The sequence below is a fragment of the Loxodonta africana genome, chromosome 5 (genome assembly GCF_030014295.1).
Source record: "Loxodonta africana isolate mLoxAfr1 chromosome 5, mLoxAfr1.hap2, whole genome shotgun sequence".
Taxonomy (NCBI): domain Eukaryota; kingdom Metazoa; phylum Chordata; class Mammalia; order Proboscidea; family Elephantidae; genus Loxodonta; species Loxodonta africana.
This window is the reverse complement of record NC_087346.1, coordinates 30877898-30949986: the sequence shown is the minus strand read 5'-3', so window position 1 is coordinate 30949986 and position 72089 is coordinate 30877898.

The following is a 72089-nucleotide window of genomic DNA, read 5'->3' as shown; positions in this document are numbered from 1 at the left end:
AGCCTTCTGGGCAACTCCATGTTGTCTGTCACCTTGCCTAGTTGCTGTAATCTTCTTCTACTAGCAATGGCCTCTTCTCCCCCAAGTTTCTCTGTTGGCCAACTCTAACCAGAACCAGACATTAAAGGAGATTCTAAGAAACATAATTCTTAGTCTTGGGTAAATTAACACAATCCATCAAAACTGAGAAGAAACAGCTCTTGTATTTAATTTACAACACTCAGTCTAGGATTGAGTATTTTTTTCACCAATATGGCTCATAAGAATTTCCTTAGGTTGAAGTCGAAAGCCAGCATTTCTTAGAGAAACTACAGAGAATTAAATCACGAGGTATTTCACTAATTCTTCTAGTTACAATTTTAGTCATTCAATAAATATCTAATAAGCACACTGTTGTTTCAGAAATGGTTTAGCCTACTAGAATACAACAATGAGCAAAGTCCCCACAGCAAATCCCATCTGCCTTTTTTTTTTTTTTTTTGATGCAGGGTGGAGGCCAGGAGAAAGGCAGTCAACAAGACATAAGTGCCTAATTCAATCTCTGTTATTTATACCAATAGGAGAAAAATAAAGGAGGGTAAGGGCTTTGCGTATGGAGTGGGAAATTCATCAAATGTACGTAGTGATCAAAGGCCTCTGGGATGAAGTGGCATTTGATCAGAGAACTGAGTGAAGAACTGAGCTCTGTTGATATCCTGGGCGGAAGCATTTCAGGCAAAGGGAGCAAATGCAAAAGCAGAGGCAGGAGTGTACTCGGGATGGATTAACCAGTAGGCAAGATACACAGGGCTTACGTTAAGCAAGGCATGCCCGGGTTTACTTCCGTTTACTTACTGATCTCTAGTGCACAATTTCAAAGATGTGGTGAAAAACAGGTGGAATTTTGCACTAGAGATTAGTAAATAAGCAAAAGCTTACCTTGTTAACTGGGCAATTCATCCCTGAGTATACTCATTGCTTTTAAGGCAAAGCAAAGGAAGACAGTGTGTTGGAAAAGAATGTGCACTCTGCTGCCGTTGGCTGGAGTGTTCTGTTTACGTCTGTGAGGTCAAGTTGGTTGGTTATGGCCTTTAGATCTTCTGTATCATTGCTGTGTTTCTTTCTAGATGTTCTGTCCTTTACTAACAGTGATGTGTTGAAGTCTCCTACTATTATTGCGGAACTATCGATTTCTTTTCCGTGCTGTTAGAGTTTGTTTTATGTATTTTGGAGCCCCATCATTGGGTGAGTAGATATCTATTATGGCTATTGTCTTCATGGTAGATTGTCCCTTTAAACATTATATAATGCCCGTCTTTTTTTTTTATGGCGGATTTTATTTTAAAGTCTATTTTATCTGAGATTAGTATTGCCACTCCAACCTTTTTTGGTAGCTGTTTGCTTGATACATATTTTTCCCATCCTTTGATTTTTAACAAATTTATGTCTTTGTTTCTAAGGTTTGTCTGTTGTAGACAATGGCATGTTGATGGATCTTGTTTTTTAATCCATTCTGTCACTCTCTGTCTCTTTATGAGTACTCTTAAGCCATTTATGTTCAGTGCAATTATTGATGGGTGTGAGTTTATTACTGGCATTTTGCAGTGCTTTTTTTTTTGTGGTGCCGATGTTTTGTTTGTTCCTCCTACTCTTCTGTGCTGAATTCCTTTTGTTTGTGTATTTTTGGTTTTGTTTCTTTTGTTTTTGTAGATTTTCTGTTTACTGAGACTTGTTTTTCTTCTTTATTTTGATGCATAGGTTTGCTAACTTTCTTTGTGGTTACCTTGAAATTTACCCTGTCTTCCTCAATTTAAACCAGTCTCTAATTGCTTGATAACGACTTGACTTCCTTTCCATTTGAAGGTTCTATGCCTATACCATTTATTCTCTATTTTATTGTTTATACGTTATTACTTACAGATTGACGTCTCCAGTTCCCTGCTGTAATTTTTTTAGTTTTGTTTTTGTCTTTTGATTTCTTGACTGCTGCTTCCATGGGTATTGTTTGTGGATACAAGTAAAATGAAATCCTTGACAACTTTAATATCTTCTCTGTATATCATGATGCTGCTTATTGGTCCACTTGTGAGGATTTTTGTTTTCTTTAGGTTAAGGTGTAATCCATACTAAAGGCTGTAGACTTTGATTTTCATGAGTAAGTGCTTCAAGTGCACTTGTCTATTTGCAAGCAAGTTTGTGTCCTCTGCATATCACAGGTTGTTAATGAGTCTTTCTCGAATCCCGATGATGCATTTTTCTTCATATAGTCTAGAATCTGGAATTATTTGCTCAGCATACAGATTGAATAAACATGGTGAAAGGTACAAACTTGACAAGCATCTTTCCTGCGTTTAATCCATGTAATGTCCCTTTGTTCTTTTTGAACAACTGCCTATTGGTCTATGTACAGGTTCCATATGAACACAATTAAAAAAACAAAAAACCAAACCCAGCACCGTCAAGTCGATTCCGACTCATAGTGACCCTATAGGACAGAGTAGAACTGCCCCATAGAGTTTCCAAGGAGCGCCTGGCGGATTTGAACTGCCAATCCTTTGGTTAGCAGCCGTAGCACTTAACCACTACGCCACCAGGGTTTCCATGAACACAATTAAGTGTTCTGAAGTTCCTGCTCTCCTCAATGTTATCCATAATACGCTATGATCCACACAGTTGATGTCTTTGCATAATCAATAAAATACAGGTTAACATCTTTTTGGTATTTTCTACTTTCAGCCAAGATCCGTCTAGCATCAGTAATGATATCTCTTATTGCATGTCTTCTTCTGAATTGGCTTGAATTTCTGGCAGTTCCCTGTCGATGTACCCCTGCAAACATTTTTAATTATGTTCAGGTAAACTTTACTTTGGTGTGATAGTACTGATATTGTTCGATGACTTCTACATTCTGCTGGATCACCTTTCTTTGGAATGGGCACTAATATGGACCTTTTCCCATCAATTGGCCATATTTTTTGGCATAGACAAGTGAGTGCTTCCAGAGTTGCATCAGTTTGTTGAAATATCTCTGTTGGCATTCCCTCAATTCCTGGAGCCTTGCTTTATGCTAATGCCTTCGGTGCAACTTAAGCTTCATCTGTCGACATCATCGGTTTTTAATCATATGCTCCTTCCTGAAATGCCTGAACGTTGACCAGTTCTTTTTGGTACAGTGATCCTCTGTATTCCTTCCATCTGCTTTTGATGTTTCCTACATTCATCAATATTTTACCCATGGTGTTGTTGTTGTTGGGTGCCATTGGGTCAGTTCTGACTCATACAATAGAACACAACACTGCCTGGTCCTGTGCCATCTTTCTGATCACTGTTATGCTCAAGCCCATTGTTGCAGCCACTGTGTCAATACATCTCATTGAGGGTCTTCCTCTTTTTAGCTGACCCTCTAGTTTACCAAGCATGATGTCTTTCTTTAGGGACTGATCCTTCCTGATAATATGTTCAAACTATGTGAGATGTAGTCTTGCCATCCTTGCTTCTAAGGAGCACTCTAGTTGTACTTCTTCCAAGACACATTTGTTTGTTCTTCTGGCAATCCATGCTATATTCAATATTCTTCAGCAACATCACAATTAAAAACCATCAATTCTTCTTCTGTCTTCCTTATTCATCATCCAGCTTTTGCATGCATATGAGGCGATTGAAAACACCATGGTGCACCTTAGTCTTCAAGGTGACATCTTTGCTTTTGAACAGTTTAAAGAGGTCTTTTACAGGAGATTTGCCCAATTCAATGTGTCTTTTGATTTCTTGACTGTTGCTTCCATGGGTGTTGATTGTGGATCCGGGTAAAGTGAAATCCTTAATAACTTCAATCTTTTCTGCATTTATCATGATGTGGATTATTGGTCCAGTTGTGAGGGTTCTTTTTTTTTTTTTCTTTATGTTGAGGTGCAATCCATACTGAAGGCTGTGGTCTTTGATCTTCATCAGTGTTTCAAGTCCTCTTCACTTTCAGCAAGCAAGGTTGTGTCGCCTGCATAATGCAGGTTGTTAATGAGTCTTCCTCCAGTCCTGATGCCCCGTTCTTCTTCATAAAGTCCAGCTTCTCAGATTATTGATCAGCATACAAATTGAATAGGTATGGAGAAAGGAAACAACCCTGATGCACACTCATCCTGACTTTGAACCATGCAGTTATCTCCTTCCTTTCGAAAAACTGCCTCTTAATCTATGTAAAGGCTTCTCATGAGCACAATTAAGTGTTCTGGAATTCCCATTCTTCTTAATGTTATCCCTAATTTGTTATGATCCACACAGTCAAATGCCTTTGAACAGTTGATAAAACACAGGTAAACATCTTACTGGTATTCTCTGCTTTCAGCCAGGATCCATCTAACACCAGCAATGGTATCTCTGGTTACAGGTTCTGTTCTGAATCCAGCTTGAATTTCTGGCAGTTCCCTGTCAGTATGCTGCTGCAGCCACTTTTGAACAATCTTCAGCAAAATTTTACTTGCATGTGATACTAATGATACTTTTTTATAATTTCCGCATTCCATGGGATCACCTTTCTTGGGAATAAGCATAAATATGGATCTCTTTGAGTGAGTTGACCAGGTAGCTCTCTTCCAAATTTCTCCACATAGATGAGTCGTCATTTCTAGCAGTGCATCCATTTGTTGAAACATCTCAATTGACATTCCATCATTACGTGGAGCCTTGTTTTTTGCCCATGCCTTCAGTGCAGTTTGGACTTTTTCCTTCAGTACCATCAGTTCCTGATCATATGCTCCCTCCTGAAGTGGTTGAACATCCATCAATTCTTTTTGGTATAGTGACTCTGTGTACTCCTTCCAACTTCTCTTGAAGTTCCCAGCGTCATTCAATATTTTCCCTGTAGAATCCTCCACTCCTGCAACTCTAGGCTTGAATGTTTTCTGCAATTCTTTCTGCTTGAGAATTGCTGAACATGTTCTTCCCTTTGGTTTTCTATCTCCAGGGCTTTGCAAGTGTCATTATAATACTTTATAATACTGCCACCCTTTGGAATCTTCTGTTCAACTCTTTTACTTCATCATTGCTTCCTTTTGCCTTAGCTACTCAACATTCAAGTGCAAGTTTCAGAGTCTCTTCTGACATCCATTTTGTTCTTTTCTTTCTTTCCTGTCTTTTTAATGATCTCTTGTTTTCTTCATGTATGATGTCCTTGATGTTATTCCACAACTCATCCGGTCTTTGGTCATTAGTGTTTTAAGGCATCAAGTCTATTCTTTAGATGGTCTCTAAATTCAGGTGGGATATACTCAAGGTCATACTTTGGCTCTCATGGACTTGTTCGAGTTTTCTTCAGTTTCAACTTTAACTTGCATATGAGTAATCGATGGTCTGTTCCACAGGTGGCCCCTGGCCTTGTTCTGACTGATGATGTTGAGCTTTTTCATCATCTCTTCCCACAGATGTAGTCAATTTGATTCCTGCGTATTCCATCTGGTGAGGTCCATGAGTATAGTCACTGTTTATGTTGGTGAAAAAAGGTATTTGCAATGAAGAAGTCATTGGTCTTGCAAAATTCCATCATTCGATCTCCAGCATTGTTTCTATCACCAAGGCCATATTTTCCAACTATGAGTCCTTCTTCTTTGTTTCCAACTTTCGTATTCCAATCACCAGTAATTATCAATGCATACTGATTGCATGTTTGATCAATTTCAGACTGCAGAAGCTGGTAAAAATCTTCTATTTCTTCATCTTTGGCCTTAGTGGTTGGTGTGTAAATTTGAACAATAGTTGTATTAACTGGTCTTCCCTGTAGGTGTATGGCTATCATCCTATCACTGACAGTGTTGTACTTCAAGATAGATCTTGAAATGTTCTTTTGGATGATGAATGCAACACCATTCCCCTTTAAGCTGTCATTCCCAGCATAGTAGACTGTAAGATTGTCTGATTCAAAATGGCCAATACCCGCCCATTTCAGCTCACTAACACCTAGGATGTTGATGTTTATGCATTCCATTTCATTTTTGACAATTTCCAATTTTCCTAGATTCATACTTTGTACATTCCACATTCCAATTATTAATAGATGTTTATAGCTGTTTCTTCTCATTTTGAGTTGTATCACATCAGCAATTGAAGGTCCTGAAAGCTTGACTCCATCCACATCATTAAGGTCGACTCTACTTTGAGGCAGCAGCTCTTTCTCAGTCGTCTTTTTAGTGCCTTGCATCCTGGGGGGGGGAGCTCATCTTCTAGCACTGTGTCAGACAATGTTCGTCTGCTATTCATAAGGTTTTCACTGGGTAATTCTTTTCAGTAGTAGACTGCCAAGTCTTTCTTCCTAGTCTGTCTTAGTCTGGATGCTCAGCTGAAATCTATCATGGGTGACCTTGCTGGTATCTGAATACCAGAGGCATAGCTTCCAGCATCACAGCAATACGGAAGCCTCCACAGTATGACAAACTGACATACAGGTGGCAGCTTTTGCCCATGGTGTGTCCTCTTCACAAACTCCCCAAAGCCACTGTGACACCCCCACCCTGACACACACACACACACACACACACACACTTCTCAATTCCACCGTTTGAATCCCTTCTTCTCCTTTCCAGGCCCAGGAGTCACAGAAAGTTTTAGCTGTCCAATAACTCATGGACAATATTAGATGCTCCAAGAAAGACCCCTCTAAGTTAAAAGCTAGCACAGGCTGAACCAATCAGACTTCTCCCTTTTCTCTGTTTGAAAAGCTTTTTAAAATTCTCTGCTCCACCCCGCCCCCAATTTACACCCTCTCAGGTATCTTCCTGTTTCAGGATATTAAAAATTGCTCACTGTGTTCTGTGCACTGGGGCCACAGGACACTAGAGAAAGTAGGTGGCTCAAGATGACTTTGAGGCCATCCTGGATGCAGCTAGGTGCAGCGCTGCTGCGTACTGGGTCCTCGGCAGATGGAAGTCCTCCTTCTCTTCCTTCCTGCAGCTCTTTGTCTATCACTCTTTCTTTCTCCTCTGCGGATCTTCCCCAGAGCAGCCCCAGAACACATACTGCCATTCCTTGGGGTTAACGGTAAAGCTTCCTCCCCTACCCCCGCTTCTGTATGTCCAGTTCATGGCAAAGGGTGGAAAAAATAGGAAAGGGACTGAGAAATAATTTTGTTCATAGAATCCTTCAAAATTGCACCAGAGGACTTGAATATTTTTCTTCAGCTTTTTCAGCTTGAGAAACACTGAGCATGTTCTTCCCTTTTAGTTCTCTAACTTCAGGTCTTATTGCATTTCATTATAATTCTCCATTTTAGTCTTTTCTTTCTTTCCTGTCTTTTTAATGACCTTTTGGTTTCTTAATTTATGATGTTCTTGATGTCATCCCACAACTCCTCTGGTTTTTGGTCATTAGTGTTCAGTGCGTCAAATCCATTCTTGAGATGGACTCTAAATTCAGCTGAGATATACTCAAGTTCCTACTTTGGCTCCCATGGACTTTTTAAAATTTTCTTTAATGAAGATAAAAATCATATTTTTTGTGTCCTTTGTTATTTTATACATCCTGTAAATAATGGCAGTGAGAGGCAATGTATTTATTTTCAATTCAATTGTAGTGATAATAGGCAAAATTTAACGAATTTATAACCAATTCTGGGAATACAGCCTTGATTAATATAATTTCTGTAGTTTAGCTGCAGTAAAGTTTGATAGTACTCTGAATTAAATAGCTTTTTTGTAAATTAAGTTCATCATATTAGTAAAAATTATGAACTTCTGAAATATTTTGTCAGATTGTTTGCATGATCATTAAAAATGTATTACTTGAACTTTAAAAAATTGTCAGAGTCCTTGTTCATCACTTACCCACAAGGAAATAAGCATATTCAGAATGCGATCCTAATGAGGCACGTGGAACATGTTCTTTATCTGAGAGTACACGTAGAGTTCACTAACACCTGCCTCATTAAGTTTGATATGCCATCTATATGGAAAATAAAACGGTGGGTATAAAATAGACGTGAAGTGAAAATTGCTGTATGAAGTCAATATCAGGTTTAATTTAAAGTTGTATTTCTTACTGTGATAATCTTTGTGGTAGAATAAAGTGTTCTGCACAAGTTAAGTTCTCAGTAAGAGATCATTGGGTATATTGACTGTATTATTTTTGTACATCTCAAGCCACTTTATTCAAATAAAAATTGACTGCTCTTGAAAACACATACACGCAAATAAATGAGTCTGGAGGGCAGGGCTATTGTATAAATGGTCTCAGAGAAGAGAGGATTATTTTTAAGCCTTGAGGGCTAAAGTAATGTGTTCTGATGACTTACTTGGTATCTGTCATGGATTGAATTGTGTCCCCACAAATATATGTGTCAACTTGGTTAAGCCATGGTTTCCAGTATTGTGTGGTTGTCCTCCATTTTGTGATTGTAATTTTATGTTAAAGGGGATTAGGGTGGGATTGTAACACCCTTACCTGGGTCACATCCCTGATCCAATGTAAAGGGAGTTTCCCAGGAGTGTGCTCTGTACCACCTTTTATCTCTCAAGAGATGGAAAGGGAAGCAAGCAGAGAGGGAGGTATCTCATATCACTAAGAAAGCAGTGCCCAGAGCAGAGCACATCCTATGGACTTGGGGTTCCTACCTGAAGAACCTCCTAGTCTGGGGAAAGATTGATGAGAAGGCTAACACAGAGATAAAGCCTTCCCCTGGAGCGGACACCCTGAATTTGGACTTTAACCTTCTTTGCTGTGAAGAAATAAATCTCTCCTTGTTAAAACCACCCACTTGTGGTATTTCAGTTATAGCAGCACTAGATGACTAAGACAGTACCTGTTGTCCCTTCTTTCCCTCCAGTTTCTCCCATTTGTAGTGGAAATGTCTATCTTGTGCCTGTTCTACCACTGCACCTTCAGAAACAGATAACTTATATTCTGGATTTCACAGATGAAAAAGAATTTTTAGATTTTGGACTTGGAGTTGAATTAAGACTTTTGGTATGATTGATGGTGTGAATATGTGTTACATGTGACATGAATTTTGGGAGGCCAAGGGTTGGAATGTCATAGACTGAATTGTGTCCCCCATTGTGTATTAATTTGGCTAGGCGATGATTTCCAGTATTGTATATGATTGTCTACCATTTTGTCATCTGATGTGATTTCCCTATATGTTGTAAATCCTATCACTATGATGTTAATGAGATGGATTCGCAGCAGTTGTATTGATGAGATCTACAAGATTAGATGGTGTCTTAAGTCAATCTCTTCTGAGATATAAAAGAGAGAAGTGTGCAGAGAAGACATGGGTATATCATACCACCAAAAAAGCAGCACCTGGAGCACAGCACGTCCTTTGGACCTGGGCTTTCTGATTGGAGAAGCAACTAGTTCAGCGGAAGGTTGATGAAAAGGATCTTCCTCCAGAGCCAACAGAGAGAGAAAACTTTCCCATGGAGCTAATGCCTTGAATTTGTATTTGTAGCCGCCTAGACTGTGAAGAAATAAATTTCTGTTTGTTAAAGCCATTCACTTGTGGTATTTCTATTATAGCAGTGCTAGATGACTAAGGCAGATGTGCTACCCAGATACATACACACACATAGACCCACATGCATGCACGTACTTACCCAATTTTTTTTAAAGAGTGAGAAAAAATAATGTTATTGCAGAGAAAAAGAAAAATAAAATACAATATGCCCATGATGTGCATCTGTGCAGAAGAGAACTTGGCAAATAAAAGAGAAGAAAAATTAAAGGTATAATACAGAGTAAGTTTTTGAGAAACCAAATGAAGCAAATGTATAGACTAAAACAGCATACTGTCCTCCCATTAAAAAAGAAAAGGAAGAAACAACGAAATGCGTTCTGGTAAAGTTGTTATAATTCATAGAAAATGGCAGACTATGGAACACATGTTACCACAATCAAATAACCTAAAAGGAAGAAAAACAATTTGCCTGAGGTGTCTTCATAGCACAACCTTACAATTTTCAAAGAAAGGATAGCCTATGAATTGTTCAAGTAAAGAAAGTGTGAGCCAAGAGTATTATGAACAAACCATCAAAGAAAATAAAGTGAACAGAGAGTCAAAATATTTCAAAACATTTAAATACTTGGGAAGCACAATTCTCCGGATTATTTCTTGGAGAATACTCTAGAATACTCTATTAGTTTGGATACTGTCTAGTTTGTGTCATTTGATTGAACAATAAGGGTATTTATTATTTTAAGTCCACAGGCATGACAGACTTCAGGATTTTTGTATTCTGCCATTCTGTCTGTGTCAATTTTGCTCCTTGGGAAATAGCAGGTACCTTCAGGCATTACATCAAGACGAGGCAATACGGAGGTTCCAAAAGAATCATCTCTACTCATATCAACTTCTTAAAATGGAAAAGAATTTCCTAGTGGATTCATTGCATATTACCACTTATTACTCTTTGGTCAGAATTGTGTCATATCTTCGTCTCTAAAATATCAGTGACCTTAAAGATAGTATCAAACAAATAAGACAAAACACAAAAGTTTATAAAGATATAATACACTGCAAAACTCTAGTGATTTCACAATAGATATACTGAAAAGAAAGTACCTTCTTAGTTCATGACCATTAAAAACCTTCCAAAATACAGATATATAAATCTGATTTATAATAAAATATATCTAATTTCAATTAGATATTAAACCCTGTAGCATAAGGAAAGACACTTACTGCCAAAGGTCTATAAAACAAGCACAAAAATTCATAATGTACTATGAAACTAAAAAAAAAAAAAATACATTCCAAACAGTAGAAATAGTACAGAAAATTTTAACTGATCTGGTTTTGGGTGTAATAAAACTATAAATCTGATACAGAGAAAAATATCACCATCAAGAACACCTACAAGTATCTAATTCTTAAGTTCAAACAGAAATCAAAATTCGAAAATTATGTATCTTATTTACAAACATAAATAGCATTGACAAACCGAAAAACCAAACCCAGTGCCTTCGAGTCGATTCCGACTCATAGCGACCCTGTAGAACAGAGTAGAGCTGCCCCAAGAGTTTCCAGGGAGCACCTGGTGGATTCAAACTGCCGACCCTTTGGTTAGCAGTCGTAGCACTTAACCACTACACCACCAGCGTTTCCAGATCAAGAAAACAAAAATTCTCACCACTGGACCCATAAACAACATCATGATAAACTGTGAAAAGTTGTAATTGTCAAGGACTTTGCTCGACCTGGGTCAGCGATCAGTGCTCGTGGAAGCAGCAGTCAAGAAACAAAAGGATACATTGCATTGGGAATATCTGTGACAAACAGCCTCTGTAAAATCTTAAAGAGCAAAGATGTCACTTTGAGGACTAAGGTCTGGCTGGCTCAAGCCATGGTATTTTCAGTCACCTCATATACCTGTGAAAGCTGCACAATGTAAAAGGAAGATCAAAGAAGAAAAATGACACATTTGAATTTTTGTGTTGGCAAAGAATATTCAATGAGCCATGGTCTGGCAGAAGAATGAACAAATCAGTCTTAGAGGGAGTACAATCAGAATGCTCCTTAGAAGCAAGGATGTCCCTTACTTTGGACATGTCGTCGGGAGGGATAAGTCACTGGAGAAAACATCATCCTTGGTAGAGGATCAATGTAAAAGAGGGAGATCGTCAATAAGACGGACTGACACAGTGGCTGCAACAATGAACTCAAACATATAAAATATTGTGAGGATGTCATAGGAAAGGGCAACATTTTATCCTGCTGTACATAAGTTCACTATATGTTACAGCCACCTCAATAGCACCTGACAGCAACATTTACAAACATTTACCAAATGACTGCTATGTAACAAACCCGAGTCAAGACACTGAGGATAAAGTAATAAACAGATAATGTCTCTCAGCTCCAAGGAATTGATATTCTAATGGATAGACCCATAAAATGGAGAGGGAGGAAGGGAGAATTGTGTGTTAGGTAGGGTGGTAGCTAGAGACTTCTTTTACAAGGAAGTTTTTTAGCGCTGAATAAAGTGTGACTGTGAACCATGGGAACATCTGGAGAAGAACATTTCTGACAAGGGAACATTAAGTGCAAAGTGCTCAAGCAGGAATGGAATTGATAAGTTAGAGCAACTAAAGGCGTATGTCATTTGACTGCTCTTTGCTTTATCATACTTTGCAGATATTTCAGGTTTCACAAACTGAAGTTTTGTGGCAACACTGCATCAAAGAAGTCTACTGGTGCCATTTTTCCAATAGCGTGTGCTCAATTCGTTTCTCTGTGTCACATTTTGGTAATTCTCACAATATTTCAAATTTTTTCATTATTATTATATCTGTTATGGTGACCTGTAATCAGTGACTTTTGGTGGTACTGTTGCAATTGTTTTGAGGCTCCACGAACTGTGCCCATGTGAGATGGCAAACTTAATCGGAAATCCTTTAGGTTCTGCCTGCTCCACTGACTGACTATTCCCCCATCCCTCTCCTTTTCCCTCTCCTGGGGCTTCCCTATTTCTTGAGACAATATTGAAATTAGGCCAGTTAATAACCCAACAATGGCCGCTAAGTGTTCAAATGAAAAGAAGAGTACCACATCTCTCACTTTAAATCAAAAGCTAAAAATGATTAAGCTTAGTGAGGAAGGCATCCCAAAAGTCGAAACAGAGTGAAAGTTAGGGCTCTTGTGAAAAACAGTTAGACAAGTTGCGAACGCAAAGAAAAAGTTCTTGAAGGGAATTGAGTGCTACTCCAGTGAACACTGAATGATAAAAAAGCGAAACAGCATTATTGCTGATATGGAGAAAGTTCTAGTCGTCTGGATAGAAGATCAAATCAGCCACAATATTTCCTTAAGCCAAAACCTAATCCAGAGATTAGGGTGGATTAGGCTCTTCAGTTCTATAAAGCTGAGAGAAGTGAAGAAGCTGCAGAAGAAAGTTTGAAACTAGCAGTAGTTCGTTCAGGAAGTTTAAGGAAAGACACAGTCTCAATAAGAAACAAGTGCGAGGTGAAGCAACACGTGCTGACGTAGAAGGTGCAGCAAGTTATCCAGAAGCTCTGGCTGAGACGATTGATGAAGGCGGCTGCGTTAAACCTCGGAGTTTCAGTGTAGACAGAACAGCCTTATACTGGAAGACACCCTCTAGGGCTTTCACAGCCAGAGAGGAGAAATCAATGCCTCGCTTCAGAACTTCAAAGGACAAGCTGACAGTCTTGTTAGGGGTTAATGCAACTGATGGCTTGAAGTTGAAACCAATGTTCATTGACTATTCTGAAAATCTTATTTAATGTAATACCTTTAAGAATTACATTAAATCTTCTCTGCCTGTGCTGTATAAATGGAAAAACAAAGCCAGGGTAAGAGCACATCTGCTTACAACATGGTTTACTGACTATTTTAGGGCCACTGTTAAGGTCCACTGCTCAGAAAAAAAGATTTCTTTCAAAATATAACTGCTCATTGACAATGTACCTGGTCACCTAAGAGCACTGATGGGCTCGTACAAGGAGGCAAATGTTTTTGTGCCTGCTGTCACAACAGCCATTTTGTAGCCCATGGATCAAGGAGTAATTGTGATTTCAAGTTTTATTTATTTATTTATTTTGATTTTCTAAAAGTAACATTTTATTGTGTTTTCAGTGAAAGTTTGCAAGCAAATTAGGTTCCCATTTAACAATTACTATGAAAAGTGTTCAGTGACATTGATTACATTTTCATATGTCAACATTCTCATTGATTCCATCCTGCATATTTCATTTCCAGTAATTTGATTTCTCTGTTTCCTTATTTTTTCATCTTTGCTTTAGAGTAATTGTTGATCATTTGATCTCATAGAGATGATTTTTTTTTTAAGGTATGTAGAGCTCACTGGTAATATTCTTTACTTATGAGCTAATCTATTATTTAGTCAAAAGGTGACTTCAGGGAGTAGTTTCAGTTCAAGGTTTATAACATGTGACTTTTTAAAAAACTATTATTGTACCTTAGATGAAGGTTTACAGAACAAACTAGCTTCTCATTAAACAATTAGTACACATATTGTTTTGTGATATTGGTTACCAACACCATAACATGTCAATATTGTCCCTTTCTTGACCGTGGGTTCCGTATTACCAGCTTTCCTGTTCCCTCTTGCCTTCTAATCCTCTCCCCTGGGCTGGTGTGCCCCTTTAGTCTAATTCTGTTTTATAGGACTATCTAATCTTTGGCTAAACGGTGAACCTCAGGAGTGATTTCATTACTGAGCTAAAAAGGTCTCTAGGGGCCATACTCTTGGGATTTCTCCAGTCTCTGTCAGGCCAGTAAGTCTGGTGTGTTTTTTTGTGTGAGTTAGAATTTTGTTCTACAATTTTCTCCAGCTCTTTCTGGGACCCTCTATTGTGATGCCTGTCAGAGCAGAAGGTGGTAGTAGCCAGGAACCAACTAGTTGTGCTGGACTCAGTCTAGTGAAGGCTGTAGTAGTTGTGTCAACCTTTAGTATTTAAGAAATACATTTTGTAAGGCTACAGCGGCCATAGGTAGTGATTCCTCTGATGGATCTGGGCAAACGAAGTTGAAAACCTTTTGGAAAGGATTCACTATTCTAGATGCCCTTAAGAACATTGGTGATTCATGGGAAGAGGTCAAAATACCAACATTAACAGGAGTTTGGAAGAAACTGATTCTAACCCTCATGGATGACTTTTATGGGTTCAATACTTCAGCGGAGGCAGTAACTGCAGAGATGGTGGAAATAGCAAGAGAACTAGAATTAGATTTGAAATCCAAAGATGTGTCTGAATTGCTGCAATTTCATGATAAAACTTTCACAGATGAGGAGTTGTTTCTTACAGATGAGCAAAGAAAGTAGTTCTCGAGATGGAATCTACTCCTCATGAAGATGCTGTGAACATTGTTAAAATGACAACAAAGGATTTAGAATATTACATAAACTTAGCTGATAAAGTGGCAGCAGGGTTTGAGAGAATTGATGCCAATTTTGAAATAAATTCTACTGTGGGTAAATGATATCAAGTGGCACCCATGCTACAGAGGAATCTTCTGTGAAAAAAAAGTCAATCAATGCAGCAAGCTTCATCGGTGTCTTATTTTAAGAAATTGCCTCAGCCGCTGCAGTCTTCAGCAACCATCACCCTGATCAGTCAGCAGCTGTCAACACTGAGGCAAGACCCTCCACTGGCAAAAAGATAACGACTCTCTGAAGGTTCAGATGGTCATTAGCATTTTTTAGCAATAAAGTATTTCTTAATTAAGGTTTATACTTTTTTTTAGACATAACGCTATTGCACGCTTAATATACTACAGTATAGTGTAAACATTACTTTTATATGCATTGGGAAACCGACATATTTCATGCCCATTGCCTGAGGTATGCCTGCACAAAAATGACAATGTGACTTAGAATAATCAGGGAGAGATTTGCAGGGAAGGAGGTCTGAAAAGTAGGCAGGTGCAAGTAAAGACACACATATGTACACACACCACTATATCATATAGTCCTCGTGGTGCAATAGTTAAGTAATTGGCTGCTAACTGAAGGGTCGAAGGTTAGAACCACCAGCCTTTCCATGGGAGAAAAATGTGGCAATCTCTTTCCCTGAATACTATACCTTGGAAACCTCATAGTGTAGTTCTACTCTATCCTATAGGGTTCCTATGAGTAGAGATCTACTTGAAGGCACACACAACCATATATATATATATACACACACACACGCACACACACACATATGGAGCCCTGGTGGCACAGTGGTTAAGAACTACAGCTGCTAAACAAAAGGTCAGCAGTTCGAATCCATTAGCTGCTCCTTGGAAACCTTATGGTGCAGTTCTACTCTGCTGTATAGGGTTGTTATGAGTCGGAATCAGGTTGTTGATCTTTGGAGTGTGTATATATATATGTATATATACATATATATGTAAAATTTTATAATGGAAATTGTATTCACAACAGTAGAGTTAATGTAATACTGAAATCACGTGCAATCAGCATATACCTTCAAAAATTAGAAATATTTTGCCAAACTCATTTCATGTATTTATTTTCTTTTCAATTGTGCTTTAGGTAAAAGTTTACAGTTCAAGTTAATTTCTCATACAAAAATTTTTCAATATATTGTTTTGCGACATTAGTTGCAATCCCTGTAATGTAACAGCACGCTCCCTCATCCTCCCCCCAGATTCCCTGTGTCCATTTGACCAATTCCTGTCCCTTGCTGCCTTCTCATCCTGCTTTTGGGCAGGAGTTGCGCATTTGGTCTCTTATACCTGATTGAACTAAGAAGCACATTCTTCATGTGTATTATTTTTGTTTTATAGTCCTGTCTAATCTTTGTCTAAAGAATAGGCTTTGGGAATGATTTTATTTCTCGGTTAACTGTGCATCCAGGGGGCATAGTTTTGGGGGTTCCTTCAGTCTCTGTCAGACCATTAAGTCTGGTTTTTATACATGAATTTGAGATCTGTTCTATATTTTTCTCCTGCTCTGTCTGGGGCTCTCTGTTGCGTTCCCTGTCAGGGCGGTCATTGGTAGTATTTGGGCACCATCTAGTTCTTCTGGTCTCAGGCTGGAGGAGTCTTTGGTTCATGTGGTCCTTTAGTAGTTTGAAATAACATTTTCCTTGTGTCTTTGGTTTCCTACATTCTCCTTTGTCATGTATTTTTTTTTTAACCACTAGTTTTTGAAACTGAAGTGGCAAGATAACATTATAGATATATCATGTAGTTCTTGTTGAATTATTTTCTAAAGTGCATGATAAATACGTGGTTATTTCATTGTATGTGATATTTAGACTAACTAGAGAGTTCATACAATCTCTCCACTATAATATTTCCATTTGAGAGGTAACTTCAGAAAGACAAAGCAGCATTGTCTCATGGATTAAACTGGGATAGAAATAAGAGAAGCCAAGATGATATCGATCATTTGAATGATCAGTTAAATGAATGGGAGTGTACCAGTTACTGTAATAAATAACACTGGAGAGAAATAGACTCTCAGATGAATCAAGACTTCATTAATAGATGCAGTTCATTTGCAATTTCTCTTAACATATAAGTTATGATATGAACCTGCAGTTCCAAACATATGTCAAAAATGAAGATATAAAGTTTTGGAGTCATCATATTATAGTTCATTAAGAGAAGTGACTAAATGAGATTATTTTAGGCATAAACAATGAGAAAAGAAGAAAAAGTGTCACAGAAATAAATCCTGCAATGCCTCATTGATTAGGAAAATTGAAAATATGTAACTTATGAGACATAGAATAAGCAGAGAGAAAAGCCAGGAGAGTGTGATGCACCAAAAATCAAATAAGAAAGTATAGAAAGAAAGGAGTGATAGATTAGAAACAAGAATTGATATTTGGATTTGGCACTGTGGAGGTGATTGTTTACCTTGGCAATGGGAGATCTCAGTGAAATGGTGGAGTAAGTGCGTTGTTGGAATGTTGGTTCCAGACAGTATTAGAGAAAAGAAATGGAGATAGCAAATACAGCAACAATTTGGAGATTTTCACAATGGGGAGTAAAAAGTAAGTCAGTACTTTGAGATATCCAAGGTATCAGTGTAAGTTGTTTGTTTGTTTTAGGATGGAATTAATTTCATCATGTTTATATGCTAACAGGAAGTATCGAGTAAACAGGAAAATATAGACAGAATAGAAGAGAGAAAGGATGATTACAAAAGAAATGGCCTGAGCTGAAAGAGTTTTAGGAAACTGGTGCACAAATGGAAGGGTTGACCTTAGACCACTACAAGAAGTGTGCATTCTCTCTAAGAGATGCAGGTAGAGAGATAAGTTTTGTGGTCAAGGAATATGGGACTTTTCTTACAATTTATTTTATTTCTTCATGCAATAAGAAATACAATTATCCTCTCAGAATCAGAAGAAAGGTAGAAGAACTCTATTATCATCCTGCAAGTAGTCAAAAGAATTGGCCAGTGAAACATATCAGGAATAACCAAAGAACTTAAGGTCCACTTAGGTTTGGAACAACGTAAGGGTAGTGTGGTGTAATATGAGTGGGTGATGGTGTGAAGCCACATTCAGGTGCTCAAGTCCATGAAAGGCAAAGGGTTTAGATATAAGCTGGCTTTAATTGTGAAAGGCATAGATTATGATAAGAGTGAGAAGGAGGGGATATAAGTAAGTATGCAAGGTGATAAAGAGGAAAAGGACCACATGACAGAGAATAAAATGAACAGTAAAATGGTGGTAAGTTCAATTAATTAAGAAACCCATACGTCAACTTGCTTAAAAAATAAAACATTTTTTATATACTTGAAGAGTTCCATTTACCCTTCAGTAATCAAAAATATACACACTTTAGATTTAACCATTGTCCTGAACATGATGGTTGTGGTTTTTCTGCATTTCTTTGTATGTTTATTACACATATATTTTTAAATTCTGTGAACATATGGTATAATATTCTTTACCTCCTTCTGCAGCTATTGGATTTCTAGCTCAGCTATTTGATAATTTTGGTTGTTCTTACTTTATTTAGGATTTCTCACTTTAGGATCCAAGTGAATAATTTTCTATTTCACTCAAACTACCATGTTGACCAGCATTTTACTGGCCATAAAAATATTATTTGTGAAATTTCTACTCACCCATCAAGTCCTAGTTTAAATAATATTTCCTTCTTGGAAATTGTCTTAGTCTGGGTTCTCTAGAAGAGCAAAACCAGTGATGTGTATATAAGTACATACAGAGAGAAATTTGCTTCAAGGGAAATGCTCATGCTATTGTGAGAAAATGGCTCACACAATTATGGGGGCTAGCAAGTTCCAAATCCATGGGTAGGGTGATAGAAGACTTCTGCTGGCTCACATGGATGTAAGGGCTGAAGAACACAAAATCTGCAGGTCAGAAGGCAAGCCAAAGACTTCTGTAGGTTTACTCACAAAGAGAAGAGTGCACAGTCGAGAAAGAGAGCGAGCTATACCAGAACATCTAATTATATAATGTAGACCAAACACACCCTCAAGGAACTCCCCTTTCAACTGATTGGCCGTTCACATCAGATCACTAAATGGTGTCTGCCAAAACACTGAGAATCATAGCCTAGCCAAGTTGACACATAACATTAACTATCACAGAAATATTCTCAGATTTCTTGGTCTGAATTTTTTAGCTGTTTTGTGTCTCTATAACATATGGGGATCCCTGGTGGTATAGTGGTTAAGAGCTCTGCTGCTAAACAAAAGGTCATCAGTTCAAATCCACCAGCTGCTCCCTGGAAACCCTGTGAGACAGTTCTACTCTGTCCTATAGGTTGCTATGAGTCAGAATCACTCGACACCATGGATTTAGTTTTTGTTTTTTTATAGAATATGGTTAATATCTCTCTTGCAAAACTTATGCCATTATCTGTATCATAATATATGTATATATTATATATGAAATATGAGTTGTGTGTTTTCACAATAAGAATTATTTTTCCACTAAAGGTGTTTAATGTGCTATTCAGCAAACTGGATTGAGCTTTATAATTGTAAAAGCTAAAAGAAAAGGTAAATGATGTGTAAACTAGTAATATTTGAAGACTTAAAAGTCTAGAAGTTTAGTTAAAAGTCAAGAGGGAGTAGAATTGTATGTGAGAAAAAGGAATAGCACAGCTTGTTGATGGAGAGGACAAACAGTATCTAGAGAAGCTGTCTAGATTAGATACACTTCAGGGAGAAGCAACACAGGTTTGTTTCCTTTTACTTTCTTTTATTCCTCAGTCTTGTTTTCCTGAGCACCTTGAATGATATTTGGGTTTCTTCTGTATGGTAAAATGGTTCCTTTGAAGGTAGGGGCAACAAGACTGACTTTTATTTTAATTCCATTGATGTTTTTTGTTTTGTTTATTTTTTCCCCATTAGATTTCACACTGCCCACACATTGCCTGAGAAAACAGAAGTATTGCAATTTTTCATTCATTTATTCCTTTTGTTCCATTTTATATGCTAGTTGCTTGGGACTGTTTAATTAATAATACAGAAAAAGATGTCTGTCCTCATAAAACTTGCATTCTAGCAGAGGGAGATAGAAGAACATGATAAGTAAGTTAGTTGTGCAGTAAGCTAGAAGCTGATTAAAGCTATGGATAAACATCTTCATTGTTGTGGTTGTGCTTCTCTTGGCCTGATATGACAAAAGAAATAAATTTATCCCACAAGAAAAATTTGTCCCAATGTTGTCACCTTTCTTCTTCAACAGTTGTTTGGAACTGTGTAGAAAGTTCTTTATAAAATTCCCAAAATATACTTAATACAGATCAAGACGTCTTTCTAAAAAATTGTGCATAATACTGCCCTTTCTTCATACCCATTGTTAGCCTGCATATATATAATTGAAAAAAAAATACTTCACTAAAAGATTTTATTGACATACTGTGGATAAAGAAAATTTATTCTCACAAATATATTTGCTATATTTGAAAGTTGATGCATTTTATATATAACAGGATAAGACTTTACACTCTTATGGGAGTTAGTTAAGCAGTTTCTGTAAAGCTGGAGTCATTGTGTCAGATGTTGGCATTCAACGGTCACAGGGCAACAGGCAGTCAAAAAATGAAGATGGGTGTAAGGTGGGGGAAACAACAAACTAACTAGTATCTATGGGCATGAGCTGGAGACCATGAGAACAGACAGAAATTTGTGTCAGTTACTATTGCCTCGACCTCATGGTAGGCAATTGTGCCCTTCATCTTGATGTTAAGCATATATACTTGACTCACCATTCAGGGAAGCTGAAGGAGAATCCAGGAAATGAGAAATTGTATACCTGTTTTTTCAGCTAATTGCCAGTAAGGTGAGCCAACAGATAAACAATACAGATACAGAAAATGGCTACTATTTCACTTTAACCTTCCAGATACTCAACACAATCTCTCATGGCCAGTAGTAATTAGAAAAAAACTAGGAAAGGAATTCTGGGAAATATTTTTAGTTCCTCCAAGTTGACACATTGAAAAACCATCACATATATCATTGTTGCACATACCTATTTTCTTCTAGGCTACGTCTACAAACTGATTTCAGAAAAGTAGATGCTGGAGTGTTGAAAACAAAACAGAGTTTCTGTAAAAAAAAAAAAAAAAAGCTTTATTCAGATTCAAAGATTTGCAAATCAGGAAGTATGAAAATTAAAGTTCAAGATGGCGTTCCGAAGAGGGATCATAAGTACATGTCATTCATACTCAATTTTGCAGAAGTATGTACAGAGTTGGGATGAGCACAGGGATGCATTTGATTAACTGACATTCAACATGCTCTCAAAATGCTCTTCTATCAAGAATTTCTATTGGCTGAGGTACTTAACTTTAGCTGCAGTTTCCTGCATTCTGGAGCTGGTTCCTTCTGTTTCCTGCAACATTCTGGGCGGGCCACCTTAGAATGTTCAGAACAAGTTATGTTGGCCAAGAGTGTGCTCAAAGACCACATACTCGAAAAAACAGAATTAGGGGCCTAGGACAAAATGGAGACTGATTCAGATCTGTGCCTATCATTTTAGTTATGTCAAGAGCCTCAGTTTTTAAGTGCTTTTTCTTAAAAAAAAAAAAAAATTATTTGGTTTCCTCATAGTTCTCATATAACGGAACGTTTCAGTTTTAAAGCACAGCTTGGAATATTGTAGATGCAACATTTCTTGTGCTAATCCATTCAAAATTCCCTATGAGAAAATTTAAGTTATGATACTATTATAGAAACACAATATTGCAATTTTGTAAAATAATGATTATGGTTTATAAATAACCTCATGCAAGCTCCACTAAGGTAAATGGACTCCAACTTTTCCATTCCCTTTGTCATTTGCTAAAATGTATATTCCAGAGAGTGAGAAGCCTCTGAGACCCTTCCTGTAGATCTTGTTTCCTGATTTTCTAGAATTGCTATCCAAGGTGTCTGTAAAAGAAAGAATTGAGTCATTTATTTAATAACTCAGGCACAAAACATGTATTTTCCTTTTTCTAACAGCACCACCATTTCCTTTGGAACTACATGCTTTCTCCATTGGATAAAATAAAGTAAGACTGCTCAGGAGATAATCTGTTTTTTCCTAACCAGGAGAAGGCTTATAACTCAAGGTAAGTTAATCACACTGGTGCAATATTCAAATATAATTATTTGTCATAAAGACAGAGAGTGCCATAATGTTAATAATAAAACTTAATAATATTGTTTAATATACAAAGAAAGGTTTATGACCACCAGACCTGAAAACTCCAAGGGCATATGTAATAAGGGCTGCTCTGTAGATAGTTTATTTGTGCCCTGCCAATCCTAGAATTGTAACTGACAGCAAAAGGTCAGTTCTGTAACAAAACTACAGTTGACACAATAAATGAGCTGGAAAGAATAAATCCAAAGTGACATAGCAAATTGCCTTAAACGTAGACAATAATAGTCCAATCTGGTCAAGAGGCTGAAAATACGTGCTACTTAGCATTTAAATCTCTTTCACAAATATATGTTCTTCCCAGATGCTGTTTTGTTTTGTTTCTAATAATAGAAGTTGACAGTTATGTCCAAAAAAAAAAAAAAAAAAAACCAAACGCACTGCCGTTGAGTCAATTCCGACTCTGTAGCTACCCTATAGGACAGAGTGGAACTGCCCGGTAGAGTTTCCAAGGAGTGCCTGGTGCATTCAAACTACCAACCTCTTGGTTAGAAGCCGTAGCACTTAACCACTACTCCACCAGGGTTTCCGACAGTTACGTGTAGTTAGAGAAATTCACAAGAGTAGACAGGAGAAGTACATTCATAAACTATTTCTTTTAAATGGACTATATTTTGGAGAAAATAAAATTGACTGCAATAGTTTTCTAGTAATCTATGAAATCAAAACTATTTTCATAATACCAAAAACCAAAATCAAACCCATTGTTGATTCCAACTCATAGCAACTCTATAGGACAGAGCAGAACTGCCCCATAGTTTTTCCAAGGAGTGGGTGATGAATTCAAACTGCTGACCTTTTGGTTAGTGGCCAAATACTATGAAGTATTTGTTTTTTGACGGTGTTGACATTTACACTAATGTTACAAATACAATGGTGAATATAGTGGCTGGTGGCTTAACATGAGTCAAGACTGTAGCTACAAATCTTTTGAGTACTCAGTCATTGTGTTTTTCACTAGCAAGTTCTCATAAAACAAAACAAGTCAGCTTTATGAAATTATGTTGTTGTTGCTGTATTGTTAGGTGCCATTGAGTTGGATCCAACTAATAGTGACCTTATGAACAACAGAACGAAACACTGCCCGGTCCTGTGCCATCCTTACAATCGTTCTTATGCTTGAGCTCATTGTTGCAGTCACCATGTCAATCTACCTCCTTGAGGGTCTTCCTTGTTTCCTCTGACCCTGTACTTTGCCAAGTGTGATGTCCTTCTACAGGAAATGATCCCTCCTGACAACATGTCCAAAGTACATAAGATGCAGTCTCTCCATTCTTGCTTTAAAGGAGCAATCTGATTGTACTTCCTCCAGACAGATTTGTTCATTCTTTTCCCAGTCTGTGGTATATTATATATTCTTCACCAACACGCCAATTTAAAGCCATCATTTTTTCTTCGGTCTTCCTTATTCATTGTCCAGCTTTTACATGCATATGATGAAAATGAAAACAGCACGGCTTGGGTCAGGTGCACCTTAGTCTTCAGGGTGACATCTTTGCTTTTCAACACTTTAAAGAGGTCCTTTGTAGCAGATTTACCCAATACAATGCGTCTTTTGATTTCTTGACTTCTGCTTCCATGGATGTTGACTGTGGATCCAAGTAAAATGAAATCCTTGACAACTTCAATCTTCTCTCCGTTTATCATGATGTTGCTCATTGGTCCAGTTGTCAGGTTTTTTGTTTTCTTCGTGTTGAGGTGCAATCCATACGGAAGGCTGTAGTCTCTGATCTTTATTAGTAAGTGCTTTGAGTCCTTTTCATTTTCAGCAACCGAGGTTGTATCACCTGCGTAACACAGGTTGTTAATGAGTCTTCCTCCAATCCTTATGCCCCATTCTTCTTTATATAGTCAAGCTTCTCAGATTATTTGCTCAGCATACAGATTGAATAGGTATGGTGAAATGATACAACCCTCATGCACACCTTTCCTGACTTTCAACCACTCAATATCCCCTTGTCCTGTCTGAACAACTGCCTCTTGATCTATGTAAACATTCCTCATGAGCACAATTAAGGGTTCTGGAATTCCCATTCTTTGAAATGTTATTCATGATTTGTTATGATCCACACAGTCGAATGTCTTTGCGTAGTCAATAAAACACAAATAATCATCTTTCTGACATTCTCTGCTTTCAGCCAGGATCCATCTGATATCAGCAATGGTATCCCTGGTTCCACATTCTCTTCTGAAACCATCCTGAATTTCTGGCAGTTCCCTGTCGATAAACTGCTGCAGCAGTTTTTGAATGATCTTCAGCAAAATTTTGCTTGCATGTGATATTAATGATATTTTCTATAATTTCCACATTCAGTTGGATCACCTTTCTTGGGAATAGGCATAAATATGGATCTCATCCAGTCAGTTGGCCACGAAGCTGTCTTCCATATTTCTTGGCATAGATGAGTGAGTACCTCCAGCAAGGCATCCGTTTGTTCAAACATCTCAATTGATATTCTGTCCATTTCTGGAGCTTGTTTTCTTTTTCAATGTCTTCAGAGCAGCTTGGACTTCTTCATTCAGTTCCACCGGTTCCTGATCATATGCTACCTCTTGAAATGTTTAAACATCAACTAATTCTTTTTGGTATAATGACTCTGTGTATTCCTTCCATCTTCTTCTTTTTTTTTTTAATAACTTTTATTAAGCTTCAAGTGAACGTTTACAAATCCAATCAGTCTGTCACATATAAGTTTACATACATCTCACTCCCTACTCCCACTTGCTCTCCCCCTCTTGAGTCAGCCCTTTCAGTCTCTCCTTTCTTGACAATTTTGCCAGCTTCCCTCTCTCTCTATCCTCCCATCCCCCCTCCAGACAAGAGTTGCCAACACAATCTCAAGTGTCCACCTGATATAATTAGCTCACTCTTCATCAGCGTCTCTCTCCCACCCGCTGACCAGTCCCTTTCATTTCTGATGAGTTGTCTTCGGGGATGGTTCCTGTCCTGTGTCAACTGAAGGTCTGGGGAGCATGGCCGCCGGGGTTCCTCCAGTCTCAGTCAGACCATCAAGTTTGGTCCTTTTATGAGAATTTGGGGTCTGTATCCCACTGATCTCCTGTTCCCTCAGGGGTCCTCTGCTGTGCTCCCTGTCAGGGCAGTCATCGATTGTGGCCGGGCACCAACTAGTTCTTCTGGTCTCAGGATGATGTAGGTCTCTGGTTCATGTGGCCCTTTCTGTCTCTTGGGCTCTTAGTTGTCATGTGGCCTTGGTGTTCTTCATTTTCCTTTGCTCCAGGTGGGTTGAGACCAATTGATGCATCTTAGATGGCCGCTTGTTAGCATTTAAGACCCCAGACGCCACATTTCAAAGTGGGATGCAGAATGATTTCATAATAGAATTATTTTGCCAATTGACTTAGAAGTCCCCGCAAACCATGTTCCCCAGACCCCCGCACTTGCTCCGCTGACCTTTGAAGCATTCATTTTATCCCGGAAACTTCTTTGCTTTTGGTCCAGTCCAATTGAGCTGACCTTCCATGTATTGAGTGTTGTCTTTCCCTTCACCTAAAGCAGTTCTTATCTACTGATTAATCAATAAAAAATCCTCTCCCACCCTCCCTCCCTCCCTCCCCCCCTCATAACCACAAAAGTATGTGTTCTTCTCAGGTTTACTATTTTTCAAGATCTTATAATAGTGGTCTTATACAATATTTGTCCTTTTGCCTCTGACTAATTTCGCTCAGCATAATGCCTTCCAGGTTCCTCCATGTTATGAAATGTTTCAGAGATTCGTCACTGTTCTTTATCGATGCGTAGTATTCCATTGTGTGAATATACCACAATTTATTTACCCATTCATCCGTTGATGGACACCTTGGTTGCTTCCAACTTTTTGCTATTGTAAACAGAGCTGCAATAAACATGGGTGTGCATGTATCTGTTTGTATGAAGGCTCTTGTATCTCTAGGGTATATTCCTAGGAGTGGGATTTCTGGGTTGTATGGTAGTTCTATTTCTAACTGTTTAAGATAATGCCAGATAGATTTCCAAAGTGGTTGCACCATTTTACATTCCCACCAGCAGTGTATGAGAGTTCCAATCTCTCCGCAGCCTCTCCAACATTTATTCTTTTGTGTTTTTTGGATTAATGCCAGCCTTGCTGGTGTGAGATGGAATCTCATCCTTGTTTTAATTTGCATTTCTCTAATGGCTAATGATCGAGAGCATTTTCTCATGTATCTGTTGGCTGCCTGAATATCTTCTTTAGTGAAATGTGTGTTCATATCCTTTGCCCACTTCTTGATTGGGTTGTTTGTCTTTTTGTGGTTGAGTTTTGACAGAATCTTGTAGATTTTAGAGATCAGGCCCTGGTCGGAGATGTCATAGCTGAAAATTCTTTCCCAGTCTGTAGGTGGTCTTTTTACTCTTTTGGAGAAGTCTTTAGATGAGCATAGGTGTTTGATTTTTAGGAGCTCCCAGTTATCGGGTTTCTCTTCATCATTTTTGGTAATGTTTTGTATTCTGTTTATACCTTGTATTAGGGCTCCTAGGGTTGTCCCAATTTTTTCTTCCATGATCTTTATCGTTTTAGTCTTTATGTTTAGGTCTTTGATCCACTTGGAGTTAGTTTTTGTGCATGGTGTGAGGTATGGGTCCTGTTTCATTTTTTTGCAAATGGATATCCAGTTATGCCAGCACCATTTGTTAAAAAGGCTATCTTTTCCCCAGTTAATTGACACTGGTCCTTTGTCAAATATCAGCTGCTCATACGTGGATGGATCTATGTCTGGGTTCTCAATTCTGTTCCATTGGTCTATGTGTCTGTTGTTGTACCAATACCAGGCTGTTTTGACTACTGTGGCTGTATAATAGGTTCTGAAGTCAGGTAAGGTGAGGCCTCCCACTTTCTTCTTCTTTTTCAGTAGTGCTTTGCTTATCCGGGGCTTCTTTCCCTTCCATATGAAATTGGTGATTTGTTTCTCTATCCCCTTAAAATATGACATTGGAATTTGGATCGGAAGTGCGTTAAATGTATAGATGGCTTTTGATAGAATAGACATTTTTACTATGTTAAGTCTTCCTATCCATGAGCAGGGTATGTTTTTCCACTTAAGTATGTCCTTTTGAATTTCTTGTAGTAGAGCTTTGTAGTTTTCTTTGTATAGGTCTTTTACATCCTTGGTAAGATTTATTCCTAAGTATCTTATCTTCTTGGGGGCTACTGTGAATGGTATTGATTTGGTTATTTCCTCTTCGATGTTCTTTTTGTTGATGTAGAGGAATCCAAGTGATTTTTGTATGTTTATTTTATAACCTGAGACTCTGCCAAACTCTTCTATTAGTTTCAGTAGTTTTCTGGAGGATTCCTTAGGGTTTTCTGTGTATATAATCATGTCATCTGCAAATAGTGATAACTTTACTTCTTCCTTGCCAATCCGGATACTTTTTATTTCTTTGTCTAGCCTAACTGCCCTGACCAAGACTTCTAACACGATGTTGAATAAGAGCGGTGATAAAGGGCGTCCTTGTCTGGTTCCCGTTCTCAAGGGAAATGCTTTCAGGCTCTCTCCATTTAGAGTGATATTGGCTGTTGGCTTTGCATAGATGCCCTTTATTATGTTGAGGAAGTTTCCTTCAATTCCTATTTTGGTAAGAGTTTTTATCATGAATGGGTGTTAGACTTTGTCAAATGCCTTTTCTGCATCAATTGATAAGATCATGTGGTTTTTGTCTTTTGTTTTATTTATGTGATGGATTACATTAATGGTTTTTCTGATATTAAACCAGCCTTGCATACCTGGTATAAATCTCACTTGATCAGGGTGAATTATTTTTTTGATGTGTTATTGGATTCTATTGGCTAGAATTTTGTTGAGGATTTTTGCATCAATGTTCATGAGGGATATAGGTCTATAATTTTCTTTTTTTGTAAACCTGGTTTTGGTATCGGAGATGGTGGCTTCATAGAATGAGTTGGGTAGTATTCCGTCATTTTCTATGCTTTGGAATACCTTTAGTAGTAGTGGTGTTAACTCTTCTCTGAAAGTTTGGTAGAACTCTGCAGTGAAGCCGTCCGGGCCAGGGCTTTTTTTTGTTGGGAGTTTTTTGATTACCGTTTCAATCTCTTTTTTTGTTATGGGTCTATTTAGTTGTTCTACTTCTGAATGTGTTAGTTTAGGTAGGTAGTGTTTTTCCAGGAATTCATCCAATTCTTCTAGGTTTGCAAATTTGTTAGAGTACAATTTTTCATAATAATCTGAAATGATTCTTTTAATTTCATTTGGTTCTGTTGTGATGTGGTCCTTCTCATTTCTTATTCGGGTTATTTGTTTCCTTTCCTGTATTTCTTTAGTCAGTCTAGCCAATGGTTTATCCATTTTGTTAATTTTTTCAAAGAACCAGCTTTTGGCTTTGTTAATTCTTTCAACTGTTTTTCTGTTCTCTAATTCATTTAGTTCAGCTCTAATTTTTATTATTTGTTTTCTTCTGGTGCCTGATGGATTCTTTTGTTGCTCACTTTCTATTTGTTGAAGTTGTAGAGACAGTTCTCTGCTTTTGGCTCTTTCTTCCTTTTGTATGCGTGCATTTATCGATATAAATTGGCCTCTGAGCACTGCTTTTGCTGTGTCCCAGAGGTTTTGATAGGAAGTATTTTCATTCTCGTTGCATTCTATGAATTTCCTTATTCCCTCCTTGATGTCTTCTATAACCCAGTCTTTTTTCAGGAGGATGTTGTTCATTTTCCAAGTATTTGATTTCTTTTCCCTAGTTTTTCTGTTATTGATCTCTAGTTTTATTGCCTTGTGGTCTGAGAAGATGCTTTGTAATATTTCAATGTTTTGGACTCTGCAAAGGTTTGTTTTATGACCTAATATGTGGTCTATTCTAGTGAATGTTCCATGTGCGCTAGAAAAAAAAGTATATTTTGCAGCAGTTGGGTGGAGAGTTCTGTATAAGTCAATGAGGTCAAGTTGGTTGATTGTTGTAATTAGATCTTCCGTGTCTCTGTTGAGCTTCTTACTGGATGTCCTGTCCTTCTCCGAAAGTGGTATGTTGAAGTCTCCTACTATAATTGTGGAGGTATCTATCTCGCTTTTCAATTCTGTTAAAATTTGATTTATGTATCTTGCAGCCCTGTCATTGGGTGCATAAATATTTAATGTGGTTATGTCTTCCTGATCAATTGTCCCTTTTATCATTATATAGTGTCCTTCTTTATCCTTTGTGGTGGATTTAAGTCTAAAGTCTATTTTGTCAGAAATTAATATTGCTACTCCTCTTCTTTTTTGCCTATTGTTTGCTTGATATACTTTTTTCCATCCTTTGAGTTTTAGTTTGTTTGTGTCTCTAAGTCTAAGGTGTGTCTCTTGTAGGCAGCATATAGATGGATCGTGTTTCTTTATCCAGTCTGTGACTCTCTGTCTCTTTATTGGTGCATTTAGTCCATTTACATTCAGGGTAATTATAGATAAATAAATTTTTAGTGCTGTCATTTTCATGCCTTTTTATGTGTGTTGTTGACAATTTCATTTTTCCACATACTTTTTTGTGCTGAGGCGTTTTTCTTAGTAAATTGTGAGATCCTCATTTTCATAGTGCTTGACTTTATGTTAGTTGAGTGGTTACGTTTTTCCTGGTTTTTATCTTGAGTTATAGAGTTGTTATACCTTTTTGTGGTTACCTTAATATTTACCCCTATTTTTCTAAGTAAAAACCTAACTTGTATTGTTCTATATCGCCTTGTATCACTCTCCATATGGCAGTTCAATGCCTCCTGTATTTATGCCCTCTTTTTGATTATTGTGATCTTTTACCTATTGACGTCCACGATTCCCTGTTATGTGTATTTTTTTTTTTTTTATTAATCGTAATTTGTTTGTTTTTGTGATTTCCCTATTTGAGTTGATATCAGGACGTTCTGTTTTGTGACCTTGTGTTGTGCTGATATCTGATATTATTGGTTCTCTGACCAAACATTATCCTTTAGTATTTCTTGCAGCTTTGATTTGGTTTTTGCAAATTCTCTAAACTTGTGTTTGTCTGTAAATATCTTAATTTTGCCTTCATATTTCAGAGAGAGTTTTGCTGGATATATGATCCTTGGCTGGCAGTTTTTCTCCTTCAGTTTTCTGTATATATCATCCCATTCCCTTCTTGCCTGCATGGTTTCTGCTGAGTAGTCAGAACATATTCTTACTGATTCTCCCTTGAAGGAAACCTTTCTTTTCTCCCTGGCTGCTTTTAAAATTTTCTCTTATCTTTGGTTTTGCTGAGTTTGATGATAATATGTCTTGGTGTTTTTTTTTTGGATCAATCTTAAATGGGGTTCGATGAGCATCTTGGATAGATATCCTTTCATCTTTCATGATGTCAGGGAAGTTTTGTGTCAGGAGTTCTTCAACTATTTTCTCTGTGTTTTCTGTCCCCCCTCCCTGTTCTGGGACTCCAATCACCCGCAGGTTATCCTTCTTGATAGAGTCCCAAATAATTCTTAGGGTTTCTTCATTTTTTTAAATTCTTTTATCTGATTTTTTTTCAGCTATGTTGGTGTCGATTCCCTGGTCCTCCAGATGTCCCAGTCTGCATTCTAATTGCTCGAGTCTGCTCCTCTGACTTCCTAGTGCGTTGTCTAATTCTGTAATTTTATTGTTAATCTTTTGGATTTCTACACGTTGTCTCTCTATGGATTCTTGCAACTTATTAATTTTTCCAGTATTTTCTTGAATAATCTTTTTGAGTTCTTCAACAGTTTTATCAGTGTGTTCCTTGGCTTTTTCTGCAGTTATCCTAATTTCTTTTGTGATATCATTAAGCATTCTGTAAATTAGTTTTTTATATTCTGTATCTGATAATTCCAAGATTGTATCTTCATTTGGGAAAGATTTTGATTCTTTTGTTTGGGGGGTTGGAGAAGCTGTCATGGTCTGCTTCTTTAAGTGGTTTGATATGGATTGTTGTCTCCGAGCCATCACTGGGAAACTAGTTTTTCCAGAAATCCGCTAAAAAAAACTGCAGTCAGATCCCTATCAGAGTTCTCCCTCTGGCTCAGGCTATTCAGATGTTAATGGAGCCGCCTGGGGAGGGTGGGGTAGGGAACAGAGAGATAGGAGAGTATCACCTCAGAATATAGCCAGAGTTTCTTGTCTTGCTTGGAATGACTATTATATCTGAGACCCCCGCGGGGCGCGTCGCCTATGTGTGCTGGCTGTGTGGAGATTGCCCCCGGGGGGTCTGGCCCGCTGGAGTCAAGGTCAGATCCTCCGCTTCCAGCCCCACGCCCCACGTCAAGGCTCCTCTACTGGGACGGTGCACTCTCGACTCCAAAATCAGTCGCTGCCTCCCGGGGACTTCTCGTCCCTCCAGCCGCGTGGCCGTGCCGCCTCCGAGAACCAGTTGGGCCTCCTCCCGGGGTTAGTTCAGATGGGTGGAGCAGGTCCCCGTGCTTGTGCCGTGACCGAGTGTCCCAGCTGGGACGCTGTTCTCCCCGCTCCAATACCAGTCGCTGCCTCCCAGGGACTTCTCCTACCGGCTGCGTCCTACGCCGCCCGCGCGACCCGGGTGGTCCCCTTCCCGGGGTTAGTTCAGGGGGGTGGAGCAACTCTCCGTGTTTATGCCGTACCTGCGTCCAGTCCAAATCCCTGCGGGATGGTTCCCCGGCTCGGACGCTGCTCTTTCTTCTCCAAGACCAGTCACTGCCTCCCGGGGACTTCTCCTACCGGCTGCGTCCCACGCCGCCCGCGGAACCGGCTGGTCCCCCTCCCGGGGTTAGTTCAGGGGGGTGGAGCCGCTCTCTGTGCTTGTGCCGTACCTGACTGGTACGCTGGCTCCAGGCTCTGGAAACAATCGCTGCTTCCCAGTATTAGTTCGTTCTCCGTCTCTAAATCTGTGTTTGATGTTCAGGGTTGGTAGATTGTTATGTATGTGATCGATTCACTTGTTTTTCCGTGTCTTTGTTGTAAGAGGAATCCTAGGTAGCGTCTGCCTAGTCCGCCATCTTGGCTCCGCCCCCCATCTTCTTTTGATGCTTCCTGTGTCATTTAATATTTTCCCCATAGAATCCTTCACTATTGCAACTCAAGGCTTGAATTTTTTTTCAGTTCCTTCAGCTTGAGAAAGGCCAAACGTGTTCTTCCCTTTTAGTTTTTTATCTCCAGCTCTTTGCACATGTCATTATAATACTTTACTTTGTCTTCTCAAAGCTGCCCTTTGAAATCTTCTGTTCAGTTTTTTTACTTCTTCATTTCTTCCTTTTGCTTTAGCTGCTCCGCATTCTTAAGCAAGTTTCAGAGCCTCTTCTGACATCCATCTTGGTCTTTTCTTTCTTTCCTGTCTTTTCAACGATCTCTTGCTTTCTTCCAGTACGATGTCCCTTATGTTGTTCCACAACTCGTCTGGTCTTGGGTCACTAGTGTTCAGGGCGTCAAATCTATTCTTGAGATGGTCTCTAAATTCAGGTGGGATACACTCAAGGTCATACCTTGGCTCTTGTGTACTTTCTCTGATTTTTTTCAGTTTCAACTTGAACTTGCATATGAGCAATTGATGGTCTGCTCCACAGTTGGCCCCTAGCCTTATTCTGACTGATGATATTGAGCTTTTCCTTCATCTCTTTCCACAGATGTAGTCCATTTGATTCCTGTGTATTCCATCTGGTGAGGCCCATGTGTATAATCGCTGTTTGTGTTGGTGAAAGAAGATACTTGCAATGAAGAAGTCATTGGTCTTGCAAAATTCTGTCATTCGATCTCTGGCATTGTTTCTATCACCAAGGCTATGTTTTCAAACAACCCGATCCTTCTTCTTTGTTTCCAATTTTTGCATTCCAGTCCCCAGTAATTATCAATGCATCCCGATTGCATGTTTGATCAGTTTCAGACTACAAGAGCTGAAAATAGTCTTCCATTTCTTCATCTTTGGCCTTAGTGGTTGGTGTGTAAACTTCAATAATAGTTGTATTAACTGGTCTTCCTTGTAAGTGTATGGATATTATCGTATCAGTGACAGCATTGTACTTAAGGATAGATCTTGAAATGTTCTTTTTAACAATGAATGCAACACCATTCCTCTTCATGTTGTCATTCCCAGCGTAGCAAGCTATGTGATTGTCCTATTCAAAAATTGCCAATACCACTCCATTTTAGCTCACTAATGCCTCTTTGTTTATGGTTTCCATTTCATTTTTGATGATTTCCAATTTTCCTAGATTCATACTTCTTACATTCCAGGCTGTGTTTTTTAATGGATGTTTGCAGCTGTTTCTACTCATTTTGAGTCATGTCACATCAGCAAATGAAGGTCCTGAAAGCTTGACTCCACCCATATCATTAAAACCAACTCTACTTTGAGGAGGCAGCACTTCCTCAGTAGTCTTCTGAGTGCCTTCTAACCTGGGGGGCTCATCTTCCAGCACTATATCAGACAATGTTCTCTGCTATTCATAAGGTTTTCACTGGCTAATTCTTTTCACAAGTCGACTGCCAGGTCCTTCTTCCTAGTCTGTCTTAGTCAGGAATTCAGCTGAAACCTGTCCTCCATGGGTGACCCTGCTGGTATCTGAATACTGGTGACATAGCTTCCAGCATCACAGCAACATGCAAGCCCCCACAGTATGACAAACTGACAGACACATGGGGGTATGAAATTACAGCTATGATGAAGATATAAAAATTAGTATTATTAAACACTGACTCATTTAGACATGTAATTTTTAATATCATATGTGAAAAACTATAAAGTATAAATAAGATACTTTAGCTGCAGATCAAAATACAGTTGTTGCCTTAAGTAAAAGTGCCTGTGTGATTGCCTGATTTGTGAACTAAACTGCTCACTTTTTCAAATGATCAATTTTTACTTCAAATAATGACTGAAAGACAAACTATGGTAATCTTTGGTTGAGTATTTGGCAGATGTCTTCTGAGAATTGAGCTAAGTGAGCCTGACCTGTCAAAGAAAACCACTTAAAATTTGAGCTTTAGAACAGTGTAATTTTGGAAAATTCTTATCCACCACTGAATAAAAACATTCATTAGGACCTTAAAATTGTGATTGCCAGCCACATAAGAAAATTATTTTTAAATAATTTGTTGCAAATTCTGACAGAAAAAAAGAAATAGAAAATAGAACAATATAATTAAGAGTTAATTAAGCAGAACTAGTGATGAGCATGTCAACCAGAACTTTCCAACACTTTGGTTAGCAGTCATAGCTCTTAACCACTACATCACCAGCATTTTCACTGAAAACCCTCTGGAATGCAGTTATACTCTCACACAGATGGGGTTGCCATGAGTCAAAATTGACTCGACAGCAAAGGGTTTGGTTTTTAGTTTTATGAACAAGTTAACTGAAAAAATGGAATAGGCCCTGGAAATCTGTCATTTAATTAAAGGGAAATCCTTTTGACCAAAACCAAAAAAACCAAACCCAGTGCCATCAAGTCGATTCCAACTCATAGCGACCGTATAGGACAGAGTAGAACTGCCCCATACAGTTTCCAAGGAGCACCTGGTGGATTCATACTGATGATCCTTTGGTTAGCAGCTGTAGCACTTAACCACTATGCCACCAGGGTTTCTGAAGCAGGGCCAAAATTGTAATTGAGTCACATGTCCTTTCTTACTTTCCTGATAGGTGCAAATGCTCTTGTTTTTACTAAGTCTGAAGATAATTTTGGCTTGGAAAATACCAGTTATGCTTTATAGGTGAAAAGATCAGGGGTTGGTCTAAACTGGTTATGGTTGTTTGTAGTTGGCAATCTTAATTAATTTTATCTTATTTTTTGTTAAGGAAGCTAGGCTCTGATAGTATACCCAGGCAATTACATTAACAATTGCCTTGAAGAAGGGATATTCTACCTCTTCTCTGGCCACCTTTATTCTAAAATTCTGTTTACTTAGCAGAACCTGTGTATTCCCTATCAATTCTCCCTTCTTCCCAAAGGCCATTTGTTTCATGCCACAGTTTCAAAGATAACGAAAAAAGGCAAAGAACTTTACTGATCACAACATAATATGCAGCATGGATTTAAGGTTACATCAGTTCCCTTGTCTCCCAAAGCTCCAGAAGGTTGATACAGAACTGGACACAATTGAATGTTGTGCACACAGTGGATTTGTGACACAGCTGTGGAATACTGAGTTTAGAAAACCCAATATTTTAAAATGGTCTGCTTGTAAACCTCTCTAACATTTGTCCCTGAGCGACTCATTATCATCTTTTTCCCCCTGGACAGCAAACATGTCTGGCTCCAGCCTAAGTATAAGATAATTTGTCCCTTTCCCACAGGTGTTTATCATACAACCATCTTTGAAAAGATAGTCTGCAGGAAAAGGTGTCACAAGACTTACAGAAACATGGCTGATTAAAACATGTCTCCTAACACACTCAAGGATCCCTAGTGGGACAATAGTTAAGAGCTTGGCTGCTAACCTTAAGGTCCATTGTTCGAACCCACCAGCCACTAGACAGAAGGAGGATATGGCAATCTACTTCAGTAAAGATTATAGCCTTGGAAACTCATCAAACAGTTAGTATATACATTGTCCTATGACATTGGTTAACAACCCCACAACATGTCAACACCCTCCCTTCTCAGTCCTGGATTCCCTATTACCAGATTTCCTGTTCCCCCCACCTTCCAGTTCTTGCCCTAAGGCTGGTGTGCCCCTTTAGTCTTGTTTTGTTTCATGGGCCAAGTCAGTCTTTGGCTGAAGGGTGAACCTCAGGAGTGACTTCATTTCTGAGCTGAAAAGGTGTCTGGAGGCCATACATTCAGGGTTTTGCTAGTCTCTGTCAGGCCAGCAAGTCTGGCCTTTCTTCTTGAGTTAAAATTTTGTTTCGCATTTTTCTCCAGCTCTGTCTGGCACCCTCTATTGTGATCTCTGTCAGAGCAATCGGTGGTGGTAGCTGGGCAATATCTAGTTTTACTGGACTCAGTCTGGTGGAGGCCATGGTAGATGTGGTCCATTAGTTCTTTGGACTAGTTTTTCCCTTGTATTTTAGTTTTCTTCATTCTTCCTTGCTCCTGAATGGGTGAAACCAGTGGAGTATCCTAGATGGCTGCTCACTGGCTTTTAAGACTCCAGACACTCCTCGCCAAAGTAAAATGTAGAACATATTCTTTATAAACTATGCTATGCCAATTGAGCTAGATGTTCCCCAAGACCATGGTCCCTATAGCCCTCAGCCCAGCAATTCGGTCCCTCAGGGTATTTGGATGTGTCTATTTATTTTTTTTTTTTAAAAATTTATTTTTTTTTTTTATGGAGCTACCATGACCTTGCTTTATACAGGTTTGCTAGGGGCCCACATTTTTGAGGACACAATTCATGAGCACAAAAAATATATACTTATTAACCAACACATGAACAACAGCAAATTCACACTAAGTGTAGCGTTCAGCACTAGGCAGAGTCTAAACACCACCTGTGGTGATAACAACTTTCAGGCCATAAAGAAACAGGCCTCCACATAGGGCAAGAGCCCTATGACCTCAGAACAAACTGCAACTGTATCAGAGTGCCATGAAGATTTGCATATTGAATTCCTGCCAAAGTTAAACATAAATATTGATTCAAAGTGTGGACAAGATTTGAGTGATGGATATGTGTAGATAAGAGGAAAGACAAATTAATTAACTTGTCAAATTCTTATTCTCAGACAGCAAGGATGCAATAGATACTTGCGTAATTAGGTATTGATTCCCAGTAGTTCCAAACATCTGTTTTCTTACTTATGTTGATGTTACCATTTGTGATTATAGAGGAACTGATGAATTAGAATAGCTTTTACAACAGTGGCAAATGGAAGCTGATGATCAATTGTATTATTAAACAATTCATCTTACTCTTAAGTTATAGACTTAACATGCATGAAGTGTAATACCGTTCTTTACATTTTCAACTGGATGACTTTGAAGCTTTAGAATTGGAAGTAGTTTTACCTTTATAAAATCCTTAATGACTTTTGAGAGTAAATAAAAATAATTATATTTAAAATTTATTTGTTATATCATGCCTTTTAATTTTAACAGATAATTTTCATAATTAAAAAAGTAAAATGCCCTTTGAGAGTATGAATAAAAACAATTTTATTATGTGAATTCTTACCTTTATTTAATTTACATTCTTATAAAAATATATTCAAAGTTGACATTATTAATACATATTTGAAGTTTTTATGTCATTGAGAATAAATAATTACAACTAGAATAATGCTTATGATAGAAGTAGAAAACATGAAAGTCCAGCTCATGGGAAACAAAAAGCTTAACTGAAACAGTAAGACAATCTTTAGAAAATTTGTAAACAGAATAAATAATAGAGATTTGGAGAGCGTATGGGAATTTCCACGTGGACTTGTGTTCTAGGTTCAGCAGATGATAAAGCCCAGGATGGGTTCCATTGTCTTTGGAGGGTCTATTCTTTCTAAGAAGAACTAGCTGGCCCAAACTGGCCCCAGAGCTCCCTACAGATTCAGTTAAGATAACAGAACTGACCGTATAATAGCCATTTAAGAGTTTTTAAAAATTAAAAATATAAATCCAGAAAATATCATTTCTAATTTTTACTAAAGCTAGTGATTGATACATATAGGTGTACATATAAAGTACATGTAAGTGTACTTATAAATGTACATATGTAAGTGTCATCCAGGGAGATGACAGTAGTTTGGGAAGGCAGTTAGTAGAAAGTAAGGCTAACAAGATAGCCTATGATCCTAAAAAAGAAGACTACAAAAGCTAGGCAGAAGCAACTACACACGGAAAATTCTAAAACTAACCTTATTTCAAAATTTTGCTGAAATCACCAAACAACAAAAAGACAAACAGCACACACAGGCGCACACACATACACACGCAGATGCTTCTCCATAAGCAATTAGCTGACTAAACTTGAGGTAGAATCTAGTATATTTCCATTTGAGGTTTAGAATTTGGCAATTTCTATCACAGGCGTGGAACATTGAGGGTTAGAGTTAAGGAATAAGACATTTTGACGATTTGTGAACAAGAGAAGTAAATGATCAAATGTGTAATTTAGAAGCATAATTTTGGCAAGTTTATGACCAACAGGTCAGAACAACGGAGAGTCTAAAAAAGGAAAAGTTGATAAATGACTATGAACACCCAAGGGGTAATGAAAAGCTGAATCAGGGCAGAAACAAATATGTGGACAAAACGATGTAATCAGGTCTAGAAGCTGAAGTGACAAGACATGTTAGCTGATTTATGTAGCAGAAAAAGGAAGGCGAAGGACCACTCCAGAATGTAAACAAGAATAATTGTATAAATGCTGATCTCATTAAGCCAAAAATTATACACCATGATCAAGTGTGATTTATTCCAGGAATGCAAAAGTGGCTCAACATTAGAAAATCAATCAACATAATACACCAAATTAATAGAACAAAGGAAAAGAACCACATGACTATCTGAATCAGCACAGAGAAGGCATTTGACAAAACCCAACATCATTTCATGATAAAAACACTCAATAAGCTAGAGATAGAAGGGAAATTCCTTAATCCGATAAAGAGCATTTGTGAAAAATCTCAGGCTAACATAGGGTTGCTATGAGATGGAGCACCTGGCTCCTTTGGGTTATGAGATGGAATCAATTTGATGGCAACTTTGTTTGTTTGTTTGGGAGCATTATACTTAATGGAGAAAGACTGGAAGCTTTCCACTTTAGAGCAGGAAAAAGGCAAGGATACCTGCTCTCACCACTGCTATTCAATATTGTACTGAAAATCCTAGCTAGTCCAATTGGGAAAAAAAAAAGAAAGAAAATGTATGCAAACTGGGAAGGAAGATATAAAACTAGCCTTTTTCAATGATTATATAAACCCAAGTGTAGTAAACCAAGACATCCACAACAATGCTACCAGAACTAATAAACGAATTCAACAAAGTGGTACGATAGACGGTCAAAACAGAACTCTGTAGGGTTTTAATACAAAGCAAAGAGCATTCTGAGAAGAAAAGTAAAAAAGCAACTCTATTTACAACAGCATCTAAAAAAATTAACTACCTAGGAATATATTTAACCAAAGAAGTGAAAGACTTATACACTGAAAACTACAAAACATTGCTGAAAAAAATTAAAGAAGACCTAAATAAATAAAAGGACATTCCATGTTTATGAATTGGAAGACTTAATATTGTTAAAATTTCAATATTACCCAAAGCTGTCTATCAATTTGACACAAACCCCACCAAAATTTAAGCAACCCTCTTTGCAGAAATGAAAAAGTCAATAAATTTACATGAATTTGCAATAGTCCCCAGATAGCCAAAACAATCTGGAAAAAGAAGAATAAAGTAGGAGAGGTCAGGTTTCCCAATCTCAAAATATACAATAATGCTACAGTATTCAAAACAGCCAGGTACCGGTATAATGATGGATATATTAACCAATGGAATAGAATTGAGAGTACAGAAATAAACACACCCATCTGTAGTTAATTGATTTATGACTAATTTGCCAAGACCACTCAATTAGGAAAGAATGTTGTTGTTAGCTGCCCTAAGTTGGTTCAAACTCAGAGAACCTACATGCCACAGAACAAAACACTGCCCAGTCCTGCACCATCCTCACAAGTGGTGTCATGCTTCAGCTCATTTCTGCAGCCACTGTGTCAATCCATCTCTTTGAGGGTTTTCCTCTTTTTCACTGACTCTCTACATTACCTAGCATGAGGTCTTTCTCCAAGAACTAATGCCTTCTGATAGCATGTACAAAGTATGTGAGACGTAGTCTCACAGTGTTGCTTCTAAGGAGCTTTCTGGTTGTATTTCTTCTGAGAGTGATTTGTTCATTCTTTTGGCAACCCATGACATATTCAATATTCTTTGCCAACACATTTCAAAGGCATCAATTCTTCTTCAATCTTCCTTATCCATAGCCCAACTTCCACATACATACGAGGTGATTGGAAATACTATGGCTTGGGCCAGGCAACCCTTAGTCTTCAAGGTGACATCTTTGCTTTTCAACCCTTTAAAGAGGTCTTTTGCAGCAGATTTGCTGAATGAGATGTGTCTTTTGATTTCTCGACTGCTGTTTCCATGGGTGTTGATTGTGGCTCCAAGTACAATGAAATCCTTGACAACTTCAGTCTTTTCTCCGTTTATCATTATGTTGGTTATTGGTCCAGTTGTGAGGATTTTTGTTTTCTTTATGTTGAGGTGTAATCCATAGTGAGTACTATGGTATTTTATATTCATAAGTTAAGTGCTTCAAGTCCTCTTCACTTTCAGCAAGTGTCGTGGATTGAATTGTCTCCCCCACAAATGTTTGTCAGTTTGCCTAGGCCATGATTCCCAATATTGTGTGATTGTCCACCATTTGTCATCTGATGTGATTTTCCTGTGTCTTGTAAATCCTATCTCTATGATGTTAATGAGGGGAGATTAGCCTCTGTTATGTTAATGAGACAGGATTCACTCTACAATATTAGATTGTGTTTTAAGTCAAACTCTTTTGAGTATAAAAGAGAGAAGTGAACAGAAAGACATGGAGATCTCATAACACTAAGAAACAAGAGTCAGGAGAATAGCATGTCCTTTGGACCCAGGGTCCCTGCACCAAAAAGTTCCTTGATAAGGGAAGATTGAAGACAAGGACCTTCTTCCAGATCCAGATTGTTACACAGATGACATGACCTCGTTTGCTGAAAGTGAAGACACATGAAGCTCTTACTGATGAAGATAAACAACCACAACTTTCAGTATGGATTACATCTCAACATAGAGAAAATAAAATTTCTCACAACTGGACCAATAAGCAATATCATGATGAATAGAGAAAAGATTGAAGTTGTCAAGGATTTCGTCTTACTTGGATCAACAATCAACACCCATGGAAGCCACAGTCAAGAAATCGAATGATACATTGCATTGGGCAAATCTGCTGCAAAAGAACTATGTCACTACGCCATCAGGGCCCATGTTAATCATTAGGGAAATGCAAATGTAAATCTCAATAAAATACCACTTTGGTCCCACTAAGAGGTTATGATTAAAAGAAAGAAAAAAAAAAACAGGTATTGGCAAGGATGTGGAGAAATTGGAACACTCATCCCTTGCTGGTGGGACTCTAAAATATTGCAGTTGCTATACAAAATACTTTAGAGATTTCTCAAAAAGTTAAACATAGAATTACCATATTACCATAGGATTCATTTATTCCACTCCTAAGTACATACTCAAAGGAATTGAAAACAGGAAAACAGGTATATGTATACCAATGCTCATTTTAGTGCTATTAGCAGTTGCCAAAAGATGAAAATAGCTTAAATGTTCATTAACAGATGAATAGATAAACAAAATGTGCTACATACTGCAAGGGAACATTACTTTGCCATGAAGAGAAATGAAGTCCTGATAGATGCTACAACATGAGTGAACCTTGGAAACATTATGCTGATTAAAATAAATCAATCAAAAAAGAACAATTATTGTATCCCACTTATATGAAACATCTAGAATAGAAAAATGTTCTTAATGGGGTAGACACTTATTTTGAATACAGATTGGCCTTCCCTTCACGTAATGCTTCCACCAAACCATCATCTGTGGATAATATGCTTTATCCACTGTCATGGTAATCCATACAGCATTAATGAGAAGGAGGGAAATAACTTCCCAGAAATGAAATGTGGAAATATGCCTATGCTCATGGAATTTACTGGTCTTCTTTGTTTCACATCATCCTGAAGTAGCTGGCATGATAAAATGGTGGAAGAACCTTTTGAAGACTCAGTTATTGCTGCAACTAGGTGGCAATACCTTTTAGGCCTAGGATGATGTTCTCCAGGAAGCTGCATATGCTCTAAATACATGGCATTTTTTTCTGCCATAGCCAGGATTCACAACTCTAGGAATCAAGGGGTGAAAATGAGAGTAGTAGCACTCACTACTACCCATAGTGATCAACTTGATAATTTCTTATTCCTGTCCTTGTGATCCTATGCTCTGCTGGTGTAGAAGTCATAGTCCCAGAGGGAGGAATGTTTCTAGTAGGAGGCATAACAGTTTCTCTGAACTGGAAGTTAAGAATGCCAGTTGGCCATGTTGGCCTCCTCATGCCTCTCAATCAATAGGCAAAGATGAAAGTTTATTATATAGGTTTGTGTAATTGATCCTGATTACCAAGGGAAAATGGACCGTTATTACACAATGGACATAAAGAAGAGTATGTCTGGAAGACTGGCTATCCTTTAGTGCATCTCTTAGTACCCCCATGCCCTGTAATTAAAGTCAAAGGAAAACCCAATTTAGGCAGGATTACTAATGTCCCCAACCCTTTAGGAACCAAGTTTTGAGTCACTCATCTAGGCAAAGAACCACAACCAGATGAAGAGGTGCTAACGAAAACAAAAGGGTTATGGAATGGGTAGTAGAAGACAGTAGTTATAAATATCAGTTATGATTACATAACCAGTTGCAGCAATGAGATTGTAATTTTTATGTTTTGCTATATATATATTGTCTTAGTCATCTAGTGCTGCTATAATAGAGATACCACAAGCTGATGGCTTTAACAAAGAGAAATTTATTTTCTCAGTCTAGTAGGTTACAAGTCCAAATTCAGGGTATCAGCCCCAGTGGAAGTCTTTCTGTCTTTGTTGGCTCTGGAGGAAGGTCCTTGTCCTCAATCTTCCCATGGTTAAGGAGCTTCTCAGGCACAGGGACCCCATGTCCAAAGGATGCGCTCTGATCCTGGTGCTGCTTTCTTGGTGGTATGAGGTCCCCAACTCTCTGCTTGCTTCCCTTTCCTTTTATCTCTTGAGAGATAAAAGGTGGTACAGGCCACATCCCAGGGACATTCCCTTTACCTTGGATCAGGGAGGTGACCTGAGTAAGGGCTGTGTTACAATCCCACCCTAATCCTTTTTAACATAACATTACAATCACAAAATGGAGGACAACCTCACAATACTGGGAATCATGGCCTAACCAAGTAGACACATACTTTTGGGGAGACATGATTCAAATCCATGAAATATATGTTTGTTTGTGTGTGAATATATAGCAAATATCTTTGTTTTCTTCCCTCTCTTATCTCATTATATTGTAAAATGCAAGATATAAAGGCGTTAGTGCATTTTAGCCTGTACACGTCAGCTGTATTATGTTAGGAAGAAGTATGACTTTGTTATTGTCTTTATATGGAAATTAGTTATGGTTTAAAGAGATGTGTGTAGGTATCAAGGTGACAAGATGAGGATTGTGCTGGTTGGGTTTGTGTGTCAATTTGTTTAGGGCATTGTTCTCAGTTGTTTGGTCAGGCACTAGGCTGGTTGATGTTATGGAGTAGTGACCGGTGCTGTTATGGATTAAATACATGTAATTTAATCAGTTAGCGTCTGGCAGAGGAGGTGACCTTCCATAATACAATCTAATGTAATATAATGCAGTTGCCTTACATCTCATGTAATGTAATCATCTTCCACAATGTAAACTGATATAATGTAATTAATCAATCAGTTGAGGGTCTTGTTAACAAAAATTGAGTTTCACTGGAGTGTGTTCTGCCTTCAGACTATAAATAGATATTATGGCAGAACACCCACTCTCTACCCATCACCTAACCTATGGAGCTTGGAACACAAGCCTGCAAGAGTATCCAGCCTGTCACCTGATTTATGTAATTTTATTTCAGTGGTTCTGTTTCTTTACAGAACAGTGATTTAGACACACAAATATGAAGAAGACTTTTTTTTAAAAAATGAAGAACAAATCAGTAACAAATATACAGAACATCATAAAACTTGAAATAAGTGAAGTGCTTATTAAAACTATTGGATAACATATTTTCACTTCAGATAAAAAAGTATGTATGTGTGTGCTGTGTGTGTATGTGTGAGTGTGTATGTTTTTTCTTTCCTAAACCTTTTGGTGCTGGTAAGGATACAATGAAACAGACTTGTAACTAATGTAGATTATCTGTTTCTCAAAAAGCATTAAAATTTTCTATACATAGCCCAACTCCTTTCCTGAATTGTTTTATAAATATTTGTTTCTAAATCTCTTATTAATGTCAATTACTAATTTACCTGTTGATATTTTAGGGTCTTCACTTAAGTTATTAAACTTTTGTCCAGTTTTTAATTTTTATTTTACACAAACCCCGAAACCAAACTCACTGCCATTGAGTCAATTCCGTCACATAGCGACCCTATAGGACAGAGTAGAACTGCCCCACTGCAGGGTTTCCAAGGAGCACCTGGGGGATTCAAACTGCCGACCTTTTGATTAGCAGCTGCAGCTCTTAACCACTAGGCCACCAGGGTTTCCTTTACACACACACACACTCACACAAAATATATACTGCATTTGATTTCACGTATAAAAACTCCTCCCCAAGAAGAGATTTTAAGAATATTTATCTCTGTATTTTTTCCTATCTTTCTTTTTTTCTTATCGAACATTGAACTGGGTGATTCACCTAGAGTTAAATTTGGTCTTTGGTGTGAGGTAAGGATCTAAAATGCTGTTTTCATTTACTTTTACTAAACTATCACATCAAACTGAAAACTGTTCTGTTAAACTTCTTTTATTATATCAAATTTTATTTGAATATTCACTAAACGGTTATTGATTCAATGAACATATTTATTCCATGCAAATATATTCCATGAAATATTTTTAAAATCTGAAAATAAAGCAGCAAAGAAAGCACTGCATTGGATTATTTACAGAATTTAAATTTTGAAGAATCTTATGTGGTTTAGGTCATACAAAGTATTAAGATTTAAACCCACTGCCATGGAGTTGATTCAGACTTATAGCGACCACATAGGACAGGTGGCGTAGTGGTTAAAGTGCTATGGCTGCTAACCAAGACGTCGGCAGTTTGAATCCTCCAGATGCTCCTTGGAAACTCTATGGGGCAGTTCTACTCTGTCCTATATGGTAGCTATGAGTATGAGATGATATGATTAAGATTTACTATGAAGAAAAATCTGCATTTATTTCACATTCTGAGACTGTAGCTCCATGTTTCTCTTTAAAAGTTTGTATTTAAATGTATTCAAATTATCATAATATAATACATTGGGTAAAAATTATATCTCTCATACACATCAGAGAGATCTTTTGACATAATTTAAATTGTGTAGAAACTTTGGAGAAATACAGTCACCATGTTCCTTAGAAGGAAAGATGGCAACACTCTGATTTGCTTATTTTGAATACATCATCAGGATAGCCCAATCACCAGAGAAGGATATTGTGTTTGGTAAGGTAGACGACCAAAAAAAATGAGAAAAAAACCCTCAGTGAGGTAGATTGGCACCATAGCTACCACAACGGGCTTGAAAATAATGATGATCACGAAGATGGGCTTGGACCAAGCATTGCTTCTTTTAGTTATGTATAAGGTTGACTCAATGGCAAATAACAACTTTTGTTAGAAATAAGAATTGACATTGTGTCCTTTACAATAAAAAACAGTGAGTAAAATCTCTTTTTAAGCAAACAATTTTTTAGTTAACTTAAAATATTCAATATTGGTTTGTTGGTAGGTATATACCAACAAAAACACACAAATTGCTATAGTACATTTGCAATGTTATAAATAAAGAGATGTCAGATTATGTACTATGCCAACCCTAAAATCCTGTAACCTCTGCAAGCCTTACTAGAAAATGTAGACAAAGCAGATTGTAATTTCAAAAGTTTTTACAAGCGCAGTGGGACATAATGTTCACTTCTGTTAAAATGGTTCTCATTGAGCCCAAGATGACCAATTACACGTAGAAAAGGGTAAAGAGAAAGAACAGAGCTATTTATAAGTGACCCTGAAAAGTGGAATTTAATGCCACGTAACCAGAAATATTAACTCTTCTCAGGGAACAGCTTAAGACAGGAGAAAGGAAACATGGTATACATATATGTATATGCATATGTATATGCATATGTATAAACCCAAATATGTATATAAGTAATTTAACACCAAATTGGATAAAGAAAAATCTTTTTCTCTCTCTCTCTCTTTTTAAACATGACTTTCCACCTATACTGAAATAAGAGAGTTTGAGAGATCATAAGCTATGCCTGGAAAGAATATTTTTAGATGGTGACACCGCTAACCGATACTACACTTCAGTTAAAACACATTCTGCAGATAGAAGCTCAGCATCCCAAAAAATCAATTCCTAAATGGCAACAAAATTGCTCCAGGCCTCTTCCCTGCTCTTTGTCACTAATTGTATTGACAGCTGGTAGTTCCTACTTTCAGACAATTTATCTTCCCACTGCATATTTATTGAAACATGCCTTGTTATAGTATTGACCTTACATCTTGCGGAAGCGGTTAATAATAGCGGAATCCCTTGTGTTCTGACAGGTTCTAGTGGCTGGTTTTGCTATCAGCATTTGACCTCATGGTACATGCAAAAGAAATGAACGTTAGCCACAAAAGTGAAAATGAAATGTTATCTGAATTAAGAAGTCAGTGTGACAATTTTTAGGCAGTAAATGTTTTTAATCCTGGATTTAACCACAATATATCTTCAGCTGGAAACAAGATTTCTCAGGCTAAGCATAAAAAGAAAAATACATTAAATATGTGTATTGGTGATTTCAGCTGCCAGGCTGAACCATGTACATAGCTCCAATCATACACCTAATTCTAAGCTCAGTTTTTAATGCATAAAAGCTTACACATAAACCATAATATCTTATTTTAAGATATCAGTAATATTAAAGTAATATAAGTAATATACAACCCCACTGCCCTTGACTTGATCCTGATTTATAGCAACCCTGTAGGACAGACTAGAACTGCTCCTTCGGGTTTCCAAGGCCCTAAATCTTTACCAAAGCAGGCTGCCACATCTTTCTCCTGTGCAGTGGCTGGTGGGTTTGAACTGCTAACCTTTCAGTTAGCAGCCAAGTGCTTTAACCACTGCACCACCAGGGCTCCTTATGATAAATTTTCTGTGTGTGAGCATGTGTATATATATAGATATACGTTGTTGTTAGGTGCTGTTGAGCCGATTCCCACTCATAGCGACCCAACATACCACAGAATGAAACCTTGCCCTGGTCCTGCATCATCCTCACGAATCATCCTCACAATCGTTGTTATGCTTAAGCCCATCGTTGCAGCCACTGTGCCAGTCCATCTCATTGAAGATGTTCCTTTTTTTCACTGACCCTCTACTTTAGCAAGCATGATGCCCTTCTCTAGGGACTGATACCTCCTGATAATATTCCAAAATACGTGAGATGTAGTCTCTCCATCCTTGCTTCTAAGGAGTATCATGCTTTGGCAGTCCATGGTATATTCAATATTCTTTGCCAACACCACAGCTCAAGGCATCAGTTTTTCTTCCATCTTCTTCATTCATTGTCCATCTTTCGCATGTATACAAAGTGATTGAAAACACCATGGCTTGGGTCAGGTTCACCTTAGTCTTCAGGGTGACATCTTTGCTTTTTAACACTTTAAAGAGGTCTTTTGCAACAGGTTTGCCCAATGCAATGGGCCATTTGATTTTTTGACTGCTGATTTCATGTGTATTGATTGTGGATCCAAGTAAATTGACAACTTCGATCTTTTCTCTGTTTATCATGATGTTGCTTATTGGTGGAGTTGTAAGGGTTTTTTGTTTTTGTTTTTTCTTTATGTTGAGGTGTATTTCATGTTTATGAAATTACGATAGGTCTTAAATTATTTGCGAAGGGGTTTGATGTCTGTGTTTTAAGTAGTTGAGAATTACTGGGAACTTTTGAGAAGGTAAGTAACATAAATATTTTTTTAGAGTGAGAAAGCTTAGACACATATATATATATTTGAAATATGTAGAACAGGCATTGTTATCTGTCTTACGGCACATTCAATACTCAGTAAAAGTGAATTTTAATGTACTTTCAATGTTAAGTTATTATATATCGTAAAATTTAAAATTAGATTCTAAAATGAGGTTTATTAATAAAGGTCATGGTTATAAGCAACATATATATATGTCTTCATAATTGTTTTACTATTTCAGCCACAAACTTATATTAAACTTACAAACAAGTAATTTTGAAAGTTTTTGGTCAAATATTCCATTCTTACTTCAACTACTTCTTCAACAATTATTTTGTTATATGCATTTTATGCAATAGTATCCTAATTTTTTCAAATGTCTCTCGTTCGTCTCTCTCCATTCCATCCTTTATATTTTCATCTAAGCTTTCTTGCCCTAATAAAGATCTGATTATGTTACTCAGCTTTTCAAAAGTTCCCAACTGCTGAAAGCACAGACATCAAATCCCTTAGCAAATAATTTAAGACCTTTCATAATTTAATTCCAATTAATTATTTTCTGGTATTATGGACATTCCCTACTTCAAACATTGTGCTTGAACTTCCTGTAGTCTCTTGAAGATACTAAGCATTTTCATATTTGTTATCTAGTCTTTTCTGCCTTTCTCAGCCTGAAGGAAACTTATGCATGATTCAAGTTTCAGTTTAAATGTTACATCCTACCTGAAAGCTTCCCTTGCCTTACTGCTTATAATAAAGCTGTCTCTCTTCTGTACTTTGGCTTCTACCCGTGAGCATGTATATGTGCAAACACACTTAGGAACCAACATACAAATATAAACATGTATTTTGTGCTTCGTCAGCAGAGGAAATTTGTCTTATTTCTTCTCATCCAAGAACCAAGCATAGTGTTTGGCCCTTTTTATGCTGGCATATATCTTTGAATCGCTTAAACAGAGAAGAGAGGATTGTGTCCCATACAGAATAGTCAAAAGAGAGAGAAGTCATTTTGTACTCAGATTTTTCCCATTTGTATTTGATATAATAATAATGATGGCAATAATAATAAGCTTGAAATTTAAAAAGTAAGGGCTAATTCCTTTTTTAATTCTGATTTTGAAAGGGCCACTAATTATATTTAGGTATTTTAATGCAAATATGTCATTGACTTTGAGCTTTCGTTAAATAAAACTACCCAGGCTCACACATAAAATGAATCTCTTCTATACTCAGAGATATAAGCTTCAAAATACGGAATGAAAAAAAGAAGATATTAATCTCTATATTTTTAATTGTCTGTAATATCTTTGAAAAAACTTTTTCTGTGAAATTTTCAAAAATATTATCTAAACCATGTAGTCAACCAAATAGCACCAGCGTCATTCGAATAATAAATGCATGAAAAATCACATATACCTCAACCCAGAGACAAACAGTTATATTCTAATTCCAAAAGCTTATATGTGTGTGTGTGTGTGTGTGTGTGTGTTGTGAAAGAAGCCCTGGTGGCACAGAAGTTAAGTTCTTGGCTGCTAATGGGAAGGTCAGTGGTTCAAACCCACTAGCTGTTCACTGGGAGAAAAACGTGACAGTCTTCTTCCATAAAGATTCACAACTTTGGAAACGCCATGGGTCAGTTCTATTCTGAAATGTGGGTACCTATGCATTGAAATTGACTTGATGGCACTGGGTTTTATGGGTGTGTGTTGTACACATATATACCCATATGTGTGTATATATTACATACACATGTTACAACAGCAATGGGCTTAAGCATAACAACAATTGTATGGATGGTACAAGACTCAGAAGTGTTTCCTTCTGTTTTATATAGGGTCATTATGAATCAGAACCAGCACAATGGCACCTAACAACATATATTACATATATATTATGTATAGTACATATATGCTGTATGTATAAAAACCCATTGCCATCGACTCACAGAGACCCTACAGAACACAGTAAAACTTCCTCATAGAGTTTCCAAGGAGAGGCTGGTGAATTCAAGCTGCCAACCTTTTGGTTAGCAGCCATAGCTCTTAAGCACTATGCCACCAGGGTTTCCATTGAATGTATATATAATACATATTTATTATGGGAGAATAAAGGTTTTAATCAAGGCAGATATTTTAAAATACCTGCTGGTAGAGTGGTTAAGAGCTTGGCTGCTAACCAAAATGTTGGCAGTTTGAATTCACCAGCCGCTCCTTGGAAACCATGTAGGACAGTTCTACTCTGTCCTATAGGGTTGCTATGGCCAACTCTTTCACTTTGTTTTTCTGTATATGTATGTAAATAAAAAAAATCACTGACTTATTGATTGTCATTGTTATAAAAGTCTGTTCTTTTATCACTCATATCAAAAAAATCTCCTTTACCGTGTAAATAAATACCCTTCTAGCTTCATTTCATTACTCTCTTATAAACCAGTCTCTTAAAAAACCCCACACTATCACCATGTCCTCACTATATTCATTTTTTTAATGTTATTTCCTCTTCGGTAAAATGTCTATGCAAATCTTTTGCCGATTTGTTTTTAAATGGATTGTTTGTCTTTTTTTATTGCTAATTACATTCACTTTTAACATGTACCAACCTGATTCCTCTTTTCTCCATTCAACTAAAACTATTATCATGGTTAGCAAAAATTTCCATTTTTCCAAATTGTTAACTACTTCTCTGTTCTCATTCTGCTACATGATTCAGAAACTTTCATTAAAATTGACCTCTCTTCCTTATTGAAATATATATTTTTTCTTCTACTTTTCATAAATCTGCATTTTTGAAATCTGCATTTACCCTTCCCTTCTTCTTTTTCCCTGGTTACTCATCCTTAAGGTCTTTTGCCAAATACGTCACATCTCCATTAGCTCTCTGTACTTGATCCTCAGTGTCATGGTGTCTCCTTGTTGTCTTTAGTATCTTCCAGAAGACATAATATGATTCCATGACTAATCAATACAAACTATATTCCCAGAACTGAATTGTCCTCTCATTTCCAGGCTTTTATATAGAAACCATCTTTGACATGGCTTCCAAAATCTATGGTTTTCAACATTCATTTTTTTCTACGTCGATAAGTGTCGCTGTTCATCACCCACCCTAATGTGACAGTAAATTATTTTTTTCTGGGCCTCCATCCATCACTCAATGGTTCTTTTGCTTCTATTTCTGAATATATTCAAATTCTGTCTACTTCTCTTCTTTAATAGTCTATCATAACAGTGTTATCTTTTGCCTCAACTACTGAAAGAGTCTCTGTCTCTGCTGTCTTCCCAGTTTATTTTATAACAGCATCTAGACCAGGTGTCACACTGGCTGCTATGTGCTGAATCAAATCAGTAGACTTTCATTTATTTCTTGTGTTTTTTTAATGAATCTGAAGTTTTATTTTATAACAGCTCCCATATCTTTCTCTTATTCAGCATCAAGACTACATTGCTCATGAATGCCACCTGCCTCTAGTCTACAGGTACCTGGATTTTAGACTACTGATGTGTGGTAATTTGTTTTTTAAAAGTTTAAATTATATATCTCGGTCCTGTGCTTAAAACACTCTAATAGTTTCTCATTGTACTAAGAGTATTTTCCAAACCCTTGGCCATAGCCTAGAAGCCCCTGCTTGACATGGCACCTGATTCTATCTTCAGTGACTCTGGCATCCCATCACAAACAGGGGTACAGACAAATCAGCTTATTTTTTCTTGCTTTTGTTTCTTAGGATGCCAGGCTTATTTTACCTCCAGGGCATGCACTTTCTCCTCTCTCCTCTTGCAATGCTTTTTCATGTGTCTTGGCTCCACTGGCATTTCCTTAGAGAGATAAAAAAAAAAAATTTTTTTTTTTTTTTTTTTTTTATTATAAGTCTGACTTCTTCCTTTCTCCATATATTTCAAACTATTATCTTCCTCTGGTTTATTTCTTTCATGGCACTTGTCTGTATCTGTAACTGTTATTTTCTTGCTTATTTATTTGTTTACATATTTATTGTTATTTTCCTCTCATGCGAATATAAACTCCACGAGGGCAGGGGTCTTGACTGTTTTGTCCATTGCTATATTCCTAGCATTTATAGGAACTCAATATATGTTATAGATAGATAGATGATAGATACAGATAGATAGACAGACAGGCAGGCAGGCAGGCAGACAGGCAGACAGGTAGGTAGGTAGGTAGATAGAGATAGATGATAGATACATAGATAGGTAGATAGGTAGGCAGATAGATTAGATAGACAGACAGACAGATAGATATAGATAGATGATAGATAGAGAGATGATAGATTGATAGATGATAGATAGATAATAGGTAGGTAGGTAGGTAGATAGATAGATGATAGATAGATAGATGGATGGATGGATGGATGGATGGATGGATAGATAGATGGATGACAGGTAGATAGGTAGATGATAGACAGACAGACAGACAGATAGATATATATGTGAGAAGAAATACAATTCTAGGTCTTCCAATTTCAACTCTACCTCAGAATCCAAAATTTCCTGCCACAATAGGTTTCCTGCCTATAACTTGCTAGGCATTTACAAACATTGTGCCAGTGTCATTAGAATAGCTTAGTTTTATACTTTACACATTGATGGACTAGATATTTGACATACTACTTTTATATCTCAGGTTTACATGTAAATTGTAGTTTTGATTTTATTTTTCATCACATTCTTTTGGATAACCCAATAATAATGCCATGTGCTATTCCAGAGAAGAATTTAAACTCCAATTATGGTGATCAGTGAGAAAACTTTGGTATTAATAAAGCATAATTAACTATAATGCTAGAAAAAGAGCAGATATTTCCCTTTCTGATACTTTTCCATTTATTAAGTGTTCATATTTGAGTATATTCTAGACATTTAATAAATCAAAAAATTATTTGAAAAACATCAAATAATATATAAAGAATAATTCCTTAATATGGTTAAATGATAATGCCTATGGTTAGATAGATTTATTTTCTGTCTTGCCAATTCATCTTTTGCAACGTTTACCTGGCACTATTTCTGCAATATTTTTTTTATTCCTACTAAATCCACATCAATCTCAATTTTGCCTGTTTATTTTTTAAGGGAGCATATTTCTCAAAAAAAAGTCAATGTTTTTTGAGGAAGTTGATTCCTTTGACATTTATTCAAAATCTTTAATTGAGAATGGGAAATACAAAGCAAATTTGCCCAAATTACTGGAAGCTAAAATTGTTGGATCATAAGATTGCAAACTGAGATTTGCTGTCAACCTTGAAAATTTTTGATCTTTGCCTTCAGATTGTGTATAATAGTAATCCAAATTAGTTGTTTGTTCAGTGCTGTTCTGTTTTTTTTTTCCTCAAATTGATAACTGCAGAGCAAAATCAAAGATTAATATCTGACAACAAGGATGCTTATTTTTAAATAGTGTCAAAATCAGTCTATAGAAGAGCTAAAACTGTACAAGAGTTTTCTCTGCATTTTATAATCTTCTTCAGATCACTGACTGGTCTTAAACCAGCTACTGATCCCCAGTATTATCATTCTCTTAGAATTATAACTTAATTTTTGTTTGAAGTGGAAAAATGAATGCTTTTGAGGTCTTTAGATTGAGGGACATGTTTTCTTCAATCCTTGGCCCTAACTCAGAATTTTACCTCATGCATTTTCTCATTTTTCCCGTAAAAAAAATACATGCAAATCATCTTCCAAGTAAAACATCAGGAAAAAAAAAATCATACTTAGTATGAGGAAAAGCAAGAGATAATCTTAAATTAGAACCCATAATAAAGAAAATCATATCACCCAATCTGAGGGCCCTTGGACATCAATGGAAACCTCTAGCTCCTCGTGAGTTATACCTTCAATCCAAAAAAGGGTCCAGTATATAAATATGGAAGGTGGGTAGATTGATATGCTCCAATTACAGAAATAATACCAAGGAAAAATCATCAGGACTTCTTTATCCATTCAAAAATAGGAAGTTCATATTTAGACATCCCGTTGCCTTCAAGCTGATTCCAATTCATAGCAATCCTATAGGACAGAGTAGGACTGCCCTAAGAAGCAGCTGGTAGATTCGAACAGCCGACCTTTTGGTTAGCAGCCTGAACTCTAAACCACTGTGCCATCAGGGCTCAATACTTAAATACCTACTAGGAAATTAAAAGTAAACAAACAAACAAACAAGGATCCTCCAGTTTAGTCAAATAATTTCATAATAAAAATGTTGTTTTTGTTGTCTGTGACTATGAGTTGGCCTTCGACTCATGATGAGCCCATGTGTTACAGAACAGAGCTTCTCCATAGGATTTTCAAAGCAGTAATCTTTAAGGAAGAAGATCACTAGGCCTTTGTTTTCCACGGAACCACTGGGTGGATTTGAACCTCTAATCTTTCCGTTAACAGCCTATCACAAACTGCTTGTGCCACACAAGTCCTTTAATAAAACTTCATGTGTGGTAAAACCAATTTCTTCTCGAGACACCTGAGACTATAAAACATTCAGTTTATATCTCGGTGAAAATGTGTGGTCCACTGAGGCTGCAGTGACAGCGCAATGATGACACCGTACACTTATGGAGGAAGTAAAGCTGGAGGGCTTCCAAGCTTTACTGGCCAAGAGAAAGAAGAACATTTCTGGTCTAGAGCTGCCTGAGGGTGAGTGAGATTAAAATAACTAAATCCCATAGAACAGAGATAAGAAACTTGTACTTCTTACAGCCCTTAGAAAAGTTCATTGAAGCTAATTGACTCCAGACATCTAAAGAATATCCTCTTCTCTATTTTTATTTTAATACCATCCATTACTACATAGTCCAACATAAATTTTCTTCAAGAACCCTCTTTTGATGACAAAAATAATGAAAACAGAGACTACATAGGTGATTCATTAATTTGACTACTTGAATCCTATTTAAAAGCCAGAACGCGAGTTGATATTAGGCAGATTTAGGGGAAGAAGTGAAGAAAATTTTAAGAAAAATGAAGTTATGATTCTTATGGAAAATCAATTAAATATGACAAAAAAATACTTTGTAATTTTTTGGAAAATGTATTTTTTTGTTTATGAGTATGATAGGGAAATTGAAAATAGTTCTTTTACTCCTGAAAATACAGTTATTGAAGATAACAAAATGAGGCAATATTAATATTCTATTTTAATAGTATCAATATTTTTTTTTAAGATTTTACTGGAACTTGCAGCCAATAGTATAAACCATGAGATTTAAAAGTACCAAAGGAAAAAAAAATAGATCAAGCTATCTTAATTTGAAGACAATGTAACCTGAAATATTATCAAAACAATTAAGAAGAACATATAAACTTGTTTGATTCAAAACCCAAATTCAAAAATAACTAGTCTGTATATAAGCAGTTTTAATACATGAAAAATATTCTATTCATAATTAAAAAAAAAAAAAACACTAAAAATCTGAGAATAAACCAAAAACATCGACTGCCCATTTTATAAAGCTAGAAAAAAAAATAATGAATAACGCAAAGGAACTAAATCAAATGTAGCAACATATTTAGTCTTAATATTTTATAAGTACAACATCTCCTTTAATAAATCTGTAAATTCAATGCCATTCACGTAAACATCTAAACACCTCCACCTTATAGAACTGAAAGATATATTTCTAGACATTTTCTGAAAAAGACAACTTACAAAAATAGTAAAAACTTTTTAAAAAAGAAATAAAATGAAAATTTGCTCTTTAAAATTTCAAATAAATAATAAGCTATTTTATTTTTTTATATAGTTCTATGTTGTTGTTAGGCGTCATCCAGTTGATTTTCAATTCATAATGACCCCATATGACAGAGTAGAACTGACCCATAATGTTTCCTACACTGTAATCTTTAAGGTCATTCTCCTTCAGAGCTTTAAGTTGGGTTTGAACCACCAACCTTTTGGTTAGCAGCCAAGCATTTAAAGGTCACACCACCAGGGCTCTTTAATTTTCCTTAATTTCAAAGTAGGGAAGATGGTACTGTGATAGATTAAATTGTGTACCCCAAAAATATGTATCAGCTTGGTTAGGCCATGATTCTCAGTACTGTGTAGTTTTCCTCCATTTTGTGATTTTCCTATGTATTGTAAATCGTAATCTCTGCCTGTGGTTAAAGAGGATTAGGGTGTGATGTAACACCCTTGATCAGGTCACATCCCTGATCTAATGTTAAGGGAGTTTCACTGGGTTGTGGCCTGCACCACCTTTTATTTTACAAGAGATAAAAGGAAAGGGAGGCAAGCAGACAGTTGGGGACCTCATACCACCAAAAAAGCTCTGCCAAGAGCAGAGCACGTCCTTTGGACCGAGGGTTCCTGTGCGGAGAAGCTCCTAGTCCAGGGGAAGATTGATGAGAAGGACCTTCCTCCAGAACTGAGACAGAAAGCCTTCACCTGGAGCTGACATCCTGAATTTGGATTTGTAGCCTACTAGACTGTGAAAGGATAAATTTCTCTTTGTTAAAGCCATACACTTCTGGTATTTCTGTTACTGCAGCACTAGTACTTACCTCAAAATACTATTGTGGAGATTAGATGAATCAATACATATAAAGAACTGAGCAGAGTAGCAGCAGGTCAGGATAAGTTCTGGACAAATGGTAATGCTAATACCCCCCTACCTATATCAGACATACGAAACCCTGGTGGCATAGTGATGAAGAGCTACGGCTGCTAACCAAAAGGTCAGCAGTTCAAATTCACCAGGCGCTCCTTGGAAACCCTGTGGGGCAGTTCTACTCTGTCCTATAGCATCACCATGAGTCAAAATCGACTAGATGGTAACTTTTGTTGTTGTTGTTGTTGTTAATAGCAGATATGGAGCCCTGGTGGCACAGTGGGTTAAGAATTTGGCTGCTAATTAAAAGGTCAGCAGTTCAAATCCACCAGCTGCTCCTTGGAAACCCTATGTGGCAGTTCTACTCTGTCCTATAAGGTCACTATGAGTCAGAATCGACTAGAAGCCAAAGGGTTTTTTTGTTGTTGTTGTTTATAGCAGATAAATATTATCCTTCCCTGAAACTCAGCTGGGTATGACTTTCTCTGATTTTTAACTGCTTCTGTGTACATTGGATGAAACGATTACATGGAAACTATAACATTTAAACCTTGGGGAAATACCTCTGAGAATTTTATGGAGAGAGGTTTGGGTGTAGTCAATTTCTCTATATGATTTGAAGGATATGAAATCAATTTAATTTAACTTACTGAATTTTCAAAAGCACAGAATTTTGTTTTCAGTCTAATACTTTTAATACTCCATTTTTTAAGCTTACTGTGCTTTAGGGTGTTTGCATGGGAAGGCTTTTACTAAATTAGTTTGTGCTGCATTATAATGTAAAGTTTTTCAGGGGGAAGGTGTTAGGGATTGAATCATGTCCCCCAAAATATGTGTTGGAATACTAAGCTCTAGACCTGTGCATATAGCCTCATTTGAGAATACAGTTTTCTTTTTCTGTTAATGAGGCTGTATCAGTGTAGGGTGTGTCTTAAGCCCAATCACTTTTGAGATATAAACTGCAGATTAGGTACAGAAACAAGGAAGCATAGATGGAGGAAGATAGATGGCATGCCATACAAAGGTCACAAAGGAACTGAAGAACAGAAACTGGAGGCAAGGATCTCCCCCAGAGCCAAGAGAGATAGAAAGCCTTCCCCTAGAGCCAGTGTTCTAAATTTGGACTTCTAGCCTCCTAACCTCCTGATCTGGGCATCCTCATGATGCAGCGGGAAAGAGGTTGCCTGCTAACCAAGAGGTCGGCACTTCAAATCTATCTGCCACTCGTCGGAAACACTATGTGGCAGTTCTGCTGTTTTGTAGGGTTGCAATGAGTCAGAATAAATTTGACGGCAACAGGTTTTTTTTTTTTTTTTAACTTGTGTGAAAATAAATTTCTGTTTATTAAAGTCGCTCACTTCTGGTATTTCTATCACAGCAGTACTAAAGACACAAGGTCTCGTAATAGTTCAAGAGCATTAAACAGAAGAATGAAAAGTCAAGAATAAAGATCAGTTGCAGCCTCCGACTGAATAATAAATATGCTTTTATCAAGATAAAGAGCAGAATAAAATAGCAGTCTGCTTGAAATTTGCATCTTCTATTTGAAAATATTACAAGTTTTTTAATACTTTTTTTTATAAATAATTTTTATTGTGCTCTAAGTGAAAGTTTACAAATCAAGTCAGTCAGTCTGTCACATACAAACTTATATACACCTTAATACATATTCCCATTTACTCTCCCCCTAATGAGTCAGACTGCTCCCACCTTCCAGTCTCTCCTTTCGTGACCGTTTTGCCAGTTTCTAACCCTTGACCCTCCCATATCCCCTCCAGACAGGAGATACCAAAATAGTCTCAAGTGTCCCCCTGATACAAGTAGCTCACTCTTCATCAGCATCTCTCTCCAACCCATTGTCCAGTCCCTTCCATGTCTGATGAGTTGTCTTCGGGAATGGTTCCTGTCCTGGGCCAACAGAAGGTTTGGGGACCATGACCGCCGAGATTCTTCTAGTTTCAGTCAGACCATTAAGTCTGGTCTTTTTATGAGAATTTGGGGACTGCATCCCACTGTTCTCCTGCTCCCTCAGGAGTTCTCTGTTGTGCTCCCTATCAGGGCAGTCAGCGGTTGTGGCTGGGCACCATCTAGTTCTTCTGGTCTCAGGATGATGTAAGTCTCTAGGTCATGTGGCCCTTTCTGTCTTGGGCTCAGAGCTATCGTGTGACCTTGGTGTTCTTCATTCTCCTTTGATCCAGGTGGGTTGAGACCAATTGATGCATCTTAGATGGCCGCTTGTTAGCATTTAAGACCCCAGACGCCACAATTTAAAGTGGGATGCAGAATGTTATCATAATAGAGTTATTTTGCCAACTGACTTAGAAGTCCCCTTAAGGCATAGTACCCAAACCCTCACCCTTGCTCTACTGACCTTCTAAGCATTCAGTTTATCTCAGAAACTTCTTTGGTTTTGGTCCAGTCCAGTAAAGCTGAACTTCCCTGTATTGAGTATTGTCCTTCCCTTCACCTAAAGTTGTTCTTATCTACTAACTAATCAGTAAATAACCCTCTCCCACCCTCCCTCCCTCCCCTCTCTGGTAACCACAAACAATGTGTTCTTCTCAGTTTATACTATTTCTCAAGATCTTATAATAGTGGTCTTATACAATATTTGTCCTTTTGCCTCTGACTAATTTCACTCAGCATAATGCCTTCCAGGTTCCTCCATGTTATGAAATGTTTCACAGATTCGTCACTGCTCTTTATCGATGCATAGTATTCCATTGTGTGAATATACCATAATTTATTTAACCATTCATCCGTTGATGGACACCTTGGTTGCTTCCAGCTTTTTGCTATTGTAAACAGTGCTGCAATAAACACGGGTGTGCATATATCTGTTCGGGTAAAGGCTCTTATTTCTCTAGGGTATATTCCGAGGAGTGGGATTTCTGGGTTGTATGGTAGTTCTGTTTCTAACTTTTTAAGAAAACGCCAGATAGATTTCCAAAGTGGTTGTACCATTTTACATTCCCACCAGCAACATATAAGAGTTCCGATCTCTCCGTAGCCTCTCCAACATTTATTATTTTGTGTTTTTTGGATTAATGGCAGCCTTGTTGGAGTGAGATGGAATCTCATTGTAGTTTTATTTTCTCTAATGGCTAATGATCGAGAGCATTTTCTCATGTATCTGTTAGCTGCCTGAATATCTTCTTTAGTGAAGTGCCTGTTCATATCCTTTGCCCAATTTTTGATTGGGTTGTTTGTTTTTTTGTGGCTGACTTTTAACAGAACCATATAGATTTTAGAGATCAGGTGCTGGTCGGAGATGTCATAGGTGAAAATTCTTTCCCAGTCTGTAGGTGGTCTTTTTACTCTTTTGGTGAAGTCTTTAGATGAGCATAGGTGTTTGATTTTTAGGAGCTCCCAGTTATCTGGTTTCTCTTCATCATTTTTGGTAATGTTTTGTATTCCGTTTATGCCTTCTATTAGGGCTCCTAACGTCCCTATTTTTTCTTCCATGATCTTTATCGTTTTAGTCTTTATGTTTAGATCTTTGATCCACTTGGAGTTAGTTTTTGTGCATGGTGTGAGGTATGGGTCCTGTTTCATTTTTTTGCAAATGGATATCCAGTTATGCCAGCACCATTTGTTAAAAAGACTATCTTTTCCCGAATTAAATGACACTGGGCCTTTGTCAAATATCAGCTGCTCATATGTGGATGGATTTATATCTGGGTTCTCAATTTCGTTCCATTGGTCTATGCTCCTGTAGTTGTACCAGTACCAGGCTGTTTTGACTACTGTGGCTGTATAATAGGTACTGAAATCAGGTAGAGTGAGGCCTCCCACTTTCTTCTTCTTTTTCAGTAATGCTTTACTTATCTGAGGCTTCTTTCCCTTCCATATGAACTTGGTGATTTGTTTCTCCATCACACTAAAAAATGTCATTGGAATTTGGATTGGAAGTGCATTGTATGTATAGATGGCTTTTGGTAGAATAGATATTTTTACTATGCTAAGTCTTCCTATCCATGAGCAAGGTATGTTTTTCCACTTCAGTAGGTCCCTTTTAGTTTCTTGTAGTAATACTTTGTAGTTTTCTTTGTAAAGGTCTTTTACATCTTTGGTAAGATTTATTCCTAACTATTTTATCTTCTTGGGGGCTACTGTGAATGGTATTGATTTGGTGATTTCCTCTTTGATGTTCTTTTTGTTGATGTAGAGGAATCCAAGTGATTTTTGTATGTTTATCTTATAACCTGAGTCTCTGCCAAACTCTTCTATTAGTTTCAGTAGTTTTCTGGAGGATTCCTGAGGGTTTACTGTGCATAAGATCATGTCATCTGCAAATAGAGATAATTTTACTTCTTCCTTGCCAATCCAGATGCCCTTTATTTCTTTGTCTAGCCTAATTGCTCTGGCTAGGACCTCTAGCACAATGTTGAATAAGAGTGGTGATAAAGGGCATCCTTGTCTGGTTCCCGTTCTCAAGGGAAATGCTTTCAGGCTCTCTCCATTTAGGGTGATGTTGGCTTTTGGCTTTGTATAGATGCCTTTTATTATGTTGAGGAATTTTCCTTCAATTCCTATTTTGCTGAGAGTTTTTATCATGAATGGGTGTTGGACTTTGTCAAATGCCTTTTCTGCATCAATTGATAAGATCGTGTGGTTTTTGTCTTTTGTTTTATTTATATGGTGGATTATGTTAATGGTTTTTCTAATATTAAACCAGCCTTGCATACCTGGTATAAGTCCCACTTGGTCGTGGTGGATTATTTTTTTGATATGTTGTTGGATTCTATCAGCTAGAATTTTGTTGAGGATTTTTCCATCTATGTTCATGAGGGATATAGGTCTGTAATTTTCTCTTTTTGTGGTGTCTTTACCTGGCTTTGGTATCAGGGATATGGTGGCTTCATAGAACGAGTTAGGTAGTATTCCATCGTTTTCTATGCTTTGAAATACCTTCAGTAGTAGTGGTGTTAACTCTTCTCTGAAAGTTTGGTAGAACTCTGCAGTAAAGCCATCTGGGCCAGGGCTTTTTTTTGTTGGGAGTTTTTGGATTACTTTTTCCATCTCTTTTTTTGTTATGAGTCTATTTAGTTGTTCTACTTCTGATTGTGTTAGTTTAGGTAGGTAGTGTTTTTCTATGAATTCATCCATTTCTTCTAGGTTTGCAAATTTGTTGGAGTACAATATTTCATAATAATCTGATATGATTCTTTTAATTTCAGTTGAGTCTGTTGTGATGTGGCTCATCTCGTTTCTTATTCAGGTTATTTGTTTCCTTTCCCGTATTTTTTTAGTCAGTCTGGCCAATGGTTTATCAATTTTGTTAATTTTTTCAAAGAACCAGCTTTTGGCTTTGTTAATTCTTTCAACTGTATTTCCCTTCTCTAATTCATTTAGTTCAGCTCTAATTTTTATTATTTGTTTTCTTCTGGTGCCTGATAGATTCTTTTGTTGTTTACTTTCTATTTGTTGAAGTTGTAGAGACAGTTCTCTGATTTTGGCTCTTTGTTCTTTTTGTATGTGTACATTTAATGATGTAAATTGACCTCTGAGCGTTGCTTTTGCTGTGTCCCAGAGGTTTTGATAGGAAGTGTTTTCATTCTCGTTGCATTCTCTGAATTTCTTTATGTACCCAGTCTTTTTTGAGCAGGGTATTGTTCAGTTTCCAAGTATTTGAATTCTTTTCCCTAATTTTTCTGTTATTGATTTCTACTTTTATGGCCTTGTGGTCTGAGAAGATGCTTTGTAATATTTCTATGTTTTGGATTCTGCAAAGGTTTGTTTTTTGACCTAATATGTGATCTATTCTAGAGAATGTTCCATATGCACTAGAAAAAAAAGTATACTTTGCAGCTGTTGGGTGGAGTGTTCTGTATAAGTCTATGAGGTCAAGTTGGTTGATTGTAGCAATTAGGTCTTCCGTGTCTCCGTTGAGCTTCTTACTGGAAGTCCTATCCTTCAACGAAAGTGGTGTGTTGAAGTTTCCTACTATAATTGTGGAAGTGTCTATCTCACTTTTCAGTTCTGTTAAAGTTTGTTTTATGTATCTTGCAGCCCTGTCATTGGGTGCTTAAATATTTAATATGGTTATATCTTCCTGGTTAATTGTCCCTTTAATCATTACATAGTGTCCTTTATCCTTTCTGATGAATTTAACTTTAAAGTCTATTTTGTCAGAAATCAGTGTTGCTACTGCTGCTCTTTTTAAATTGTTGTTTGCTTGATATATTTTTTCCATTCTTTGAATTTTAGTTTGTTCATGTCTTTAAGCCTAAGGTATGTCTCTTGTAGGCAGCATATAGATAGATCTTGTTTCTTTATGCAGTCCGAGACTCTCTGTCTCTTTATTGGTGCATTTAGTCGATTTTCATTCAGCATAATTATAGATAAATGTGTTTAGTGCTGTCATTTTGATGCCTTTTTGTGTGTGTTGTTGACAATTTCATTTTTCCACTTACTTTTTTGTGCTGAGACGTTTTTCTTTGTAAATTGTGTGTTCCTTTCATAAAAATAGTAGTTGAATTTATGTTTGCTCAGACATTATGTTTTTCTTGGTTTTCTTTTGAGTTACAGAATTGTTATACCTCTTTGTGGTTACTTTAATATTTACCTCTATTTTTCTAAGTAAAAACCTAACTTGTATCATTCTATATTGCCTTGTTTTCTTCTCCGTATGCCATCTGTATCTAGTCCCTCTTTTTCATTATTGTGATCTTTTACACAATGACTTCAATGATTCCCTGTTTTGAGCATTGTTTTCTTTTTAAAATTAATGTTAATTTGTTTTTGTCATTTCCCTATTTGAGTTGATATCAGGATGTTCTGTTCTGTGACCTTGTGTTGTGTTGGTACGTGATGTTATTGATTTTCTGACCAAACAAATTCCTTTAGTAATTCTTGTAGCTTTGTTTTGGTTTTTGCAAATTCTCTAAGCTTGTGTTTATCTGTAAATGTCTTAATTTCGCCTTCATATTTGAGAGAGAGTTTTGCTGGATATATGATCCTTGGCTGCCAGTTTTTCTCCTTCAGTGCTCTATATATGTCATCCCATTGCCTTCTTGCCTGCATGGTTTCTGCTGAGTAGTCTGAACTCATTGTTATTGATTCTCCTTTGTAGGAGACCTTTCTTTTCTCCCTGACTGCTTTTAAAATTTTCTCTTTATCTTTGGTTTTGGCAAGTGTGATGATAATACGTCTTGGTGATTTTCTTTCTGGATCAATCTTAAATGGGGTTCGATGAGCATCTCGGATAGATATCCTTTCGTCTTTCATGATGTCAGGGAAGTTTCTTGCCAACAGATCTTCAACTATTCTCTCTGTGTTTTCTGTTATCCCTTTGTGTTCTGGGACTCCAATCACACGCAAGTTATCCTTCTTGATAGAGTCCTACATGATTCTTAGGGTTTCTTCATTTTTTAAAATTCTTTTATCTGATTTTTCTTCGACTATATTGGTGTCAATTGCCTTATACTCCATCTCCACCACTCTGCATTCCAATTGCTCGATTCTACTCCTCTGACTTCCTATTGTGTTGTCTAATTTTGTAATTTTACTGTTAATCTTTTGGATTTCTGAATGCTGTCTCTCTATGGATTCTTGCAGCTTATTAATTTTTCTACTATGTTCTTGAATAATCTTTTTGATTTCTTCAACTGCTTTATGAGTGTGTTCCTTGGCTTTTTCTGTAGATTGCCTTATTTCATTTCTGAGGTCATCCCTGATGTCTCGAAGCATTCTGTAAATTAGTTTTTTTTTATGCTGCATCTGGCAATTCCAGGATTGTATCTTCATTTGGGAAAGATTTTGATTCTTTAATTTGGGGAGTTGTAGGAGCAATCATGGTCTGCTTCTTTATGTGGTTTGATATCGACTGCTGTCTCTGAGCCATCTATAAGATATTGTAATGAATTATTTCATATTTGCTCACTGAGTCTTATCTTGTTTTGTTTTCTTTCAGTACTCACAGATGGGCTACTAGATTGCGCTGTCTTGATTGTTGTAGCCTTTGAATCACTTATGTCTTATTACCAGCTGGTTTGGGCTATTACCAGATATATAAGCCTAAAAGTCCGTTCACTATTCTTGAGTCAAATCTGATTTTGGGTCACCAAGTGTGTGGTGTAGACTGTCACCTAATCACTTAGAGGAGTAGTGGTGATAGTTGTGTGCACCAGGTTCTAGTAGCAGCAGGGGGTCACACTCCAGGGGGGCAGGATGCTGACAGGCTTCCCCCAAGTGCCAGTGAGGTAGGTGTGTCTCTATTCCTAAAGCACTTTGGTGGGTGGGCTCTGCAGCTGTACCTTAGGCACCCAATGCATGTACCTCTACAGATTGGTAGGTGACACTATCCTCAGACCCCTTTGGCAGGAGGCTAGGTGGTTTGGGTGGAGATTCAGCCCTCAGTTCCCTGTTGTGGGTCAGTGAGGGCTCTATTTAATAGGTAGAGATATCAGACCTGGAAAACTTGTCTTTCAAGTAATCCACTGAAACAATTACATTCAGATCACTATCAGAATTACCTTTGCATTATAAGAGCCACCTTGTTCCGTGTAGGGATGAAAGCCCAAGACTGTGGATCTCATATGCTTGGCTGGAGCTGGTTCTGAATTTTTATTCCAGTTTTGGGAAGTCAGGGAAGGATTTTTGGTCCCTGGGTTTTTTTGTAGCTACTTCTCTCAGGCCAGAAGAATGGGTTAGGAAAAGACAAAAAATAAAAACAAAACAAAAAAAACTGCAGAGCACTTCACTCTCTGGCTCAGGAAATTCCAATGTTAATGAAGCCGCCTGGGAAGGGAGGGGAGCGATCAGATAGATAGGAGAGTAGCACCCAGGAATATCGACAAAGTTACTTATCTTGCTTGGTGATGAATTTTTTATCTGAGATTCCCGGGTGCGTGTAGCCTGTGTGCATTGGCTGGGTCGAGATTGCCCCCGAGGGTCAGGCCTGCGTCCTGTGCTTGTGCTGTCTCAGAAGCCGTGGTCAGTTCCTCTGCTCCCAGTCCAAAACCCAGTGTCAAGGTTTCCATGCTGGGACGCCGCACTCCAGGCTCAAAACCAATCGCTGCCTCCCGGTGACTTCTCGTCCTGTCAGCTGCATCGCTGTGCTGCCTGCATGTACTGGCTGGGCTTCCCCCGATTTTTTAATACTTTTAATAATTATTATCCACTCTCTAAACCAAACCCACTGCAGTCAAGTTGATTCCGACTCATAGTCAAACTGCCAACCTTTTGGTTAGCAGCTGTAGCTCTTAACCACTATGCCACCAGGGTTTCCATCCACTCTCAAGTATTATGTAATTTAACTAGAAATAAGTGCTTTATTACTAGACATAAACTAGGTATAATTACAGTAGTGTTAGTTCTCTTTAGCATGTAGATGAGAGCATAGATCTCAAAGGTCTGAAGGCAAGTGCATTAAAAGTGAATAAATTTCAAAGAAGGTTGGTAGAAACATTAAAGGTGCTGCTGGTGAGGACTCAGATGGAAAGGAGGGACATGCTATTGGGAATTGGAAGAGCGTTTACTAAGCATCCTTTATGTGCTCAGCACTGAGTTTGTTACCCTGGGTAAAATGTATAATATAGGCTACCTTTCTTTAAGACTTTACAACCTATTAGATTGGTTTATTTTGCCCCTAAGCTCCTTGAGACTTCAAAATATAAATGTTTCAGATTTGCCTCCCCAGAAACTTGATTAGGAGTCTACAAACATTTAATGAAAAGGGCCAAATAGTGAAGAGTTTAGGTTTTGCAGGCTACTAAGTCCTCTGTAACTGATCAACTTTGTTATTATAATGCAAAACACCCATAGCTATATACAAAGAAGTGGTATGACTGTGTGCTAATAAATTTATTTAGTAAAAGTAGGTATTGGACAGTAATTTGCTGACCACTGATGTAGAAAAATATCTGGCACATAAAAATCCCATCGCTGTTGAGTTGGTTCCCACTGATGGTGGCAACACTATAGGAGGGAGTAAAACTTCCCCATAGAGTTTCCAAGGAGCAGCGAGTGGATTCAAACAGCTGACCTTTTGCTTAGCAGCCATAGCTCTTAACCACCGTGCTACAGGGCTCCAAGAGACTAAAGATGCCAGTGCCTGTACAGAGACATGAACCTAGACCATCAGATTAAAATCCTGATGCTCTATCGAGTAAGTTACATAGGCCCTGTCTGGCACATAGTAGGTATTTTAAATATAGTTGCGGAACCAATGGGGAGGGGAACAGAGCAATAAAACTGGTTTAGAGAAATCATTTTAGTTATTTGCTTATTTTTACCTTGACTCTTTTTCTTTTTTTAATAAATAATGAAAAAAAAAAACTCTCTTTTAATAAAATAATGAAAAAAAAAACTCTCTTCTGCTTAGATTTTCTCTCTATGTATCATGTTTTGGAAAGTCAAGATGACTGTAATGGTCACTTTGTTTCCATTCATGCAGTGATCACAGTCCTGCTCTGTCTGTTGGTCAATTTCTTAAAAGGGTTCTTTTACACATATTTTCTAGTTTTCTAGGTGTTTGCTGTAAGAGTGTAAGTCCAACTGTAGTAAATCATTCATGGCAGGAATTAGAAGTCCCCACCTGAATTGTAATAATTACCTGTAACACAGGCATAAAAGGGAACACACAGTGAATAAATAATGTGCTAAATATTATTTATGGAAGAAGAATTGGTTAAATAAAATAATTATTATTTAGCTTAAAATATAGAAAATGCTGATATATACATGTTATTATCAAATAAAACATTCATGTTATTGTCAAATATGCACATTATTGTCAAATAAAAGAATAAATATACAAGCACCATGTCAAAGAATATTACTACAATGACTATAGATGTCAATAGTTGCAGAGATTTGGCATTTCCGTTTGTCTTCTGGCACTGATAAAGTTAATGTAAAATCTAAGTTCAAAATTCTAAATTTAAAGAATATGTAAAATACGTGTTCTTATTTTAAAAAAAGATGTAAAAGGAGTTTATATTGCAGAGTCTATAGATAAGTAGGAAACCCTGGTGGCATAGTGGTTAAGAGTTTGGCTGCTAACCAAGAGGTCGGTAGTTCAAATCCACCAGGCACTCCTTGGAAACCCTATGGGGCAGTTCTACTGTGTCCTGTACGGTTGCTATGAGTTGATATCAACTCGGTGGCAATGGGTTTGGTTTTATGGGTTATAGATAACTATAAAGCACTTGAAAACATCTTTGCTACCTTTTAGTAATAAAATGGTACTTCAGAGTTATGCACAAATACTCGTTTATGATTTTCTTTTTGACATATACCTTACAGAAAAAAAATCCATCGTATCTGTGCATATGGAGTCATAAGTCCTATCAAAAATAATGCTAAACACAAATCTAAACAAAAGTTCAGAAATCACATCAATTCTGTTTGTTTTTTACTTTGCAAGGATCCAATAGATTACAGTAACTCAGTATCCTGTTGTCTATGATGAGAAGATGACTGATGAATTCTTCATTTAAGGCAATCATCTACTTTCCTGAATTAAATCTGGACAATTCATGTAAGCATTGCTCCTCTCTTTTACTGAGATGTCATTCTCTGTTTCCTCTGGACTTCTTTCAAGAAGTTTGAATTTTTTCTCATGTCTTGCTTTCTTAATTGTGCACCTTTATTTATAATAAATCACTGATTTAATTAACCTCAAATATCACTCACAATCCAGCTGTCAGAGCAGCTGGGGATACAAAACAAAACAAAAATGACAGCGCAGTAGAGCGTTAAAAGTAGTGGAATGACAATGAGGGGTGCCTTTAGGGATAAAAAAATTATTGTGAGAGGACAAAAGTTTGGTGCTTTTTCTAACTCAGAAGCACTTGAATGATCAAATTCCACATATAACTGTTTGGCTGCTCTGGGAAATGTAGGCAGCACTGGCTGGTGATCACAGAACTGTGATGTCTTAAAAATAATTAGGCAAGTTGGACTGCCTTGTTTTTCAGCACATGGTATGCGGAAGCACTGTGCTAATAAGGCAATGTTATGTAAGTTCCATCCTTAAAATCATGTACAAAGTTTTTTACTGAAAGGAGTGTACCAAGCTTAAAACTTTAACTGCATCACTTATTATTATGATTTCATTCACGAGACACAGAAGAACCAAAAAATTCCCCAGGTTCAAAGAGAAATTTTAAGATAGATGTTGAATTTTAATTCACCAGGCCATTAGAATTTAAAATGAAAAAAAAAAAAAAACTGACCTGTGGCATTTAGAGTCTAGAAAAATGATATGTAAAACCATATTAATGAAATATGAAGCATGGGGTTTTTAACTGCCAGAAGGAGAAAACTAAATTTTGCACCCCACTGCCACAAAACTGTTGACCAATTGGCTGAAAATTTTTGAATAAAAATATTAACCACTCAATAGTATTTTGGTGAGGAGTTTGTTTTCTGAAGAAGAAATTACATATTTAAAACACCATGTTTGTTTCTCATAAAATATTCCTGGACATGATTGACTTCATACAGCAAGAATATAGTGTAATAGTTAAGAACAGGTGTTTTGTTTTTTGCCATTTGTGTGATCTATGGCAAATTACTTACATGTACATAAAAAATGTAGATTATAGTGTTATTTAGTACATAAGTTTTTCCAGAATAGTTAAATTAGTTAATATATGTCAAATTTTTAGAAAAGCACCAGGTAAATAATAAACACTATTGAGATTTTATTAAAATTATTATTGTTATTTTTGTTGTTACGCCAATGAATAATTCCATCCTGATTCAGCTCAATTTTTTTAATTAATTAATTTTTTTGTTATGCTTTAAGTGAAAGTTTACAAATCAAGTCAGTCTCTCATACAGAGTTATACACACCTTGCTAGGTACTCCTAGCTACTCTCCTAATGAGACAGCACACTCCTCCTCTCCACCCTGTTTTCCCGGTGTCCATTCAACCAGCTCTTATCCTCTCTTCCTTCTCATCTCACCTCCAGATAGGTGTTGCCCGCATAGTCTTATGTGTCTATTTGAGCCAAAAAGCTCACTCCTCACCAGTATCTACCTGTCTTATAGTCTAGTCCAATCCCTGTCGGGAGAGTTGGCTTTGGGAATGGTTCCAATCTTGGGCTAACAAAGGGTTTGGGGACCATGACCTCCAGGGTCCCTCTTGTCTCAGTGAGACAGTTAAGCCTGGTCTTTTTATAAGAATTTGAGATCCCCATCCCACTGTTCTCCTGGTCCATCAGGGAGGCTTTGTTGTGTTCCCTGCCAGGGCAGTGATCGGTGGTAGCTGGCCACCATCTAATTCTTCCAGTCTCAGGTTGATGGAGTCCTGGTTTATGTGGCCCTTTCTGTCTCTTGGGCTTAAAAAAAAAAAATCTTTACCATATGTCTTTGGTGTTCTTCATTCTCGTTTGCTCCAGGTGGGTTGAGACCAACTGATGAATCTTAGATGGCCACTTGTTAGGGTTTAAGATCTCACCAAAGTGGGATGCAGAACGTTTTCTTAATACATTTTGTTATGCCAATTGATCTAGATGTCCCCTGAAACCATGGTCCCCAAACCCCCATCCCTGCTACTCTGGCCTTCAAAGAGTTCAGCTGTATTCAGGAAACTTCTCTGCTTTTGGTTTAGTCCATTTGTTCAGCTCAATTATTAATGGAAATAATTTTTAAAGTATTTTCACTAATGTTACTTTATTTACATCCTTCATATTCCTTTGGAAGCATTAAGCGTTTTACTTTAGAAAATTTATCTAATTAAAATTCTCCCAGCACATAGAATTTTCAATTCACTTACTTTGGACACGTCATTCTTAAGTCCCTGGAAAAGGACATCATGTTATGTTTGCTAAAGTACAGGGCTAATAAAAACAAGGGGAACCTTCAATGAAATGGATTGCCACAAAAGCTGCAATGATGGACTCAAACATACCAACAGTCATGGCAATGGCACAGGACCAGGTAAATTTTTGTTGTTACACAGAAGATGGCTAGGAGCCAAAGCTGGCTTGATGGTGACTAACAACAACAATCTCCTGATAACCCATGATGTACTATATCAATTTTTATTTTTAAATGAGACTGAATTTAATAAAATTAAATAACCTGATTTAAAGCATATAGTATCATTGACCCAAAATATTACCTCTATCTTCATTTTAAACCAGTTGCTATGGAGTCCTACTCAGGGTGACCCCATGTGTGTTTGAGTAAAGATTGGTATTCCAAAAGTACATTATTAGTTTACCCTTCTAGCATATTTATGAGGTCAAAATTGTAAGAAATAGAGTATCCTGCATACATTTATTCCCCAGACATTCATATGATGTTCGGTCCTTGATCCTGGCACAATTTATATCAATACACCTATAGAGGAACAGTGAAAAAATGTCCAAGCCTTGTATACAGCACAGTCAACTCCTGCCCACAATGTATGAAGTTGAACCCAATTATGATTATCATTCATTTAGTAGAAATCACTAGGTCTCACACACTAGGTTTACCATAAAGATGTTCTTTTATGTCCATTTGGCATGCTGTTCATAGGGAAGAAATTAAATTGAGTTTTCTCTATCATGTGCCCAGATTTGTGTCTATGAAAGTAGAATAGAAAATCCTTCATCTGAGGATTTCATTTTGGCAGTGTTCTTTCGAGTACCTCACGGGGTTCTTATTTAAATATAATCTAAGTTAATGTCAGTCTCTCAACCTTTGCTAATCCTCTGTGCCTTTACTGCTCCCCTGAGAAGAGCCACAGAGTGAGTTTGAAAACAGTAGAGGCTTTGGACTTTGACCAGAAGCGTAGAAGATGCAAAACCTGCTAAGAATGGGCTCCCTGGACTGGCCGCAAAGGAGCAATTTTCATTCATAGGCAAAAACATTAAATTTAAATGCCTCAAGTAAAACAACAATTAAATAAAAAAGCTGGCTAAACTTGTAAAAAAAAAAAATTTCTCTCCAGTCTATTCCAAGCCATAGAGACCCTATAGCAACCCGATAGGGCAGAGTAGAAATGCCCGGTAGGTTTTCCAAGGAGCACCTGGTGGATATGAACTGCCCACCTTGTTGGTTCGCAGCCAAAGGCTTAACCACTGCACCACCAGGGCTCTGCCTAGAAAGCATAAAATGTGCCCTAGGGATAGGTAATATATCCAAGACCAGTATTAAAAACATTTTATATCATTGTATATAAGTTTAAATTATTCCCATACTCAAATTTTAATGTTCAGGGGTCATACTCTCTCCTATGCTTTATAGAGAGCCAGGATCATTTCGGGTAGCTCAATAAAAGGCAATAAAAAAGCCTCCTTGTGTGAAGGTATTACAAAGAAAAAATATGTATATATAAAACCAAAAACACACCGCCAACAAGTCGATTCTGACTCATAGTGACCCTATAGGACAGAATGCAACTGTCCCATAGGGTTTCCAATTTTTTTACTCATTTAAGAAGCAGACTGCAACACCTCTCTCCTGTGGAGTAGCTGGTGGGTTCAAACTGCTGACCTTTTGGTTAGCAGCTGAGCGCTTAACCACTGAGTTATATATATATAATACATATATATATATTTTATAGTTAGTTGGTTGGTTAGTTGGTTGATTAGTTTTGGTTAGTTAGCTGATTGATTACTTACTTATGATCAGTTATGGTTAACTAGTTAATTGGTTAGTCAGTTATGGTTAGTTAGTTAGCAAGATACAGGTAGTTGGCCAGTTGGTTAGTTGGCTAGCTGGTTGGCTGGCTAGTTGATTGGTTAGTTATGGTTTGTTATGTTGGTTGATTACTTATGGTTGG